This window comes from Tenrec ecaudatus, chromosome 14 (genome assembly GCF_050624435.1).
Source record: "Tenrec ecaudatus isolate mTenEca1 chromosome 14, mTenEca1.hap1, whole genome shotgun sequence".
In the NCBI taxonomy this organism is placed as follows: domain Eukaryota; kingdom Metazoa; phylum Chordata; class Mammalia; order Afrosoricida; family Tenrecidae; genus Tenrec; species Tenrec ecaudatus.
The window spans coordinates 107259181-107331269 of record NC_134543.1 but is presented as its reverse complement, the minus strand read 5'-3'; the positions used below and the strand labels follow the sequence as shown (position 1 = coordinate 107331269).

Here is a 72089-nt window from a genome sequence, read left to right as displayed (position 1 = left end):
CTGCAATCATGTATCTCACACCCAAACAGTTCCTACAGGCCTACGTTTCCACCAAGACCTTTGACACCTCATTTCCTACTGGGATGCACTTTGTCTGCACACAGTGAACCTTCCCCAACTATTTTGGTAGCACTTCCACAAAGCACATATGGAGACGCACTGTGCTGATTTACAGAGAATGCACTACCTCCAAGTTCAAACCGAGGCAGTTCCTCTGGTTCAGTGGGAACTGTGTTGGGACCCTGACCACTCAGCACATGTCACCCGTGATCAGGGAAAGAACCTATTCTCCTATTTCCACTCATTCCATCAATCATAGAGGACTCACATGTTGGTGTGCTCTGTAATACCCACTAGTGAGTGGAAATCATATGGAGCCAAAGTCACACAGAACCACCAAATGACAATAAAAATGAAACAAAGGAAAGAAGGCATTCTAAGGAGAAAGGAAAGACATGAAGTTCCAGATTCATCAGGACAAAATTTTAATATCAACACAAAACAAATTTACATACAGTCAATACAAATCTACATGTACAGATAAGTATATATTAATGTCTTGGTGGAAGCAGACAATAACATGCCATATTTGGGGGGTGGATAAGGGCAGCCCCCACAACTAATCATGGGCTCAGTAAGTACAATTGTACAGTTAGGATATATAGAGAGATTACAGTAAAGTCACAGAGAGCATGGGAGATAATAGGAGAGAGTAAAATAAAGAAGTCAGACTAATTTTGTGGTAACATGCTTACCTCCTGGATGGCCATGATCTTACCAGCCAGGTCCGTGCACAGCATGGGCCTAAGTGAGGTGGGGGCTGAGAGAGTTGGCTAGCTGGAGACCTCGTTTATTGCTAACCAGGGGTTATAGCTACTTAGGGGGGGTGTGATTACAGGTAACCACAAGTCACGGGAAGGGGCAGTACAATAGGCATATAAGCAGTAGAAGGGGGATATACAATGGGCATAGGTTTAACAGGAAGAGGATGAGTTAGGGGTGTACTCATGATAGGAAGGGGAGGAATTAGAGGCATATATGTGACATGATGGGTGGACCCTAGATTCATGATGGTGGCCTAACCTTGGTCACCCCTGGGTGGGCTTGACCTCTCCGGGGTCTCCTACAAGGAAACAGTCAACTACTATCCTTATCAGAAGGGAGTGGGTCCTACTTGTGGGATAAACAGTGGTGACTGCTTGCTTTAGATGGCTGATAACCCTTAGGGAGAATAACCCCTGACCTACTTCTGTTGAGCTCCAAGTATATATAGTCATTTGCCACGTGTAGCAAGCAGCTAAGTTTGGGATATATTTGAGGGAGACAACTTGGGAGAAAATCTTTCTGTTTCCCACACATATGAAAAAATAGGAAAAAGTGGCTCAAACAACTTAATGAAATAACGGGGCAGAAAATCCTCCTGTGGAAGATATGTTAAAGCACTAAATCCTCAAAGAGAACCCAAAATCACACAAACAAAACCCTGGGAGAACTCAGGAAAGCAGTACAGGAACACAATAAACAGACAATTAGGAACTGCACAAACAGCAACTATAATTCTAGTTAATAGATAATAAAACATGAGAAACATTATTTTAACTTTGGGGATGGTATTTCTTTCTGTATTCTTTGGTTTTTAATATATTTATATCTTTGTGTTGAAAGTGATTCTCTTTTAGAAATATACTGATGGGGCATGCTTTTTAAAAACATTTAAAATCCGTTCTGCCACTTCCTGTTTCTTGACCAACACAATGAAACTATTTACATTCAAAGAGACATGGATAAGGATTAACTCACTGCCATCATTGCATTATGGTGTGTGTGTGTGTGTGTGTGTGTGTGTGTGTGTGTGTGGTGTTAAGGATTACTGTATTCTGCTTAACTTCCTGTGTTGAGTTCTTTTGTTACAGATTGTATTTTTGAACTCTCCATTGCTGTGGACTTCATGCTATTTAGTCTTTTTCTTATCTTTATTTTGATGAGTAAACTTAGTAATCTCTTTGTGGTTCCTCTGAAATTTATCTTTATAAGATTAAAAGTCTGTTCTCTGGACATTAATGGTACCATTATAGTCCCCTTTTTTGATTTAAAGTTGTTATTGTTTTTAGATCGATATCTTTGGTGTCTGTTTTCTTTTTCTTTTTACTTTTGGGAATTCCTTTCCCTGGGTCGCTATCTAGGTGATACTGGCATGTGTCTTATTCTCAGGTTTTGTCCGATATCATTGGTTCTCTGTCCAAAGGATTCCCTTTAGTTGATCTTATAAGGTTGACCTGGGTTTTACAAATGTCCTTTATTCCTGTTTAACTGGGAAATCTTCGTTTTCTCGCTGTGTTTAGAAAACAGTTTTGCTGACATATGATTCTTCTCTTTCAGAGTTTTATATTTATTGCTTCTTTTCTGCCCAGGATTAGAGATAAAAAAATTAGAGATGTTCTGGTGACACAGTGGTTGAGCTGCCAACTGCAAAATCAGCAGTTTGAAACCATCAGCAGCTCCGCATGGGAAACATGAGGCTTTCCACTCCCATCGAGGTTCCAGCCATGAGTCAAACTCAACTCCACATCAGTGAGTTGGTTTGAGTTTTCATAAATGACTTAATTTTTTTACCAGTTGCTCTCCAAACATTTTTGTGGGTTTTGCTTATAGAAAAATTGTTTATTATCTGCCTTGCTACTTTGGGGGTGTCTATCTGTTTTGGGTTGGGGGGGCAATCTTATATGTGGTTTGTTGAATTCTTAAATGACAACTGACTTGTCTCAGGAAAGTTTTCTGTTGATAAATCTACACAAAACAATCTCTATTTTTTTCTTTCTTCCTTTAAAAAAATTCCAAATTACAGATATGTTATTCAATTTGGTGGTGTCCTACATAACTCTTAAACTTTCTTTATTCTTTTTTCTGACTGATATCAGGGGCTTGATCTTCATTGTGCTAATCCTTTATTGATTCAATTCTACTTCTTTCTTTTTCCACTGAGTTCATCCTATACAAAGATAACACAAAAATTACTACAAGAATATCATAGAAACCTCTATTAAAATATCACAGAAACCTGTATTAAATATCTATTAAGCTACTCTTTGTTGATACATGCTCCATTTAGTTCTATAATCACCTGAAAGATAGGTTTCCATCTCTCTAACCCTTACCCTAAAGAATCATATGCTCCTCAATGTACACCACATGGAAATGACACTTTGGGCATTCTTATGAGACTCAAATCATGTTTTACCTGTATTTATGTGTCTATTTATCTGTGTTTCCTTAGAAGACATCGTTATTGTTAGCTACAGTGGCATCCATTCCAACCTCTGGCAATGTTCTATATCACAGAATGAATTGCTGTCTGATGTTGAAAAGTCCTCACAGTTGCTAGCGTGTTGAAGTTCATCATTGTAGCTACTGTGCCTGTCTGTCTCAGCAAGAGAGGCCCTTTACTTCACTAATCATGTCTCCCCCTAGTGACTAGTCAGTCCTTCCTCATGATGTGTTTAAATCAGGTAAAAAAGGCAATGTTCTGTTATGATTCATCTGTCTTTCACTGACTAATTTTTGGAAGCAGAAGTGCAGGTCTTTCTTCCTAGTTCCTCTGAGTCTGTAAGCTGCTCTTAAACCTGTTCACCGTGTGTGCCCTTGATGGTATATGGAATACTGGTGCCGTGGCATCTAGCATCAACATGGTCATATGACAAATTGACAGATGAAGTGTGGCTAAAAGAGTTAGGATGGTTTTATGTAAAAGCGTATAGCAGTATTATAATATTTATAACATATGTATATAATATATCATTGAACATAACAATAATAGAAAAATATGAAGGGATGACCTATACTACTCTAATGTTCTAATATTCCATATGAATTAATACCAGAATAAATCTAAATATATTTTGGTAACTAAAAAATAAATTATAATCTTTAGACCACCCTATAAAAAATAATTCAGAGGTATAGTCCCAAAGCCAACATTTGAAATGAAACGGAATACTATATTTTGTATGTAAAAGAAGCAGAAAAGAGCACAAGTAGACAAACAAAAAGTTCTGATCCAAAAAGAAAACAAACACAATCATTGACATAAATCCAATCATACTCCTGTTGTTGATAAGTGCCATCGAGTCAGTTCTGACCCACTTGGCCCGATACATAACTTAGCCAAGCACTGCCGGGTCTGCGCCATTCTCACAAGTGTTCTTACGCTTGAGCCCATTGTTGCAGCCACTGTGTCCGTCCATCTCATCGAAGGCTCTGCCTTTTGATGCCCCTCAACTTTACCAAGCATGAGGCCCTTCTCTAGGGACTGACCCTTCTTGGCGACATATCCAAACTATGTAAGACAAAGTCTCTTCATCATTGCTCTTCAGGAGCCCTCAGACTGAACTTCTTCCAAGAAAGATCAGTTTGTCCTCTTCGCTCCCCATGGCACTTTCAGTGTACTTCTCCAGCACCATAATTCACATCCCTTGATTGTTCTTTGGTCTTCCGTATTCAATAGCCAACTTTCCCATGCATATTGAAAATACCATGGCTTAGGCCAGGTAAAACCTGTGTCCTCAAGATAACCCCCTTGCTTTTCAATACTTTAAAGAGGTCTTGTGCAGCAGATTTACCGAATGCAACACAGCTTTGAATACTTTGACTGCTGCTTCCAGGAGCACTGATTATGGAGCTAAGCAAGATAAATCTAAAATCTTTAACAATGTCCAACTTTTCTCCATTAATCATGATGTTAACGATTGGTCCAGCTGTGAGGATGTTGATATTTTTTTGAGTTGTCATCCACACTGAAGGCTGCAATCCTTGATCTTCACCAGCAAGTGCTTCAAGTCCTCCTCACTTTAAGCAAGCAAACTTATGCCATCTGCATATTACAGGTTGTTAATAAACCTTCCAGTTTTGATGCCACATTCTTCTTCATGTAATCCAGCTTCTCTGATGATTTGTTCATCCAATTATTTGCTCATTCCTGCTTGACTGTCTGTTCTTAGTCCGAAAGCTCTGCTGAAACCTGCTCACTTTGGGGGACACTGCTGGCATCTACAATACCACAGGTGTTGCATCCAGCATCACAGCAACACACAAGTACCACGGTATGACAAACTGACATAAAAGTACTAGATCATATACGTAGTTACATTAAATATAAATGTAAAAAACACTACAACTAAAAGGGTTTGCCAGGCTGGTGCAGGAATAAGAATTGCCCATGTGTTATCTCACAGAAACATGCACAAAAACATATACACTAAAAGTAAAAGGATGGGAAGAGACACTCCATGCAAAAATGGCTCTATTTATGTCAGCTAGACTTCAAAACTAAGAATAATACCAGAAATAAAAATGGGCATCACAAAATACTAAATGTATCAGAAAGATATAGTAATTATATTTTTTCTGGCAACAAAAACTTGAAACATATATTTAAAAAGAGAGAGAACATAAATAAAATACATTAACACAAAATCATTATTGAATATTTAAGAAGCCTTCCCTCAATAAATTATACAGCAATTAGAACAAAAATTGGGAGTCATATACAAATGACATAGAAAATTTGAATTATACTCTCACCTGTATCAATCATTGTAAATCATGCCTCACAGACTCTTTTCATCTCCACATGAGATGCTCTCTAAGACAGACCTTATGCTAGCCATAAGCAATGTTTCATTAAATTTCAGCGTCTGAAAGTATGGAATACTGTGCTCTGACCATTTTGAAATTGAATCATAAATCAATAGTAAGAAGATTGATAAAAACCCTCAAATAGAGAAATTAAACAATACACTTTAAACTACCTCATGAGTCAAAAAGGAAACACAGGGAAAAGAATAATGTATTTTCAACTGAATTACAATAAAACCAAAATGTGTGTGCTGCATCTATGGGAGTACTTTGAAAGAAATTTATATTTTTCAGCTTTAAATCCTTATTTTGAAAAGGAATAAATGATACAGATACTATCGCAGTTTCTATGCTAATGAAATAGAAAACATAAGCAAATCGAACCGAACATAAATTGAATAAAGGATACAAATATGGAAAATTAAAATAAAAAATAATGCTAATACAATTCATAGCCAATTGACAAGCATGACCAAAACAACAAAAAGGAAAGAAACTAAGCTAAATTACCAATAGAAGAAATAAGATGTCAGATATTAGTGAATGTTCTTAGAAATTAAATGTGGTAGATCAGAAAATATTATAAACATTTCTCTGCCAATCATTTTTTTCTATTTTGAAGATAGGCGAATTCCCCCAGAATCCAACCCCTTAGAAAAGACTCAAGAATACCATGACAGAGGACAACAATGGGGTCACACAGCAGGGGGTGCAGCCTGTCTGAACCCTCCACAGTGGGGTGAACCAATAAGGAAACATAACAGCAGCAAGGCCTCAGAGTCCCCTGCGGAGCCCCCAAAATAGACTTCAGGCTAGGAAGGTGAGTTCCCAAAACACCCCCAGCACCCGTGTGGAGATAGTCATAAAGGTAAGCAGACAAACCTGGAATTATGTATGCTTTTTTCATTTTTCTTTGCTGGCTATTTTTTTTTCTTTTCTCTCTCTGTTCAATCTTTTGTTTGGTCTCCGTTATTGTTGTTTTGCCTACCTATATAAGATCAACATGGGAAACAAGTCCAAGGAGAAAGCCACAGGACTGATGGTTCTGAATTGACTTGGGAGTAGGAGGAGGAGGAGAAAGGGAGTGGTGAGCAATCCACCGTGCCATAGAGTGGGGAACAACTAGAGAACTAAAATCAACCATGAGGAGGACCTAGAGATCCTGGGGGGGGGGGGTGGAGCAACATAATCTAGCTGAGAGGAATGACTATGAGGCAAAAGAAGGGTGAGCGCAATGGTGGAGCAGGAGGAAGATAAAGGAAACAGAGGAAAGATCTAGGAAGTAAAGCTATGGGTAGAGGTATAAACATAGGTGTGTACATATGTAAATATATTAATTCATAAAATTAGAGGTATTGGTCTATGTACATATATTTCTATGGCAATACACGGAGGGAGTAGGCAGTCTTTGGGCCTCTGCTCAAGGCTTCCCTCAACGCAAGAACACTTTGTTCTAACAACCTGACCTTCTGTGATGCTCATGCTCCCAGCATGATCGCTGAAGACAAAATGGGTGCATAAGCAAATGTGGTGAATAAACCTGATGATGCTCGGCTATCATAAAATATAGCATCTGGGGTCTTAAAGGTACCATTGAACAAACAAACAAGCCCAACCAGGAAAGAAGCACACCAGCCTGTGCAATCATGAGGTTTCAATGGGATCGGGGCAGAGGCATCAGAAGACCAAAAATAAAATAAAAACAAAAAAACATATTGTTAAGAACAGGGAAGGTCGGAGCAGAGACCCAAAACCTATCTGTGGACAATGGGACATCCCCTCACAGAAGGGTCACAAGGAGGGGATAAGTCAAATAGGGTACAGTATAGCACCAATGAAACACACAATATTCCCCTGGTTTCTTGAGGCTTCCTCACCCCCAACTATCATTACCCCAGTCCTTCCTTCCACTTCGGCCTAGACTGAAGTCTATACACTGATACAGATAAGAGCTCACAACACACAGAATCCAGGTTAGATAAACCCTCAGGAACAGAAATGGGAGCAGTAATACCAGGACAGTAAGGGTAAGGCAGGGAGCGGAGGAGAGGAAGGGGGAACTGATCACAATGATTGACATTTAACCACCACCACTACCATCCACTCCCCAGAGGGGATGACAACTTACACCATGGGGGAGGGGAGACATGAGGTGGCCGGAGGGAAAAAAGAGGAGCTGACACCAAGGACTCAGGCAGAAAGTAAATGTTTAGAAATAATTATGGCAACATTATATATCTCTATCTCTATATACGTTTGAAACAATTGATATGTGGATTGGTATAAGAGCAATAAGAGCCCCAATAAAGTGATCTTTAAAAAAATACTAATAAAAAAATAAAACCAATAAAGTGCCCTGGTAGTATAAAGTCAGCAGTTCGAATCCACCTTAGGAACATGACAAGGAGTGCTGTTCCATAAAGATTTATCCCCTTAGGAACCCACAGGGACTGTTCTACCCTGTCCTACAGGGTTGCTGTGACTGGGCATTGACTCCCTGGCAGTGAGTTTGAATTATGCTGTTAGCTTGGTTCTGTTAATTGACAGAATCACCACCCCCCCTTTCTGTAGCTTTGCTCCTTGCCAGGTGCTATTGCAGCGATCCTCACCAAATAGGCAGGTCCATATTCTCATTCTTAAGTCTAGATTTGTCTTGACTTGGCCAACAGGAGCTTAGAAGATTCTATTAAAGAAGTAGTTGTGAATTTTGCTTGCATTCCCACACTAGGCTGTGTCATGAGGGAAGCATGTCTGGGCTAGGCTTCTGGTCCTAGAAGGAGAGTCAATGATGCGTGAAGAGAACCAAGCTACTCTAGTCATCCTGGGACTACCTGTAGTGAGCCAACCCTCAAACAGGTAAGAGACTTTGGCCACTGTCAGCAGATCTCATCCATCCAGGTACATGAGCACGCGACTGTTTTCTATGTGGAACTGAGACCTTCCCCAACTAAGCCATGTGCCCCACCCCGCCCTGCCCTGCCCCACAAAGGCAAGATAGTCTTTCCATCTTTTAAAACTTATTTCCCTCAGTGCTCAATGAATAACTAGTGATTTTTAAAAGAAGAAAGAAAAGACTAAAGATAAAATTTGAGTTGCTATATCTATTAAGTTGAATTCACTATTTCACATTTTTCACACAAAAATATCTCTAGATGCTGATGAGGTTACTAATGAGTTATTTCAAACATCTAAGAAAAACATAATACTAATCTTAAACAACTTCCTTCAGATAATATAGAAAGAGAAAGTGTTTCTAAACTTATTTAATGAGGCATTGATAATTTTGATAGCGAAGCCTTACGAAAACATGACAATAAAAAAAATTAAGGAGCAATAGCTCTCATAAAAATAGTGCAACAATGCTTAGTAAGATGTTAGCATATCAAATATAATAATGCCCAAAATTGATGATGTATCATGAACAAGGCTTTTATCTAATAATGCAAGATTTTTTCCAACATTTAAAAATGAATCCACTGTATGACCAATAAAAAGAACAACCATGTGATTTATTAGATGTGATTATTCTATGGTAATGCAAAATATATATTCAAATATGAAGTTGTACACTCACGGTAACAAACAAAAACCCTCCACTTCGAAAGCTATGAACACACACACAAATACACACACACACAGCTATGAACAGAATGGAGCGACGTCATTGGGAAAAAATGAATCCGTAAAAAACCAAGAGCGCATTATGCTTGGTGTTCCTTTAACGTCCCTAACACAGAGAATCATAGAGGTGTGACTCTCTCCTCTGCCCTTCTACCCAGTATTGTTTTAGAGGATGTAGGCATTGCAGTCAGAGCTCTGGTGATGGAGTGGTCGCGTGTGGGGCTGTGATCCACAAGATTGAGAGTTCAAAACTGGCAGTAGCTTCTCGAACCCATATAGAGTTACAGGCTCAGAAACCCCCAATGAGGCATTATGAGTCAGCACTGATTCAGTGGCAGTGAGTTTTTCTTGAGTCACTGCAGTAAAAGAGGAAGAAGTAAAAGAGAATACAGATAAGAGCGTGCCTTCGTTTAGGTTCTGTAGATTGGCAAAACTAGTGAAATGATGCATGGAAAATGGAATTAAAAGAATGGCTATATAAGAACCACATGATAATATCAATAGATGCGCGGAAAGCATTAGGCAACATCCAAGACCCATTGCTGTTTAAGACACTCAAGAGGATAGGAATGGAAGGAAAATTCCTCAATATATACAAGCTATGAAAGGAAAACCAACAGCGAATGTGGTAGTCAATGGACAAAGATGAAAACAATCCCTCTGAAAAAGGGGACCAGACAAGGATGCCCCTTGTCCCCACTCCTACTTAACAACACACTGTAGGTCCTAGCTAAGAACATAAGGCAAAGAAAAGACTTTAAAGGTATTCGCTTGGGGAAGGAAGAAGTGAAACTATCATTATTTGCAGATGATATGATTTCATATATGGAAAATCCCAAAGACTCCACAAGGGGCGTACTGGAAGCTATAGAGGAATATGGCAGTGTGGCAGGATACAGGATCAACCAACGGAAGTCTATAGAACTGCTATATTCATCAGAAAAGGCCAGGGAAAGGGGGTCTAAAAGGTAATACCCTTCACACCTTCACAAAAGCCAAGCACAAATCGAAATATCTACGGATATACCTGACCCAAAAAATCCAAAACGTTTGTGTGAGGAAAACCACAGAACACTCTTAGAAGGAATCAAGAGTGTCCTCAACAAATGAAAGAATATGTCATGCTCATGAATCTGAAGACTCAATATAGTAAAGATGTCAGTTCTGCCCAAGGCACTCTATAAGTTTGATGCTATCCTGATACAAATACCATCATCTTTCTTCAAATAATTTGAAAACTGATTATCGACTACTTAGGGAGAAGGAAGAAGCCCAGTATTAGCAGAGAACTCCCCCAAAGATGGACAATGTTGGAGGGCTTGCTTTACCTGACTTTAGCACCTATTATACAGCCACAATGGTCAAAACAATATGGTATTGATATAATGATATTCAGACCAATGGAAAAGAACTGAAAACCCAGAAATAAAATCATCAGCATACAGACAACTGAACGTTGATAAGAGCCCCAAAATATCAAATGGGAAGCAGATGTCCTCTTTAACAAGTGATGGTAGAAAAAATGGATATCTGCCTGCAGAAAAATGGAGTAAAACCCTTACCTCACTTCATGCACAAGAATAAACTCAAGGTGGATCACAGATCTAGAGGTAAACCCCCAAACTATCAGTGTCATCAATGAGAGAATTGGGATAACCTGAGCACTTTGGCACAGGGAATACATAGACTCTCAGAAATAAGGAAGGATACAAATACAGAGGAGTCACAAATAAACAAGTGGGATATACTGAAGAAAAAACACTTGTGTGATTCAAAAGAATTTACCAAGAGAGTAATAGAGTCCACTGACTAGGAAAACATCTTTAGCAACGACACATCAGACAAAGGCCTTATTATTAAAATCTACAATGCTCTACTAACTTACAATAAGAAAAAAACGAATTGCTCACAAAGGCAATTAATGAGGAGGAAGAGGAGGGTGAACAGAAGTTTCACGAGGGCAGAAATCTGAATGGCCAATAAACATGAGAAAATGTTCCCAAACTTTATCCAGAGAAATGCAAATTCAAACAACTATGAGATACCATCTAACACCTTCAAAGATAGCCCAATTAAAAAAATCAGAAAGTAACAAGTGTTTGAGGGACTGTGTGGAAACAGGAACTCTCTTCCACTGCTGGTAGACTTGTAGGTATGTCCAGCCACTATAGAAATCAAATTGGTGATATCTATAACAGATGGACATCAAGCTACTATATGATCCAGGTATCTGCCTCCTGGGCATATACCCAGAAGAGGCAAGAAACAAACCACAGCCAGACATCTGTGCTCCAATGTTCACTGCTGCTCAGTTCACATTCACAAGGAGTGGAGATAACCCAAATTTCCATCAACAGATGAATGGATTAAAAAACTGTGGTACATACATAGAATGGAGTACTACGCATCCCTAAGAAGCAGTGATGAACACATGAAGCACATCGGCACATGGGAAGAACTGGAAGAAATTATGCTAAACAAAGTAAGCCAAGCACAAAAGGACAAGTACAACATGAATCTGTTGAGGTAATCTTAAAAATGCAAAAGGGGTATAGGGGAAAAGCTACTACATACATTCATTCCAAGAACAAGGTCCAAGTACTATAGCAGTGGCCAAACCCAATCCAGGAATACATGTGGCAGCCAACTTAAAAGGAGGATAAAAGAAATAGAAAAAAATAAGACATGGGTAGCTGGGGGAACAGGGCACTAACCCACCCAAGGGGAGGGTGTTGTTTACATCTCAACAGGAAAGGGAAAGATGGACCAGACTTCAACCTGGTGCACCCAGAGGTGAAAGAAACATACTTTCACGTCTGGGCGCACCAGGTTGAAGTCTGGTCTATCTAACCTACTGGCATGAAACGGAACCAATAGAGAGATCTGCGGGGCCAGCCCCAATCCCAACTATGTGGACACTCCCTCCCACCCCCAAGAATGCACTTCAGAGGACAGCACTGCAGCTGTGCTGATCAGGAGCCAATGAAGTGGAAAGAAGAAAGAGCAGAACAATTCCTGACCCACCAAGCACCAAATAAGATATTCCTGCTCAGAGCAGCCAATGCACAGAGAGGACCACAGGGCCGGCCCCACCATGAAACACGATGTCACTATGGGGGACAACACTGGAGACACTGTGTGGGAATTGTGCCTGATCTGACCCTACTACACTGGGGCAAAACATTAAGGGCATGCAACAGAGCAGCAAGGGGACCAAAGAAGTCCCCAGGAAGTACCAAAGATAGACTTTGGGACTAGGGCATGGCACCCCATCATACTCAACTGGAAAACACTCCTAAAGGTCAGCAAACATACCTGAAATTATTTATAGGCTTTTATATTTTTGCTGTTTGTTTTTTTTTTGCTGTTATTGTTTTGGTTTGTTGTTTTCTTTTGTTATGTTTGTCTTGTTTTGTGCTCATTATTGTCGCTGCATGTCTATCTAGATAACATAGGCAGGATAAATGATCCAGAGGATAAAACAATGGAACCAACAGTTCCAGGAAGACACAGGAGAGGGACAGGCAGGGGAAAGGAAGGAGGATGTCAACAAACCTGGGGATGAGGGAACAACAGGTGATCTAAAATTGATGCTGAGGAGGGCATAGGATGCCTGGTGGGGCTTGAGAGGAATTACCAAAGTCTGAATGAAGGCTGAACATGATAGTGGGACAAGAGGAAAGTAAAAAGAAATAGGGGAAAGAACTAGGAGGCAAAGACATTTATAGAGGTCAAAATATAGGGCATGTACATATAAAATACATTTATTTATAGTGATAGGGAAACATATTTATGTACATATATTTGTAAAGTAGTAAGGCAGCAGGTGGACATAAAGGAGTTATTTCATGAACTTTTGAAGGATCTGTGTGTGTGTGCATGTGTGTGTGTGCGCGCGCGCATGTGTGTGTGTGTGTGTGTCTGTGGCATTCACACAAAAAACAAAATTTGTAGATTAGGCAGAAGGCTGGAGACCTTTGCCAGCTCACAGACTTGTGGGGAGTAAAACACAAAGCAAAAAACCTCACTGCCATTCAGTTACTGCTGACTCATATGACCCCCGATGATGGGTTTACACAACTGTAACTGTGGGAGCAGAAAGCCCAGCCTTTCTCCCAAGGGGTTGCTGGTAGTTTCAAACTGCTGACTGTGCAGGTCACTACCCAACTTTTAACCACTACACCACGAGGGCCTACAGGTTAGGTGGCTAGCCAGACACCTGCAGTTTATGTCATAAGAACTAGAGACCAGAAGCAAATCAAGAAGGAAAAATAGAAAGGGCCAGTTGGCCTAGACCTCATATTGGCACGCCAAGCCTGGAGGAGGATGTCCCTGCATGGCACTGCTAAGGCACAGAGTGGACTATAGGGCTGACAACAGCTCGTGACATGTTTGTCTCCATTACTGCAGCATATTGTGACAGAGGACAATACTGCGGGGACACAGAGGCAAGGTAGTATGGTCTGAACCTCCCACAGCAGGACAAACCGAGAGGGAGCATGGCAGATCAACAACTGGAGCAAAGCCAAGCCACAAAGCCCCTAAAGAGCCCCCCAAATAGACTCCAGGCTAGGAGGGGTACCTCCCAGAATTCCCCCAGGACCAGAGAAGAGAGGGGTCATAAAGGTCAGCAGACAGACCTGGAATTATTTGTTCATTCTCTGCCTCTCCTTTTCTTTTTTCAACCTTTTGTTTTCTTACTTGGTTTTTGTCATCGTTGGTTTGCCTACTTACGTAAGACAGGCATGGGAAGCAAGATCAATGAGAAAGCAACGGGAGGGTCTTGTGAGGAGAAGGTGGTGGGGGAAGGATATGGTGAGCAAACAATGGTATAAACGGGAACAACTAGGGAATTAAAATCAACAACAAGAAGGATGTAGAGATCCTGTGGGTATTAGAGCAACAGAAATCTACCTGAAAGGAAGTACTAAGAGGTGGAAGTAGGGGGAAGGTGAAGGTGGGGCAGGAGGAAGGCAAAAGGAAGCAGGGGAAGTACCTAGGAAGCAAAGCTATAGATAGAGATAGAAGCATAGATGTGTACATATGTAAATACATTAAGCATAAAAATAGAGCTATTGGCCTATGTACATATATTTATATGGCAATACACTGAGGTAGTGGATGGACTTTAGGCCTCTGCTCATACACACCCTCAATGCAAGCACACTTTGTTCTAACAAACTAGCATTTTGTGATGCTCACTCACCCTCCCAGCACAATCGCTGAAGACAAATCGGTGTATAAGCAAAAGTGCTGAAGAGAGCGGATGGTGCCCGGCTATTAAAAGATGTAGCATCTGGGGTAGTAAAGCCTTGAAGATAAGCAAGCAGTCATCCAGCAGTGAAGCAACAAGCCCATGTGGAAGAAGCACACCAGCTGGTGCGATCATGAGGTGTCATTGAGACTGGGTAACAGGCATCAGAAGACTCATAACAAACAACCAAAAACATATGGTTGAGAATGAGGGGGTCGGAGCAAAGACTCAAAGCCCATCTGAGACAATGGAACATCCCTCCACAGAGGGGTCACAGAGAAGGGATGAGTCAATCAGTGTGCAGTAAAGCATCATTGGAACACACCATATTCCTCTGGTTCCTTGAGGTTTCCTAATCCCCCACTCTCATGACCCCTGTGCTGCTTCTCACTCTGGAATAGACCAGACCATATGCACAGATATAGATAAAAGATTATGACACATGGAATCCAGGCACAGGGATGGGAAAAGTGATAACAGAAGGAGGGGAAGGGGAAACCAATCACAATGATTGACACAGCCACACACACCCCTTCAGTGGGAGAACAACAGAAGCTATGGGGGAAGGGAGTCAGCGGTCAGTGTGAGATGTAAAAATAATAATTTATAATCTATCCAGGGGTTATGAAGGTGGTGCTAGAGGGAGTGGGGAAAGTGGAGCTGATCCCAAGGGCTCAATAGAAAATAAATGTCCAGAAAAGAATGATGGCAACATATGCACAAATATGCTGGATAGAATTGATGTATAGATTGTAATTAGTGTTGTAAGAGACCCCAATCAGGTGATCTTTTAATTAAAGAATAAAAGGAACTACAGATCAGGTAACAAGAATAGTGCAGGGTGAAAAAGAGAGTAAGCATGCTTGACCAGAATGTCATTGGAGACTGGCCACAGCCCCAAGGAAACTCCCCATTGGACTGATGGTCTGCGTACATCACATAATAATATAGTATTTACAGTGAACAATAGCAAAGGCAAGTGGGCGTATTACATGAGTAATCACAGGTAGCAATAGAAGATGTGAGACTATCAGTGTTCATAGAAACCATGATGGTTGAATAAAAACTGAGGAGTTAACAAAAAAATCTTCTCAAACTAAACCTCCAAGATGTTTATATACCAGAAACAAAGAACTGCAAAAGAACACTTTAATAATTGTATCAATGTATCCATAAAATACATAGAAAAGAGCTGAAAAGTCATACGAGTGCTCTACAAAGTCACAGAACACTTCTGAGAGGAATTAAAATTAACATAAACAAATGGAGTGATGTACTCTAGTCATAGCTAGAAAGGCACAATATCTTCAAAATGTCTATTTCAACAAATTAAATATAGATTGAACATGATATCAATCAGAATCCCAGCAGGCATTTTAATAAAAATTGATAAGTTTATATTATAAATTACAAAAAGGATCTAGGATATTCAAAACTACTTTGCAAAAAAATTGAAAAATGGGAGGGATTGTGCCAGCAGAGTTTAAGACTTATGATAAGTTATATTAACCAAGCATCATATTGGCATAAAGATAGAAAAGTGGATCAATGAATCAGAAGAGAGAGTCTAAACTGCATCTACATTTATACAGACAATTGATTTCCAGTAAAGGTGCCAAGTCAATTCATTGAGGAAAGGACAATTTTCTTAACAAATGTTGCTGGAAAAAATGATTATCCATACAGAGCACAAGGACTTCTATCCTGTCTCACACTATAGTCAGCTGATCACAGACCTAAAGTTTTAGAAGATAACATATGTGGATAATTTAATCAACACTGAAAAACTTTTTAAAAAGCAAGCAAGAATCTAAAAGAAAATTATTAAGAAATAGATACACTTTTCCATTCTTCCTCCATAGGAGTTAGAATCTAAGTAGTAATGGATGGGCAAAAGAGAAACCAAAGCAAAAAGTTTTCCCAGCTAAAATGTAGTTTGAAGACAAAAAGGCAACTTGTACTTGAAATATATTCCAAATTTCAACATCACAATAATAAATTTTGTCCAATAAGAGCATTGACAAAAGACAAATAGATAATACTGAAATTAATTTATACCAATGGCCTACAAACTTAAGAAAATATAAAATATGCAATTTACATAATATCCTGGCAATATGTGATGTTCACCTTCCCAACATCGTTAAAGACAAAATGGGTACATAAGCAAATGTGGTGAAGAAAGCTGATGGTGCCCCGCTATTAAAAAATACAGCATGCGATCTAAAAGGCTTGAAGGTAAGCAAGCGTCCGCCATCAAGATGGGAAGCAACAAAGCCCAGATGGAAGAAGCACCCCAGACTGTGTGATAAAAAACTGTCAACAGGATCAGCTATCAAGCATCAGGAGACCAAAAACAAACAATCATATCCATGTAAAAGAGGTAAGGCAGAGTGGAGACCCAAACTCGTCTGTAGATAATTGGACACCCCCTCACAGAAGGGCCACAGGAAGAGGCGAGCCAGCCAGTGTACAGTATAGCACCAACGAAACATACAACATTCCTCTAGTTCAGTGGTTCTCAACCTACCATAAAATTATTTTGTTGATAGTTCATAACTGTAATTTTGCTACTGTTATGAATCATAATGTAAATTTCTGACATGCAGGATTCATTTTCATTGTTACAAATTGAACATAATTTAAGCATAGTGGTTAATCACAAAACAATATGTAATTATATATTGTGAAATAACTATTTCTAATTACAAATGAAATTTTGTCTTGATGCATGGTGTAGCATGGGTTAATAGTCTTAATATAACAACAGTAAACAACATTGCTACATTTTATCACAGTATGCATGAGAAGCCAACATCAGTGCGAAGGTTGAGAGAGGGGAGCAGTGTCTCAGTTCTTAAGAACATCAGAAATGTGTTTTCTGATTGTCTTTGGTGACCCCTGTGAAAGGATTGTTTGACCCTCAAAGGGGTTGCACCCCACAGGTTGAGAACCGCTGCTCTAGTTCTTTGAGGCTGCCCCACCCAACACACACATCATGACCCCAGTTCTACCTTAGAAATATAGCTAGACCAGAGCATGTACACTGGTACAGATAAAAGATCTCGAAAAACGAAACCCAGGGCAGATTAAACCCCCCAGGAACAGTAATGAGAGAAGCAATACCATGAAGTTAGGGGGAAGGCGAGGCAAGGAATGGGGTACCGATTGCAATGATCCACATATAACCCCACCACCACAATCACCACCAGGGTATTGAACAACGGAAACATGGGTGAATGGAGATAGCAGACCATGTGAGATATGAAAATAATAATTTATTTATCAAAGGTTCATGAGGGTGGGAGGTGGGGAAGGGAGGTTAATAAAAAGGAACTGATACCATGGGCTCAAGTAAAAAGGATGGTGGCAGCATATGTATAAATGTGCTTGATGCAATGGATGTATGGATTGTTATAAAAGCTGCAAGAACCCCCAATAAAATGACTTATTAAAATAAAAAATGAAAATTAAAAAATGAGGAAAATAACTTAGTAATCAAGGGGAAAATAACAAGTGCAATCTAAAAAGATGTATTACTAAAAGGGTGGGAAGGGTTGTTGGTTTCTTTCAAATTGTCTTCAAAGTGCCATAAGTATTTATTTTTCCAAGAAAAACGAAAACACATTCGCACAGAATCTTGATTAAGAGCTTTCAGAAGAGCTTTAAGCACAGTCGTTAAAGTTCAAGAAACAGTTCAGGTATCCAGGTACGAAATAAACAATGATACAGTGATAAAAACGGCTATGGTTAGGTACTGCTGAGTCAATGTCACCTCACAGTGAGAGCAGAACTGTCATAGAGGGTTTTCTAAGACATCGAAGAGCCAGGTCTTTCATCGGTGAGCCTCTGCATGAGTTCAAACCATCAACCTTTCAGTTAGTAGCAAGTGCCTAAACTTTGCACCACTCAGGTTCCTTAAAACTTAAATAACTAAATGAGAACCCTACTCGGCCATCATAAATAAGGATTGATTCACTCAACCACCTGGGCGATTCTCACGCCTGATGGATAATGTGAAAGAAGTCAAGTGCTGATGGGATGTGTTGAATGAGTTCCCTCATGTATTATAAAGTATTATAACAGAACAAACTTATCTAAAGTGAATGGAGAATTGGAACTTCGGGCCTGGACTGGGACAGAGATATGTGGCTAGAAGTGTCCCACTTTGTGAGAGAGATGGGAATGCACAGGTGCTAATAGAGGAGATTACCAAGCTTTATTCACTTTATAGAGATATTAAGTTAAGTTTTGTTTATTTTAATATATGGTTGACCCTTGAAGAACGTTGGTTTTAACTGTGTGAACCCAGCTGTTTGCAGTTTTTAATTTTTGTTTTCCCTGCTGCAGTCGTGGTGCGCTCACGTTTTGAATCTGCTTAAAATTTCATGTGACACAAATCATTTCTGAATGAGCAGTTGTCTCTCCAGGAATTCGTGCAGAGTACAGTCCACTAGACATTTTAAGTGGGTACTCTTAACACTTGAACTCACTGCAATAGCAACCAAAACACCCCACATACCACCAGGGCTTGTGCAGTTCAAATCCATCCTATTCAAGGGTCAACTGTAATGATGCATGGATTTTCTAAAGCACAGAGTCGGCACCTCTCACCTACACCCTCATGGTGTTCAAAAGTCAACTATGTATGAAGTTTTGTCTCAATATAAAGACATTAGCCTATTATATTTCAACTATTAATAATCAAATAGCGGGAAGAGAATGTGTGAAAATATTACAAAAACAAGAATTAAAGAATGTCGATAACTATAGAAGATTAGTCGGGCCCAGAATAATGGACAAACGCAATACTTTGGTATAGGGACAAAGTAATATTTTGTTAGCCTTTTTAATAAGAGGGAGATTTTCTATAATAAAAAGTTAATAATTTGATGTGCTGTGCTAGAAAACCAAGCCTAACTCACTGTCAATTCAGACTCACAGTGACCCTCTAGGACAGAGTAGAATTGTCCCTGTGGGTTTCTGAGATTAAAACCTTCATAGGAGTAGAAAGCCTTGTCTTACACATGTAGAGGAGCTGGTGGTTTCCAACTACTGACCTTTACATTAACCACCCATTGTGTAACCTCTACTGGCCACAAGGGCTCCTGATACAATAATAATAATAAAACTCACTGCCATCCCATTGAGTCAATGCTGATTCGTAGTGACTCCCTGTGGGCTTCCAAGACTGCAACTTTATGGGAGTAGAAAGCCCAGTCTTTCTCCGAGGGAGCTGCTGGTGGTGGTTTCAAACTGTTCACCATACAGATTGCAGTTCAACTCGTACCTACTACACCACCAGGGATCTCTGATGTGATGCAAATAGTAACTTGAAGATCATTGGGAAATGAAGTTATCCAGTAATCTGTTAGTCAATTAAGGCTTACGCCCTTATTAAATTCGGTCTTGAATAAATTGAATTCCTAATAAAAAGCATTAAAAATTACTTAAAATTGATCAATTATTGAACAAACCAATGAGGAGGAGACAAACTACCGAATTAAACTCTGGAAAATTTGAACAGACTCTTCACTAAAATATATAAAAAGCACACAGCAAAAGAATGATCCTCAACATCATTTGTCACTAAACGAACAGAAACTCAATGCCATCAAATTGATTCTGACTCACAGTGACCCAATAGGACAGGGTAGAACTGAGCCTATGAGTTTTCAAGACTGTCGCTCTTTATGGGAGTAGAAAGCCCTGTCTTTCACCAGAGCAGCTAGTGGCTTTGAACTGCTTACCTTGAGGTTGGCAGTACAACACATAACCACTACATCACTGGGGCACCCTGCCATTTATCATTAGGGAAATGCAAATTAAAAGAACACAGAAATGTCTGAGCATGACTAGAACATCCCTTGCAATGGATAAAATTAAGAAGAATGACAATCGTTTACTAAGTTGGGAAACAACTGGTGGTCGGGGGGCGGGGTGGGGGGAGGAGGAATCTAAACATTTAAGTGACCTGGCAATTTCTTCCCTTTGTTTTTACATAAGAGCAGAAGAAAATGAATCTCCACACAAAGGCTTTCACAGGGTGGCTTGTAGCAGTGTCATTCACAATAGTAGCAAACTGGACTCAATCTAAATATTTGTCTCTAGTGGTATGGATAAACACACTCTGGAATAACCATACAACGCAATGCAATTCAGCAATAAATTGACATTCACAACACGAATTTTCAAAAGTAGTAGACTAAGGAAAAGAAACCAGAAACAAAATATACCATCGTCTTATTATTTATTTTATATTGAGTTCTTGAAAAATCAATCATATAGTCACGGAAAACACCCCAGTGGTTGTCAGGGTGAACTGGGCGGAGAAGGAAATTGACTGTAAAGGGGCCATGTGAGAATGTGAGTACTTTGGGGGATGACAGAAATGAATGCTTTATTTCATGATTGTGCTGGAGGTTTCAGAACTGTGTACATTTGATAAAACTCCTTTTGGGGGGCACTTCACGAGGGTGACTTTTACAAATTAAATTTTTAAAATGATTGAAAATGTGCTTGTATGTATGCTCAGACTCTACCTTGTGTGGGAAGTTTAATTTTCTTCCTGGTTCCTGAAGGAAGAGGCAAGTAGGATTGCAGGAAATGTACCAGGACAAAACCCATTAAACATGAAGATGCAGAATGGAAACCATGCTTATTCATCAGCCCAGGCAGTAAAAGATTCTGGAAACATCTCATCTATTCAATCCTATGACTCAGAGTAAAACGGTCTACCCACTAAACTTGCTACTGCATTGAGCGGCTTTAAATACACTCTTCTCAAATCAGTTCTAAGGAAAAGGATACTAGCTAAATGATATACTACTTTCAGACTATATCTTCTGGTCTTAAGGTACTTAAAAAAAAGTTTCTTAGTGTGAACTCCAAGCCTCCTGCCATCTCTCTGAGTCAGGGAGAACAAGAAAACTCATTTTTTTGGAATCTGAAAAAAGGAAAAATTATGAGACACTGAAAAAAACGTGTTACATCTAGAGACAAATGAAGTTAAACAAAGCAATCGTTTGACTTGCGATGATATCAATCTACTCCCAAAACCTGCTGTGTTGACAATTGTTCAAAAGATAAAACATCTATAATGCCTCTTAGTTACATTCTTGGGAATTCAGAATGTGAAAAATCTTCCTGCCCGCGTCTTTAAGTTCCTAGTCGGCTCCCCTGTCCCTCGGTGTCATATATTGAGTGTAAAGGAGACAGTAGGCATTGCTTGGTCTTGAATGGAAGCTCACTTAAAGAAATGTGGCACTTTCAAGGCTGCCAAGCGTTTCCTAACAGTGTTTCCAGCCAATTGGCAAGGGTTGGCAGCAGCATAGGATGCTCTGGCCGAGAGGGTCCAGGGTCTGCTGACCGCTAAATACAATGGCGAAAGACACTGTTCTTGGCCTCTTTAAAGCTGTGTCCTAGCAACCGAAGTCCCGAAACAAGAATTGGGAGTGGGAGACTTGTAGAGGATAAAGGAGCACTGGTGAAACATTATCTTCAAGTTTTCTACATGGTATCTGGCTGAAGGTATCAACTATATTTAGTAATTCTGACTCTTGGCCACATGTCAGTATTTTAGGGGACGCCCTCTCATTCTCTACCCTTGAATTCCAGTTCCATCCCCATTGCACTTCCTCCTTCTGTGTGAGTGAGGGACTCTGTGGAGAATGGATTGCAGAGAATAGATAAACCAAAGCAAGGAGACCTCTGGCGATCGCACCAGTCCAGAATAAAGCAAGCAAGCAATGATTATGGAGAGGTGAAAAAGTTGTAGGTTGGAAAGAAATTCAGGACCTGGAATTGTAAGAGCTTAGAGAACTAATTAGGTGTAGGAATCAAGCTGAGCATTCTGTGTAGGTAGAGGGTAGTCCCATTCCTGAGGCTAAATAAACAAGCAAGTTGCTAACTGGGTAAGGAGAAATTGAGGAGTATGGTTCTATAAGATACATATCATCATTCAATCTGCTCAGAATCCAGTTGCCCACTTTTTATTGTTTTGTTTTATAGTCTATGTGACTCTCCGACTGTACTTCTTTCTGTACACATTAATGCTTATTCTCTCAAGGCTCCCTGCCAAACATGCTCATCTTCTTTCAGTTCCTTGAATGCTCGTTGCCGTCTTTCCCTCCGTGGCTTTGCACTGGATGCCCCTCTCCCTTCCCCTGTGCCTCTTTCCTTGCCTACCTGCTGCTCATCTGTGAGTTTTCCACTTGTCCATTTCTTGTTCTTGGAAGCCTGCCTTGTACCATCCTCCACCAGTGAGGTACCTCTCTTCTATGCTTCCATTTATTATAGTCATTGCCACCAGTATTGGGATTGAACTGTAACTTTCTGTCTTTACCTCAAGAGCGTAAACACCACTAACAAGAAATGTTTGTCATGTCAATAATGAGTGCAAAGACTAGTTGAATGGTTTTATATTTTTCTAATCATTTTATTGGGAGCTCCTACAGCTCTTATCACAATCCATACATACCTCCGTCATGCCAAGCACATCATCATCTTGCCATCATCATATTCAAAACAGAAAAGTGGGTGAAGGGAGGCAGTGGCTGGTGTAAGACATGAAAAAATAATAATTTATAAATTATCAAGGGATAATGAGAGTGGGAGAAGGGGGAAGGAGCTAATACCAATGGCTCAAGTAGAAACAAAAAAAGAATTTAAAAAATGTTTTTGAATAGATTTTAAACCAAAGTTAGACAAAGCAAAAACAAACATACAAAAAACACCAAGTCTCATGCTTTGCATTCAGGATAATTTATAAATATATTTGTAGTAATATATTAATTATCATATATAATATAGTAGTTCTGCCCTGTCCTATATAGTTCTTATGAGTCAGCATCGACCCCATGGCAGTGAGTTGGATTTTTGTGGGGTTTTCTGGTCATAATAATATATGGTAATACTGTTAAAACAATATAATTATATAGCCTGCATTATATGACTTATAGTATCTATCTGGGAAAAGATAGTGACAGACATTATAAGAGGTAATAGGTTAAGAACTAGGAGACATAATTCTAAGTGTAATTTTTGTCCTTGAACAGCTGAGTATGCATTTATATATAATGTGGAAATATTCTGGGCTTAAATTTTATTTAATGTACAAAAAGAAATATCACAAAGAAAGGGTTATGCCACTTTAGGTTTAAAACTATGAGACTCATCAAAACATAGAGGATTGAAATGTATCTAAGGTTTATCAATTGCCAGATTTTAAAAATAAGAATTATCTTATTTATAAATAAGATGATTTATAAATTATAAAACAGGTAAAAACTGCAGTAATGTCTAAATATATAGGAATAGGATTGGCTTTTAAATTTATGTCCACAACTAATTGGAAATGCCATAAATTTTATCTATGTCTTTTTCTTTCTTTTATAGAAAACATTTTTATACCAGGATTCAAAGTTTGACTTGGGATATGATAGATATTTATTTAATCCTCGCAGTGATTTGTTCATCAAAATGCCTAAGCTCTCTCTGACAAAGGTGAATTACGTGCAGCTAGGTCACACTGCTAACCACCTTCTACTGACAGTTAATATTGACAAGGGGCAAGACCGAGGCTGTAGAAACAAACGAAGTACTCCTCTACATGCAGAGGTAAATTACTGACATGGTGGTTACATCATTTCGAATAAACTTAAGATGCTTAATTTACAACAGAGAAAGTGGAGACCTTTGTCTCGGAGGGTGGGGTGGGGAAGCTTTTACAGATTTTCTGATTCCGTCCTACTGGAGTTCTTGACCTTGAACCACCTCAGGTGGGAAGAGCTGTGTCCTTCTTATTTGTGAATGTCTATGGGAGGCAGTCTCACTGCAAGCAACTCATTCTATTGCAGAAGGTGTTGTCTCGTGAATTCTCTAAAGCTTCCACTCATTGGCTTGCCTTCTACCACTGGGATCAAATAAAACATACTAATTCTTCTACCTGACAGCCTTGAATTACTATTTCAACTCTGGAGTGATTTCCCAATTTTGTATTTCCATGCTGCAGAAAAACATAACATGACAATCAAAAACCCTTTTGAACTAGATGTGAATAGAAGTTTGATTTCTTTTTTATTCACCAAATTACGGAAATTACAGTTTAGCCTAGATTTCGATTCATGTTGTTTCTAAACGGGAGCTGCCCTCTTTGAAAAGGATCACACCAGGTTCTTACCTCTTTTCTTTTGTCTGACATCAATCACCAAGGTCTGCCAGTTCCTGCTTCCTGGTACTTGAAAGGTGGGTGGTCAGTTTAGAGGACAATCAGGCATTAAATGCCTGTGGAGCTCGTTCATACACTAACTTGAAGCATTACACGGCAATAGACTGCCGACATGGGCGCGCTGGAGCTAGCCGGCTATGAGGATGGTGAAAGCAGACACCACTTGGTGTTCCCGCAAGTGTTTCAGGCTTCATGGTTAAGGAAACAGCAGCAAGAAAACAATGAATTCCGTGCACTAAGACTGGATCTAATTTTGGAACTTGGCCTAGAAGCTTACTATCTATATAGCCTTCATGAAATGAGTTAATTTCGCCCGGCTTTAGGGTCCTCGTCTAGATAAAGGGTGCAATAATGACCTGCAGTCCTGTTTTGATCATTAAATGAGCCACTTTGGCATACTTCATCTAGTACGTCTGATGATGGCATGTCTCATTCAAAGCTAAGGCAAAATTAGAAACTTTCTCTCTTAGTTCCTGATAGTTACCCAAACCTGCACCCTGAACCCCCCACCCCCACCCCTCCTCTAACCCACTCCTTGAGAGCAAGGCTGCCGAGGACAATCTGACGTCTCAAATTTAGGTCAGGTAGCATTTCTAAAGCTCTTAAATTGCCTAGTTAGATGGATAATTTTTAAACGGGAATTTTTTTAACAGTAATGAAAGCATTATCCACGGACTGAGCTGCCTTGCATCGATTCCTCAAAATAACCCAGATACTAGCCAGCTTCCAGAAGTGGCTTCTACCTCGGTTCCAGCTCTGGAAGGTTGAAAGAATTCACACGGCAGGAAGCTCTTTTATAACCCACGTGACTTATGAGGGAAAGGAACATTTCCGGTATTACAGTCTCAAAAATGTACACGCTATTTCTGAAAAGCAGGCAAAGCTGCACAGGACCGTGTGGGAGTTGGCAACGGAACCCGAAAAACCACGTGGAAAGAATACTCGAACAGGAGGGGGAACCACCCACGTGGAACCAGGGAATCCCCAGAGGCTAAAGGCATGGCCCCCAGTCCCACAGGCACATGGCCACCGAATGCAGGAAGAATTCCCCCCAGCTGCTTGCAGATCACACCTGAAAGAGAAGAGGGGGAAAGGGGCAGCGGCTAGATTTATCCCCACTGACTGGGGAAGCATGCTTGAGGGATAGATTCACCTTATCGGCTGAGTTTAGGCACACCTGTGTGATGTGTTATGTGCCTAGATTGTGACCAGGTTTAGCTTCACCTGCGCCTAGGTGGGCCTAGTCTGAATATGCTCAGTTTGGATTTTCCCATAGGTGCCTAATTAAGGTGCCTGATTTCTTTCCGACCCCTTTGTGGTGGGCTCAGACAGCTACTTTTTGTTTAGCGAAGGCATTAGGGAAGACAACTGTCTTTGTCCCTATTCTGGCTACTTAGCACGAGTAAGAGAGGGACTAGTAAGGATTTAGATATAGCTAGGACCCACTCATCCTGTGGGTTAGGCATTAAGCTGCTAACCACAGGTTGTTGGTTCAATTCCACCAGCCACCCCGAAACAGAAAGATGAGGCTGTCTGTTCCTGTAAAGACTGACAATCTTGAAAACCCTGCATAGGCCCAGATGAGTCAGCCTCACTCAGTGGCAGTGAGATCAACTCATTGACAGTTGTTTGTTTTGTTGGTAGCACAAAACCATTTTGAGGACCAAGGGCTGCGTAACCTAAGTCATGATATTTTCAATCGTCTCATATTCATGCACAACTGGACAACGGATAAAGACTGAAGAATGGATGCCTTTGACATACATTGTTGGTAAATAATATTAACTATACATACAATGGACTATCATTATAAGAATGAATCAACCTTCATTCTTGGAATGAAGTTCATTGGAAGAAGTCTAGCCAATGGCTCCTTGGAAGCAAAGACAGTGAGATTTCATCTTCCATACCAAGGCCGGTCCTGGGAAAAGGATTCATGCATGGTAAAACGAAGGGTCAGCAAAAAGAAGACCCTCAATGAAGGTGGATTAGCACAGTGGTTGCAATAATGAGTTTAAACGTGTGAACAATTGGAAAGACATCATAGCATCATTTTGTTGTACATTGTGCAAATGACTCCACTCCACCGAACACTGATGGGAGAACCTGGGCGGAAGTGGATGACTTCCCTCACTCAGTGCCATCAAGTAGATTCCTGCTCTTAGCCCATGTTTGAGCTCAGTATCTTTTCATTCATCCTCCACTTTACCAAGGGACTAGTTGCTCCTAATTAGATGCACAAAATAAGCTAGACCAGTCACCATTTTCCCTTCTAAGCAGCATTCTCACTGCATTTTCTCCATCTTTTGTGTTCATTTTCCAGCTTTCACATGCATATGAGACTCATGAGAATTCCTTGATTTGAGCCAGGCATATATTACTCCTCAAAGTGACATCTTTGCTCTGTAACATTTTAAAGAGGTGTTGTACAGCAGACTCGTCCAATGCAAACTAGGAAACTAATTTGCCTATGCAAATGTTTTGACAACCGCGCTCATGAGCATTGGTTATAGATTGAAGTAAAATGAAATCCTTGACAAATGCAGTGTTTTCTGTCTATCACGCTGTTGTCTGTTGGTCCATTCCTGGACATGGAGCTGCAGTCCATACGGAAGGCTGTAGTCTTTGGTCATTATCAGCAAGGGTTTCAAGTCAAGTGCTCTTGTTTTCAGCAAGCAAGGCTGTTTCATCTCACATGACAGGTTGTTACTCTTCTTCATATAGTCTAGTTTCTCAGGTTATTCGCTCAGTATTCAGATTGATGTCTGGTAAAAGGATACAACCCTGATGCACACCTTTCCTGATTTAAACCATGCAGCGTCCCTTTGTTCTGTTTGCACGACTGCCTCTTGGTCCATAAATAAGTTCTTCAAGGACACAGTGAAGTGTTTGGGAATTCCAACGTTTCTCAGTGTTATTCATAATTATGTCTCACACAATTGAATGATTTTGCATAATCCATAAAATACAAGTAAATGCCTTTCTGGTGCTCTCTTATTTCAGCCAAGATCCATATGGCATCAGCAATGCTTCATGCCTCTCCTGAATCCAGCTTAACTTTGGGGCAGCGCCCTATTAAATAATTGCTGAGGCTATTTGTGAATTGTCTTCGGTAAAATTTTTACTTGCATGGAATTTTTTTATTTTCTTAGATAACTTCTGCATACTGTTGGTTCTCTTTTATTTGGAATGCATAATATTTCAGTCTGTTGGTCAGGTAGCTGTCTTTCAAATGTTGTGACATAGATGAGAGTGTTCTTCCAACCCTGCATCCTTAAACCTGCTACAGGTAAGTTTGAGGTAAAGCCCACTTTGCTTCGTGGGGTTTCCACACTGAATCCTATTGAATCCATAGGGTTGGCCTGTGGCGGATGTTGAATCCTTTGAAAGGATTGAGCCTAAAGTCGTAGCAGTCGATAGCACACAGTTTGGATCACCAAGGCTGGATAGAAACTAGGTCAAAAGTGACCAATTAGGAACATAGTATTGGGTATATTCCCCTCCTAGGTTCCAGTAAGTATGGTTAAGCTTTACTTCTGATGGAATGTTATTCCACCTGGTTTAGCCATTTTTAGTTATTTTGGCTCCTGTCTTCAGTGCAGTTGGGGCTTATTCCTTCAATACCATTGGTTCTTTTTTTATTTTTAATCATTTTATTGGGAGCTCTTACAGGTATCATAACATTCCATAGTTCATCAAATCAAGCAATATTGTACAATTGCTACCACAATCAATTTGAAAATATTTTCATTATTCTTGACATTGATATCAGCTCCCCTTTATCCCTTCCCTCCCCTACCTGCCCCCAGGAACCCCTTTATTTTTCCTATAATAGTTCCCCCCATATCTTACACAATCCAATATATGCATTCACATATCATTCTGTTGTTTAATCCAATGGAGTGGGGTTATACAGTTATGAATGCTGTCTGTTCCCTATTCTCCCATCCCTACTCCTCCTTCGTGTACTCTCAGGAACCATTACTCCTGTTACTGTTTCTGAAGAGTTATCTATCTTGGGTTTCATGTACCAAATGTTCTTGAATATATAAATAAAGATACACAAATTTAACATGATTAATGATGTAAACAACTAAAAACCATAATAGTAAGGGGAGGAAATATTAAAGAACTACAGGATAGTTATGTGGTTCAGCAGTACTGGACTTATCATTCCTTCCATATGGCCCTTCTGAGAGGGACGGTCCAATTATCTGGAAGGTAGGTTTCGGGTCTCCACTATATCCATACCCTTTCACATCAATTTGGTTGCTTGTTTTGTGAACTTCTGTTACCTCTTCTCGTCAATACCTCATGATCACACAGGCTGGTGTGCTTCTTCCTTGTGGGCTTTGTTATTTCTCTACAAGGTTGCCCCTTGTTTAACCTTAAGTCTTTAAGACTCACACTGTATCTCTTAATAGGTGGGCACCATCAGCTTTGTACACCACATTTGCTTATGCACACATTTTGTCTTCAACGATCATGTCAGGAAGATGAGTATCATACAATGCCACTTTATTAGAAAAAAGCTGTTCTTGTATTGAGGTAAGATTTAACTAGAGACCCAAAGTCCATCTGCTTCCTTGTTGTATTTTCTAATATATACATTTATAAATAATACACATATATGTATATATTTACATGTATATATGTATATTTTTACCTTCTTTCCTCTTTTTTTCCCTCCTGTCCCATTATCTTATTTGCCCACCGTTCACCTCTCATTAATTCCTCCATGATAAAATTTGATTGATCAAGGACGACCAGAAAACTCTACCCTCCTCACCATCAATTTTAAATCACGTATAATTCCCCCGTACCCATCATTATTGGCTCACTCTTCATAATACCATTGGATCTTAATTAAATGTTACTTCCTCAAGAGTTGAATAGTGAGCAGTTCTTTTGGGAATATGGTTTATTCCTTTCTTCTTATTTTGATGCTCCCAGTAATATTCAATATTTTGTCCATGGGGCCCTGGAATATTATAACTCAGGAATTTAATTTTTTCCTCAATTCTTTCATTTAAGGGGTTTTTATTTTTCAGCTTAAGATATTTTGAGTATGTTCTTTTTGTTTTTCTATGTTTAGGTCATTTTTACATTTCTTTATAATGCCTTCTTCAGTTGCCCTTTGAAAATTTCTGTTCATCTTTTTTACTTCATCATTTCCTCCATTTGCTTAAGTACTCTACACTCAAGATCAAGTTTAAGACCCTTTTGACATTTACTTTGATTTTTTCATTCTTTCGTGTCTTTAAAATAAACTTTTACAATCTTCATGTATGATGTTCTCAAGGTCATCCCATAGCTCAGGTGAAATATATTCAATGTTGTATTTTGTCCCTCACAGAGTTGCTCTAATTTGCATTAGCTTTCATCAGAACTTGCACATAAGCAGCTGTTGGTCTGTTCCACTATCAGTCCCTGTGTGTGAGGCTGAATGGACTAGAGAAACAAATTCAGGACACTCATATATGTGCAAGAGAGAGGTTTATATCAAAAGGAAATGATATTCCAAGCAAACATCCCAGCCCAATCTGAAACAAGTCCATAAGTCCAATACTAGTCCACAAATCCTATACTAGTTCATAAATCCTGTATTAGTCCAGAAATCCTGTACTAGTCCATAAATCCTATACTAGTCCATAGATCTTTTACTAGTCCATAAATCCTATACTAGTCCATAAATCCTGTACTAGTCCATAAATCCTGTATTAGTCCATAGATCCTATACTAGCCCACAAATCCTATTCTAGTCCATAAATCCTGTACTATTCCATAAATCCTGTACTAGTTCATAGATCCTGTACTAGTCCATAGATCCTGTACTAGTCCACAAATCCTGTTCCGACTCACACAATCACCTGTAATGATGCAGACTGCAGGGAGATCACAGGCAGGTAGTACAGAGTTGTGTGGATCCAATGGTGGTATCTCTGGTGGCAGCTCTCTGAGTGGATTCAACAGCAGAAAGGTGAAGCAGACAGAGAGAGGGAGGTCCCAGGATTTTTCTTATGAGAAGGTCATGTCCGCAAGGAGGCACCATCAGGCTGGGACCTGATTGACAGGTTAGACTACATCCATTCCTTCTTACGAGTACCATGTGTCACAAAAAATATAACTATCACACCTTGGCCTTGTTTAAATGATTGATATTGGCCTTCTCATCATCTCTTTACCCAGTTTTGTTAATTTGATTCTTCCATCAAGGATACAGTTGATTTGAGACTTCCATCTGGCAAATATCCATGTACATAGTTGCTGTTTACATTATTGAAAAAAGGCATTTGTCAGAATGACCACAAGGAAGAGACGAGCCAGTCAGGGTGCAGAACAGCACCGATGAAACACACAATCTTCCTCTAGTTCTTTAATGCTTCCTTCCAGCCCCCTCCTCACCACGATCCCAATTCTATCTTACAGATCTGGCTAGACGAGAACATGGACACTGGTGCAGATAAGATCTCAAAACACAGGAAATCCTGAACAGATAGACTCCTCAAGACCAATAAGGGAAGCAGTGATACTAGGAGGGGAAGGGATGGCGAGAAGGGGGAACCGATCACAATGATCGATGTATGTTCCCCTCCCAGGGGGATGAACAGCAGAAAAGTGGGTGAAATGAGATAGCAGGTGGTGTAAGACATGGTGGGGGGGGGGTGAGAATAATTTATAAATTATCAAGGGAGCATGGGGGAGGGAGAGGAAAGGAGGGGGGAATGAGGAACTGATGCCAGCGGCTGAAGCAGAAAGAAAATGTTTGACAAAGGTGACGACAACATATGTACAGATGTGTTTGACAAAATGGATATACGTATGGATTGTGAGAAGAGCTGTAAGAGCCCCAAATAAAATTAATTTAAATAAAAAAATATATGTGATCCTATAATATATAAAAGGTATTTGCAATGAGTAAATCATTTATCTTGCATATGCAATCTGCAGCTTTATTTCTATCAGCAATCATCACATTCTAACTTTTATCCTCTAATTACCCATAATTATTAGCACATCTTGATTGTGTGTTTGTTCAATTTCTAACTGTAGAAGTTGATGACATTCCTCAACTATTTCATCTCTGGCTTCAGTGGTTGGTGTATACGTTTAAATAATAGTGATATTAACTGGAAGTGAGCCTTAGCCTATCACGGAGAGCATTGTACTTCATGCTAGATCTTGAGTATTCTTTTTGATGATGAAAGTGAGGCCGTTCCTCTTCACTGTCATGCCTAGCACCATAAACACTATTGCGCATTCCACAATATCATTCACTAACGCGTGCAATTTTCATATTTAGGTGTTTCATTTCATTTTTAATTGCTCCAAACTTTCCTATTCATATTTTCTGCATACTAAATTCCTGTTATTAACAAATATTTTCAGCTGTCTATAAGCATTTTGAGTTGTGCCCTTCAGCAAATGCAGTTCCCAAGAGTTTTCCTCCCTCCATGTCACGAAGGCGGACTCCATGCTGAGAAGACAATTCTTCCTCAATATGACAAACCGATAAACCTGTACAACAACTAAAGAAATCAATAACACTAGGCATAGGTGCTAAACATGGTCACCACATGTATAGGGTACCTGGATTATAATATAGTCTCTGTGCATACAGTGACAATGTGGCACTGCAATAGCTTTTTATACTTTCTAAAATAGTTTCATGTCAGTGATCTCATTTGATACTAATAAAATCATGGCAATTACCATGTAATATCACTTGTTAAGCCGGCCAAAGAGACCAGTGTTTCAACCTCTTGTACAGAGGGTCACTATGAGTTAGGATTGACTTGGCAGCACCCAACAACAACAACATTAAATCAGTGCTATTAGATTCCCAGCACTGTTTGAAGTTCTTTATTTAAAGTACTAGTTAGCTTATTTTTCCAAGGATTATGAGGAACATATTTCATTTATTTATAGGGAAAATTGAGATTTAGACAAGTGAGGTAATTTGCCTTAAGTTTCAAGGCTGCTTCTCAGTGGTAGGGATCTTAATCAAAGTGTGGTTTGTTTGTTTTTTAATATAGACTCTGAAGCCTTAAACGCCTGTGTGAGTCTGGGTATTTTAGAGAAACAAATCCACAGAAACTCATGCATAAGAGAGAGTTTTATATAAAGGTTAAGTGCGCATCAAGAAAACATCCCAACCCAGTGCTGCCCAAGCCCACAAGTCCAACATTAACTCATTAACCCATATGTCCAACACCAACCCTCCAAGTCCTCCTCCATCTCACAAAACACACACTAATGTGCCGACTGCAGGAGGAAAGTCGAGTCAGTGAATGTGTGAACATCTCAGCGCTGGCACGGGTCCCCACACAGCTGCTCCAGCACCCAGGACTGCATCTAGGTAGGTCCATGTGGCTTCTCCATGGTGGGGATGCCTTGCCAGCTGAAGCAGGGACCTGACTAAGGCAGCTGCACCCTGGTCCAACTATCACAAAGCAAGAGACCCGAGAACTAGAAAGGTGAGGCTCACTGAGCCATTTATCTCTCTGGCCTTCAATTAACCCACATGTGATTAACAGTCAGGTTGGCACAATAAACTAACTCACCACTCTAGAAGTGTTTCTTAAGATGCCTATATAATATATAGCCTTATATATATATAGGCATCTTTTAAAAGGCTATATATTATATATAAAGATGATATAAGAGCCTTATATTATCATCTTCACTTTACAGATGAGTAAACTAAGATATTACTGTTAAGTGACATGCTCAAAGTTCTAATTCTATTTTATCCTATTACATTTTTCATTATATCTCCAGTGTTTGCTCTAGTTTTACATGATTGTAGAAAATGAGCCATGTTAATGAGAAAGTATTTGATAAAATATTCTACAAATAAAAAATAAATTGGTTGCTATTATTTTTTTAATTCATAGAACTTTAAAATACATAGGTACAACTTAAGATCCAACGTTTGCCCAGAGAGAATGTAGATTTCATGGCATACAATTCATGGGAGTGTAACTTATGATAAGGACAATGTTGGTATAGCTTACAAGGGCAAACATAGAAAGAGAAAAATTTCTGATAAAAATTCCTCTTCAGAAGGCTATTTGTGAAGGACAATATTGATGAAACTTTAGACTTAAAAGGGACACAGAGATTAAAAAAAACCTTAAGGAATTATTTGCTAAGACCATATTCTCTTTCCTCTAACAGAATGTTATATCCAATGAAGTTCTGTCTAACATAGAAGAGTTGACCTTGGCTGCCATAAACCCAGTAGTCAGGTTGTTGGGGTGAGGTTATATAGGGCACTGGGCACTTGGCAAGTGGTACAGGATCTCACTCCCCCAGATCCTCGGCAGGCAGGGTGGTGGGGTAGGATGGTGATTATCATGTGCCTCCAGCCGCCAGTCTGGCATTGGAGGATTTACTACTTAGCCCCATCCAGGCAGACAGTGCAGAGGTGGGCAGAGCAGGTCCAAGTCTCTGGGCAGCAATCTGTTGGTGTGAGAGCACACAGCCTGAATTCCCACAACTGGAGACGGGCACACTGCTGGCCACTTATAAAGCGGGAAATGGTGGAGGAACATGTCCCACACATCTCCTGAATGTGTAACCAGGGCACTCCCTATGGAGTGGCCAGTGATCAAGAAGATCCTGACCAAATGCACGGTTTGATATGGCTCAAGACAGCCACATTGTCCTGGAATAACTGGCAGGGCATCTAGCTCTGTAAATCTCTTTGCTATTTTTGTTCCATATCTTTTACTTAAAGATTGATTTAATTCTCCATCCTTCCATTTGCTGCTCTTCAGGCCACTTGGATCATTTCTTACATTTGTTTTTGGAACATAGATTTTCTTCTATTTTTGGCCTGGCGAGTTTTGTGTATTCTTCTAGTAGGGCTTTGATCTTGTCTGTTATTTCCTCAATTTGCTTGGCTCATTTTCTTGTGGCTCTGCCCATTCTCTCTGACTTGGGCTCTGGGACTCAAATTATATTCTACTTCTTGTTAATTAACCACAGATTTCTGAGGTTCGGTCAAGTTTCTTCCATTTCTCTTTTCACCCGATCCTTCGGATGAAGCCACTTCGATTGCTTATCTTCAAGGAGCCCTGGTGTAGTAATTTCTCCTTGGGTAGCTAACTGCCAAGTTGCTCCTTGAGAGAAAGATGAGGCTTTCTACTCTCGTAAAGAGCTGCAGTTTCAGAAACTCAACAAGGCAAGTCTACCCTTCCCTATAAGGTTGCTATGAGTCAGCATTGATTCAATGCAGTGAATTTGGTTTTGGTTTATTACTTATTTCAAGTTCACGATTTCTTGCCCAACCCTATTCCTGTCACAAGCCTTGCCTGTGATATTTTCCTCGTAATGATTGTACTTTTCAGATCTATAATTCCCACCTTGTTCTTTTCCAATAGTTTTCTTGTTTCTGTAGTGAGAGTCCCCGTTGAGATCCTAAACTTATTTACAAGAGTTGTTTTAAAACCTTTGCTCATCACATCATCTGATGCACCTGGGGTTTTGGTTCTATTGACAGACAGTCCATGGTGAGGGTCACGTTTTCATTTTCCATGTCATATTGCCTTTGGATAGAGGCTTTCTGGATGAAACACTGGAGATCTCCGGGTTCTCTTAGGTTTTCCTGAAGAGGGGCTTCTTTATTCTGGTCATCAGTTAATTTGGCAGTCAGACTCTACTCTCCGTGTTGGCAAGAGTTATGCCCTTCCCTCAGTTTTTCAATCTCTACTTACTGCTTTTTTCTGGCCTCCTCAGATGGTCTTGTCTCCCTTAGTTTCATTCTTCGGTGGTCAGCCAAGAATGTGGGTAGATTTTATATACTTATTTTTAACTTGTCCTCCTTATAGTCCCTTCCCTTTTAAGACTTCCCCCCAAGCATTTCAATTATTCTGACAACCTAAAGCTATAAATTCTTGCACTTCCAAATGGGTACAGCTTTCTGTGATAATTGCTATGTCTTAGACAAAAGTCCACAAAATGGCAAATTCTACCTCTTGCCGCTCATCTTCAGTCTCCTCTCCAGTTTCCAACTATTCTTGGTCATTCTGAAGTGCCTTCATTTAAAATGTGTGTATGTATATATGTGTGTGTGTGTGTATACATATACACACATATATGTATATATATGTACACACACACACACATATATATATATATGGTAATTGTCAGCTAGGGAGGAATAGTCTATTCAATCTATTCCAAAGGAGCAAGAACATCAACATCTTTACTTTTAATCTAAGTGCTATCAATTAAGGAATTACTTGAATCATGGCAAAACTGGGAAACACAGGGAGAGTTAGGGGGCTTAGTAGTCTCTTTTCCATGAGTTTCTTCAACCATGAGCTGAATTTTTTTTCATTTTCTGTTGAAATGTTCCTTGACAGATTGCTAAAGAATTAGAACAAAGCTGATGAGGACTGATTTGAATTAAAAAAATAAGATGTGGGTAATGTATGGAATCAAGTCAAATATTACTTATTCCCCACCTTCTCTTTCCCAGATGTGGAGGGGTAAAAGAGTCAAGGTTATCTCCATTCAAGTCTGTTACTATATTATACAGGGATGACCTTTTTGCCATTCCAAGGCCCTCAGTATGCAAAAAAAAAAAAAAAAGGCATAAAAAAGATTGGGACCAGCTGTTCTCTCATTTTACTGAGGTATGAAGGGAAAATGGGCAAACTGCTACTTTGGAGATTAATATACATTACATAAGAGAATATTTCTGAAAGTTGGAATTCATGAAACTATTCAATGGGCACTCAGAGGTAGTCTTTGGAGGAATGCGTATATAAGAGTGTCTAAGTCTCCAAGAATTACTCCAACACCAATACTACCAAGTGGGTGGCTCTCAGGGAGAGAAATGCATGTTCTGGCAGTTCTGAAGGTAAACAGCTACATCAGCATCTCATCCAAGCATCACTTCATTCCATGGTGATTTTTACATGATAATTGTCAAACTGTGCATGCCAGTGTCTGTCTCTAATCTGTACTTTATAAAACTCAGGAATGACTAGGCTTAAGATGCACACTACACGATATGGACTCATTAATGGAACAAGGTAAACACCATTTCCAAACAGAATTACAACCAGCGCTATGGGAATTAGAACTCCAACACATCGTTTGTGGAGTACACAGTTCAATCCAAGCTCCAGAGAGGAGCTTCTGTATTTAGAAATGAAAGTAAACCATTTTATCTTTTCTGAGTTTTCAATCAAGGTCCTGCTGTAGAGTGGTGTCACTTTCTAAAGTATATACCGTTCTAAAACAGGCCTTTAATTCCATCAGACATATGAAGTACCAGGTATAACAATATGGCAATACTACTCACATCAGATATTAAAGAATTTAGATCTCTTCAGGAAAAGGGCTAAACTCAACTAAGTGGTAATACTATTTTATTTCTTCTCACACTATCCCAACGCATATAATTGGTAGATATGAAATACCCAGAAGCCAGAATGTTTTTAAATTGCCAAAGCCTATGCACAGGAAAAAGTGAAAAGTCAGGAGAGGTGGGTTCGAGGCCTGAGCTTTGCCACGAGAAGGCAAGGCTTTTTGAAGGCTATTCTCTGGCTGTTACTGGGAATGCATGTGGACAGGACTGAGTGTGCCTGCCCAGGTCCATGGGATCCTCCAGTATGCAGCCATTCCTAGGATTGCAGAACGATGAATGTTACCCAAGCTGGTCTACAAAAATCATCCTTCCTCATAGCTACTTAAAGAAACAGGGTACTGGTATGTGACTTTGACCACTTGTAAGACATTTGTCTTGAGAACTTTTATAGACCTATATTTTAATGTGTGTGGCAGTTACATAATCTGCTGTCAACTTGAGACTATTAAGTGTGAAGGGGTGGAGTTTAGCCATAAATCAGATCACAGCTTGATGACTCATTTAAACTAAGATAAATAGTTCGGGACATTCCTGTTGATAAGCCACATGGCGCTATGCTGATGGCAGCCAGAACATTGGAGTTGGAGGGGCCATATGGAGACCCACGCTAGCGCTGATGCTCCGACCACCACTGGGTCCACAAGACTTTCCACCTACTACCCTGTGATCTTCCTGTACTCAGAGTCATTGCATATGTCGCATGAGTCTGAAAAGGAATTTACAGGCTGGTACTGACTATATGGGCTAATATCAGACTTATGGACTTGATCTGGACTGGGCTGGGATGCTTTCTTAATGCATAATTACTCTCTATATAAATCTCTTTCCTTACACATATATGTGTCTTTGACTTTGTCTCTCTAGTCTACCCAGACTCATATAATTTGCTTTTTAATATTTTTGTTATGAATTATAGAGGTTTACAGAGTGGTTCATCAGTTTTGTATTTAGTAATTCATTCACATTTTGTTTCACCTCACTGATGTAACATCATCTGTTCTACATCCACCCTGTATTTCCTGTTGTATTACCCTTTCTCTCCTAACCCTTCTTAACTTTGTCCTTAGGCAAAGACTGCCCTTAGATCTCAGATGGTTGGTTATTCTGGGACATGCATGCCCCACCAATGTGGCTGTTTCCCTTATAGACCTATCTTGTTGAGCTGAAAGTTGAGCCACAGAGATGAGTTCATTTCCAGAACTGGAGGGGGACCAAAGGCCATGATCTCAAGGGCCTACCAATCTCTATCTAACAAGTAATGCTTTCATTTTTTTAATGATTGAGTTTTGTTCCACTTTCTCTGCCTTATGTCAAACCTTCCAATGGGATCTCTTTCAGAGTAGTTGGTAGGGCCATCTGGGCACCGCATCACCTAGTTCTTCCGGTCCAAGGATCAAGGTGATGGATGTTCATGTGGATTGTTAACCCATTGGAATATTGCTCCCATGTCTTTAATTTTCCTCACTTTTCCCCCCTTTGAGTGGGTAGAAACCAATAGTTACACCTCAAGGGGACTCTCACTAGCTTTTAAGACCCCTGTCGCTACTCGCCAATGTAGGATGCAACACAATGATCCAGACCCGTCTTTCCTCAATGCAAATTGCTCTGAGTTAACTTAAGGGGAGATTACTATCGGCAAGACAACTAAATCCTGTATGTTCATTCTTTGGCATCAAATATTTCACTAGCCATTTTGGCACAATCACAAATGTACTCAAAGATTATTCCAAAATTAGGCAATTATAAAATTGCTACTTTCGAGAAGCAACAGAATGAAATTATACTCATCAACTATTCACCCCTGCTGTAATTTCGGAATCTCTTCTGCCATTTTTTTTTTTTTTTTTTTTGCCAAAAGCCAAATTTGCAATGCTAGTTCTTCTGGGTCACTGGGTAATAATTTTCTCCTCTTTCACATTCTCCAAGCCTGGCCATTCCTGAGTCAGGATTTTGCTGTTGCACTGTGAGTGTCCAAGATTGGAAACTATGGGGATAGAAAGCCCTGTCTTTCTCCTGAGTACCATCTACTTGTGGTTTCAAACCTTGAACCCTGAGAATCATAGCCCATGTGTGAATAGACTAGAGAAACATATTGATAGATACTCCTATGTAGATAAGAAAGAGCTTTATATACAAGAGCAGTTGAATATTGAGAAAACAGACCAGCCCAGCCCAGATCAGGTCCCTAAGTCCGATATTTACCCATATGTTCAATATCAATCTTAAAGTCCTCTTCAGACTCACGAAACACATTCAGTGACACCAAATGCAGGAAGATCACAAGCCAGTGGGTGGGAAGTCTGGTAGATCCAGTAGCATTGTAAGCATATCAGTTCTGGCAGGAGTCTCCATGTGGTTCCTCCAGCTCCAGAGGTCTGGCTCCGTCAGCCTCTCTCCATAGATCTTGTCACCAGGGATGTCCCACAGGGAGTGAGCCAAGAGAGAGAGTGTGTCTCCTGCCTCCAGGGAGGAAATACAGGAGTTCCCAGAATCCTCAGGAGAAGGCCATGTCCACACAGAGGCCTCATTGGCTATATCCTGATTGACAAACCAGACTCCACCCCTTCACTCTTAATCCTCAAACTGACACCAGTTTATATCATTAACACATACCCCAACTTGTAACCACTGTGCCACCAGGGCTCCCAGCTATGTTATAAGGTTGGTGAAAACCAGTTGCTGTGGAGTTGGCGTCATCTCGTGCTAACACCATGTGTGTCAGACAAGGGCTGTGCGTCGTAACGTTTTCAGATGAGTTTGCTGAAGTGCGTTCTCTTGCCTTTCTCCAAAGGCCTTCCCGTGGCCTGGAACTTCCAACCTGCCCACTAGCAATCAAGCTATTAATTATTTGCCCCATCCAGGAGTTCCTATGAGCATGGTACAATTATTAGATTAGATAATATACATGCAGCATTTAGTACAATTGCCTGACACAGGTAAGTGCTCAGTAGATGATAGCTTTTATCATCGTTCATATTGCCATATTAAAGTGGAACTTGAAAACGCTCCTAAGGGCCAGCAAATGATCCCTGAACTAACTACAAGCTTTTCTCTTGTGAAAAAAAAATAATAAATAAAGTGGAACTTAAGGATTTTATTCTTGACCAGGTAGTCTTTCTGTCGTACGTGACCTTCACGGTCATTCCTAATCTAGGTCTTTTGGCGTAGACTTCTCTTCCAAATTCAGCATCTCCATTGAGGCTGCCCTGCTGTCACAGATGAGTCTGACATTTAAAGTCCAGCCTGTGGCTCAGACTTGAGGATTTCCTTTGAGGGACTTTTGCGATTAGAATGGAGAGGAATACTTCTGTTCAGCAGGAGCTATTGACCATCCTATCCTCCAAACCCCACCAGATACAAAATACTTGAATTACACAATTGTTTAGGGAAAGCCTCTGCAGCCTGTACTATCATTAGTCAGGAGGCAGCGGTTCTTAAATTAATCAGGCCCCCTAAGGATGTTGACAAGGATAATAATTCATTCCCAATGTGCTGATATAACTCTCAATAGTTTCCTATTAAAACAAGAGAGGGAAAAGGGCTTTGGGAAAGAATACATATTTTTAATAGAAGCTATAATTCCATGTGAAGGGTTATCTGAATAGTTTGCACAAGAAATGAAATTATAGCACGTACACCAGTGATAACAGCCATTGAGGGAGGGAAGCCAAAATCCTATCTATCATCCTTTGAAATAGATGTTTGTAGGGCCACAGCTAACCCCGTGTACGCTCTATCCATGCAGTTGGGGTGGGGATGGGGAGCTTTTCCTTTACACAGAACCGAGCAAACTAGCATCATTAGAGGATATTGACTGGGACTGCCCCGCCTTGTAACAAGTAAGTTATATTACAGCCACTGAATTGTTTCAGGTATTGTTAACATCTATGTAAAAGGAATGGTAAGTCATAAACATTACATGAGCACGTGACCACATATGCATTGAATGCTGATGAGTCATAATAAAAAAAAAGAAATTAAGTTACCATTGAGTTGGTTCCAAGGCAAGGCAGTTCCGTGTGTGTGTGTGTGTGTGTGTGTGTAGTGTGTGTGTGTGTGTGTGTGTGTGTGTGTGTGTGTGTGTATAGAATGGTACTCTGCAAGGTTCTCTGTCTTTTAAGATTCAGAATACCCAGCCTTTCTTTGTGGCACATCTGGGTATGTTTGAAAGGCAGGAAGATTGGGGATAAAGGAGATTGTGTCCACCGAATGCCCAAGCTCAACAAAAATTAGCTGGCCATGTCACAATAAAGGGGTTTGAAAGAAATCAGACACCCATGGGAACACTCCAAAGCTGGGCATGCGCAGAGCAAGGTGACCTGGGTGCAGGTGGAGGTCAACCTGGGCATGCTCACTAGTCACCATGACATCACACCAGGCACCATGACGTCACAGATGCGCGTTAACGCAGCCACTAAAACCGGTTAATATCCTCAATCACGATCCCCCCTCCTTCAGTCCCCAACACCCCTGCACAAGTGGGGACAGGATGGGATAGATAGCAGAGATTGAGGGCAGGCCGCTCCCTCTTTCAGGTCGGAGGGTGGGATCTGCCCCGTGTGCTCTCCCTCTCGGGGCTGGTACTCTCTCTTTTTGTTTTTTTGGTTCCAGGACTCCTCTTTAGGTTCTGTGGACACCGACCTTCTGAGCATTTTCCATGTGGTTTCCCGTGCTCCTCCGAAGCAGCCATTTCCCTCTGTGAACTTTCCCACGGCCTGTGGCATACGGCCTGCAAGCTTTCCAAGGACAGCTTGTGCTATCTGAGACTGTGTTACATGGAAAATCCCTTTCCCACATAAAAGTGACTTGGATTGCAAAAGTGCTTCTGCCGCGTGCCTTCTTTCAGTGTTGAGAAACAAAACCCGGGGAAAACCATACCAGAAACCTAACAGGTTCAAATCCTCAACCTTTCAGTAGTCGTCCAATGCGTCGCCATTTGCGCTATCTGGAGACTATCACAAATACAAGTACTGTTTGTTAACGCAGTTGACTAAGCATCATCGCAGCTCTATGAGCTCTATATGATTCTGCTTCTTTTCTTTTGTTTTTGCTTTTAATACCAGGAATGCCTTAGTGGCATGTACCTTGGTACCTGAGCCTCCTGAAAAATACTAGACAGGGCTGAGGTTAGTTTTAGTTCCTGTTCGACAGGGAGCCGAGGGTGCTTCTTTGTTAAACTATAACTTCGGTTGAGTACCGAGCCACTGCTCAGTCTTGAAGGGAAAACATAAAATCCCCAATCAATTTAGGAACAGGATTGAGTCCCAGAAGGCAGACAATTAATGTATCTCAACTTCTCAGAGAGCCAGAACACAATCAAGTGGACCCCTTAGGCCCCAAGCAATGATTTCCATTTCCATTTTCAATCCAGAAAGAAGCTGGAAACAGATAAGTCTCCATTCCAAGAGATTTTTGGACCACTGGCTTTTATTACCAGGATAAGAGTAATGTACAGCCTACTTAGAGAATCGTGGCTTATTAGCATTACAGGGACCCACAGAGAGAAGCTATCCAATGCTCTCATTTTACAGATGAGCAGACTGAGGCCTACAGAGGTTTAGTGACTTGTCCAAGGTCACGTGCTCATTAACTACTCAGCTGGGATATTGACTGAATGCACTGTTCCTAAAAGGCTTAATGGTGCTTGGGAAGTAGTTCAATCTCCTAAGCAGCATACACAGTTCCTCTTCAAAGTTACTTCAATTGCGGCTTGTCGAGCGTACAAACCAGCCCAACTCCTTGACATACAGAGAAATGTAAACTCAAGGGTTTTTGTTTAGAATTTGATGCTGCTACAAGCAAAAGTGAGCAAAGAGGGACGAGACCGTCTACCAGTGAGCATCTTGAGCCGGCAGGATGGCAGCGGGGAGAAAGAAGCCTGCCAAGTTCACGGAGAAGAGAGATGGCAAGATCTTCAGGGCTTTCCCTCTGGAGGCAGAAGGGGTTTGTCCCTCACTTGGCAGGGGGTGTCTATTCCAGGGACGAAGCTCAGCCTCTCCAGACTCTCCACTCCTCCGTTCTTGTCCCCCACACAAGAAAGATTTCAGATGTAGGATAAAACTCAGAGGAGAGTCAGAGAAAAGGGTTGAACGGTAAGAATGAGTTTATTGAAGGGGGATACTTGGGAAAAGAAGTCTGCAGGGCCCTTCCAACAAAAACCTCACTGGCTTGGGTCTGGGTCAGTGCTGACTCACAGTGACCCACAGTGGCTTTCTGAGACTGTTTACAGGAGTAGAAAGTCCAGTCTTTCCCTGAGGAACTTCTGGTGGTTTTGAACTGCTGACCATAGGGATCATAACAGTTAATCACCATACCACCAAGGCTCCTCAGTCAGTTTTAAAAGCCCAGAAAACCTTAATGCTGGACCCTGGCTAGCTATGGAGGACTTCTCACTGAGGGATGCCTTTCTGGCGGGTCTCCTGTATTTGGCTGGACCCCCTTCTCTCAGACAGGTGCATCCCAGCACACCAAACTGCCCGCCTTGTCCTTGTCTCTGCTCCCAAACCATTCAGTCACTGTGGGGGTAGTTGGAATATCTGGTCTTCCTCCATCCAGCCTTTTCATTATCCCTGCTAAGGAGATCAGAGATAAGGAGATCATCGATTGATAAGGAAATGTGTCCTATCCTACCTGCCCTTCCCCTTCCTTTGTGCTAGAGAGGTGTGGGAGGAAACCTGTCTCCAGGTCTGTCTTTTGTGCTTAAGATTCCCCCAGTTTCTCTCCAGTTATCACCTCTTCTGCCTTTGCCATTTTCTAACTCTCTAACAGTTAGAGTTTCTTGGCTGCTGGACCCTGGGGATATTTTCTCCCCATTCTTCCCACTAAAGCACCCAGGATCCCTCACTAGTCCATGCTTGTGTTTTTGTTTGAAGAATAGAAAGAAAACTTTTGGATGGGGGGGGGGGAATCCTTAAGTATTGCTGTTAGTTTCTCAGGTGGGTAATGCCTCCATCTTGGCTTTGCAGGAGAAAGAATTCACACCGAAGTCTGGTGTGTGATCCAAGCGGGTTTTTATAAAGGACGGGAGAAGTTACAGGTTTTACCGTCTCAATAGAGTACATGCTATTTGGGGGAAGCATGCCAAACTGCACATAAACTGCGCTGGGGCTCACCACTGAACACGGGTGACCTCGTGAGGCTGCTCACCCATATGTGGTAAACTGAGGCCAGGGGTCAGAGGAGAGAAGGAGCAGCCGTTCCCCTTCTACCCTGCCACCCCCCCACCCCAAGGTATTTTAAAGCCTCTGCTTGAGGAGGCATGGTGGAAGGTATTAGTTGACCCCATTGGCTGCATTAAGCCCACCTGGCTAGTGGCAGGGGGGGTGGGGGTGGGGTGCTGAATTGGAGCATGCCCAGGTAAAGTCTAATGCTTGCCTAATTCTCTTCCCAGCCTCCTGAAGGCGGCCTGTGCAGGCACAAGAGGAATAATCCCTGTCTGACTACCACCATTACAATCTTACATAACCATATCATATGGTCTCACAGGAATGAGACATCCAGGTAAAACTAACTGCACATACCAACAGAGGGTGAAAGCCAGCATCGCTGACCCAGAACAGGCTGATAAATGACTCAAGCCAGTTGGATTACGGGAGACATATTGGTAATGAGACTGACAGGATTTCCGGCAGATTTTGAGAGTGACGATGAAGTGGGATTGTGGAAAAGCAATGCGCTGCAGCATAATAGAGGTCTTGGGTCCTCTGTGTCTGCCTCATTGAATTAGGAATTGCATTTAGGGAAAGGAAGGTGTAGCGTCCCAGTGTCATACCTGGTCTCATATATGCATGAAGCTGCCCCCTGATCACACACAACCATCGAACAGATTACAGCAGCCTGTCTCTGGCGGGAGGTCAGTGGTTTGCAGGTCTGGGTCCATGTGAGCAGGGGGCAGCGGGGAAGTTACTGCAGCTGCTCCATTGCACTGCTTTCTCAGCTGCGAGTGAGTCTCTTCATTAATGAATCATGCACCCGGACTGCCAGGGTCTCAGCATTAATTGGCAGTAATGGGAACATCTTATGGTTGAAGGGAGAGCTCTGGGAGTCATTTTCAGTCTGATTTTATTTGCAAGGAAGCTTAGACGATTTACATATTCCATGAAATTCGAGGGCAATCTCGCACACCACATTTGCACTCCAAATCACAAATAGGTTGCCCGGTGTCTGTGGGACCGTCTAAAGGGTTCCTCATGGGAGAGACTGTCCACAGTCACTTGAATGAGACTGTTTCCCTTCTGTACCTACAGAAAAGATTTGCATCTGTTTGGACTGTGCTGGGAATGCTGGAACCCAATGCCACACATGCAGTGCATGTCGGTCCTCTGAGCCCATGTAGCTGTCTGTGTTAACCCTGAGAAAGTTTTCTTCAATGACCGTTGGTGAAAAACATGCACTTCCACGATGATTTCATGTGGTCCCAACACAAGAGCCTGCTGTAAAAGGGTAAAGTGAGTTGCCTGGACTCTTAGACCCTGTGAGATTGACATGTATCATCTTCTTTTTAGCCCCAAAGTGAAAAGTCCCTTGTGACTAGTTTTGAGATATAACATGATAAGGTTTGGAAAATGGATGTCCACCATGCTGATAAAGTTCAGTCCTTTTCAGAATATTGGTCCACTAAGTGAAGCAGACCTCACTGGATCAGACCAGCCTATAGTACACTTTACAGAGAACTTGGAAAACATGTGACTGCCTTCAGGTAAATGCACCCCTGATTGCAGACCCCCAATGTTCCTTCAATGGGTGCCCTTGTGCAGTGCACAACTTGTATAAGGTTCCTAATGATAGACTTGACCTCATGCTGTGACCACATCTCTCTAACCCATCAATCATATTTTCATGTATAAGGGGTCGGGAACAAGCAAGTCAATCTTACAAAGGAAAAGATAGCACCAGAGAAGGAGATGTAGAAGAGACCTATAGGAGAGACCTGATGACATACTTTTCTAGAGAGGAGAATGTGATAGAAATATGGACATCAAGATCCAAGGAGCCAATTTTTATTATCAGTAAATATTACGGGGGAAATGTACAGTTCATCCAATGATAAAAGTATTTTCTTTAAGCCCATTTCACTTATTATTTCTTTTAGTTCTTTTTCTTTTTGAGATTAGAAACCATGTGTATAGTCCACTGATATAGTTAGTCTATTGTGCCAACCTGGCCAATGAACACATGTGGGGTTAATTGAAGGGCAGAGGGATAAATGACTCAGTGAGCCTCGCCTTTCTAGTTCTCATGTCTCTTGCTTTGTGATGGTTGGACCAGGGTGTAGCTGCCTCAGTCAGTTCCCTGCTTCAGCTTGCAAGGCTGACTTCCTGCAAGACATCCCCAAGGAGAAGCCACATGGACCTACCCCAATACAGCCCTGAGTGCTAGAGCAAACTCTGTGGAGACCCCTGCCAGCGCTGAGATGCTTACACAATAACTGATTTGACTTTCCCCCTGCGGTCTGCAGTCGGCATCATTGTGTGTGTTTTGTGAGATGGAGGAGGACTTTGTGGATTGGTTTCAGACATATGGGTCAATGTTGGACTTGTGGGCTCGGGCAGCACTGGGTTGTGATGTTTTCTTGATGTGCACTTAACCTTTATATAAAACTCTCTCTTATGCATGAGTTTCTGTGGATTTGTTTCTCTAAAGGACCCAGACTGACACATCCACTAAGATTTATCTCACTAAATAGTGACGATGGTGCAGCAGCAGACGGTGTTTTGTTACTTTGCACACAGGTCACTGTGAGGCAGCAAACACTTGCTGGCTCCGAACAACAAGGGCACTTGGCTTACTCATGTCAGTCTCCACCTTAGAATCGCTGTCTATCACAAACAGCTCTATTAGTCTGTGCTTCTACTAAGTCTCTGCATCCATGCCCTTCACCAGTCAATAGCTTGGGATCCTGGCGTCTTGGCTATCATCTGTTCAAAAAGAACAATGATGACAATCTCATAAAGTCATTTAAGATGGCAGATGCTCACTAACGGCAATGGAAACAGCCTTCCCTAGGGTGTGGGAAGCAACGACTGCTAAATTTTATTCCATCTCACAATATCATTTTATTCCTCTTATACTTCTTTTGAAAACCCCTGCTGTAGAGTTGGTTATGTTTTGGGCTGCTAACCACAAGGTCATCGGTTCAAAAACACCAGCCACCACGCAGGAGAAAGATGAGACTTTCTACCTGCTTGAAGAGTTACAGTCTCGAAATCCCACAGGAGCAGTTGTACTCTGCTCAGGGTCACTGAGAATCTGGATTGACTCGATGGCAGGGACTCGTGCTTATTTCACTACCTTCCCTTGTGATATTCTTTAAGAGGAAATACTAAAATCTGACAATTATGGTAAGAAAGCGAGCTTATAACATTTTCATCTACCAACATGCTCCCACATCTCACTCCTTCTGCCTCCCACCTCCTGACACATACATTTCAGGTTACATCTAACCTTGTGTTGTACAATGAAAGTACAGAGGAATTAGTCCGTATGGCTCCCAAAATTAAATCTGCTAGAAATTCAAGCCAACTTCGAAGGATGTCATTGTTGATGTCATATCAATTGTATCTGAAAACAGAAACTACCAGAATGATGTTTATCTGTGTTTCCCCCAATGTTGTTGGTGTTGCTTGGTCTTCTTGGTCTTCTTCATTCTGTACCATCTGTTCTTGATCATATGTTTTCCCTTGAAATGGTTGAGTGTCAACTGATTCTTTTTGGTATCCTGTCTGTGTATTCCCTCTATCTTTTTTTGATGCTTCTTATGTTGTTCAATAGTTTGCCCTTATAATCTTTCAGTATTACAAATTAAGGCTTGAATTTCCCCTTCAGTTCTTCCAGCCCAAACAGGTTTTTTCTTCTGGTTTTGGTTTCCTACCTCCCCATCTTTGCACATTTCCTAAGAGTGCTTGGTAGTATCTTCTCAAGCTGCCTTTTGGAATGTTCTGTTCAGCTCTTTTACCTCACGAGTTTTCAATTTGCTTTAACTACTCTACATTTGAGAATAAGTTTGATAGTCTCTTCTAACATATGTTTTGATCTTTCCTTTTATTCCCACCTTTTGAATGACGGTGGTCGGTAGATGATTTTATGTCAACTTGTGGATGTATGAAGTGTAGGGGTGGAATCCAACCTGTCAATCAGGTCCCAGGTGATAGTGCTTCTTTGGGGTTATGGTCTTCTCATAGGAAGGACCCTGAAACCTCCTTCACTTTCCTCCTTCTTTGCCTTCTCAGCCACTGACCCTGAGAGCTTCCAGAGCCCTGAATGTTTCCATTGACCTTGGATCCACAGGACTCTGCACCCACTGACTTGTGAGCCTCCTGCATTCTGCATCATTGCATGTGACTGCGTGAGTCTGAAGAGGGACTTATGGACTAGGATCGAACTTATGAACTTGAGTGAGAATGCACTGGGATGCTTTCTTGATATACAATTAGTTCTTGATATAATGCTCTCATGTATATGAGTATTACTGGATTTGTTTCCCTAGTTTGCCTGGCCTGACACAATGACCTTTTTCTTTATTTCCTGAATAATATTCTTTCATGTCATACCACATTTTATCATTCATCTACAATGAGCCAAATCTGTTCTTGAGATGGCCTCTAAATTTATATGGGACTTAGTCAAGGCCCTTATTTGGGTCTCAAAAACTTGTTTCAATTTTTTTCAGCTTCAACATGAACCTGCATATAAGCAATTGATAGTCTGTTCCGCAGCCAATCCCTGGTCTTGTTTTGAATGATGATACACAGCTTCTCCATTGTTTGCTTCCACAGATACAGTCAGCCTGGTTCCTATATATTCCATCTGGTAAAGGCCTCATGTATAGTCACCATTAATATTGTTGGAAAAGATATTTTCAATGAAGGAACCACTGGCCTTACACAATTCTGTTATGTAATATAGCTTCATTTCTATAATCAACTCCATATTGTCTAACTGCTAATATTTCCAGCTTTCACATTCCAGTCACCATCATTACATCAATACATATTCACTGCTTGGTTGATTAATTTCAAACTGATGAAGCTGGTAGAATTTTTCAGTCCCTTTCTCACACAGCACAGTGGTGGGGACACAGCATCAGCCTCTGGTTATAATACATGTTCTCTCTGCCAATGTGACTTCAGGAAATGTAATGGTTGTCATTGTCTTTAAATATTCAAGGTGATTTGGATGTCCCGATCTTTATTTGCACATGGACCCACATGAGATGTTTTATTTATTGAACATCTATAATGTGCAGGGAAGTGTGCTAGGTGCTTGGATTGAAAAATAAAGCAGGACGAGTTTCTGATAACTGGACAGAAAGGAGAAAGATAAAAATGATATTAATATTCATGTGGTTTTAAAACAGCATGCAGGATCTCCTGAAACCTTGAACATGTTAATAGATCAAGAAGTATGATTTCTCCTCACAGAAACCAACCAGAATTGCTTCCAGTGCTTGGAAAGGTCAACTGAGCTACTCCACCCGAGAAGTATGTGGAAGAAGGCCAGTGTGTCCGTGAGGCTGACAGTAGAGGAAATGTGTCTGGCCAGCACAATCTGAACGAAATGCCCGTCATCATGGAGAACAAAGATGTTCCTCCAATACCATCTGGCGTCAGAGAGGTCCAAACGCATAGTACAGTAACATCTCATGCATGTTAGCATGCATTCTAATGTTTCCTATGGTGCTCCTATTTTTAGATGAAACTTCAATAAGAAGATCAGGCTGCATTCATCTAACCATTCATTCAAATCATTCAAATCCTCACTCCCTGCAAAGCATACCATATGGGAAAGAAGAGCTTTAAAAATACAAAATGCTTCTATTTTCACCTACTTCCATAAATAATCACTAGAAATTATGCCCAACCACCAAGTGACATTATTGAGCATCTGTTCATGCTATTTAAATGTCTGAAGGGGCCAAGGTTGTTTAGCCTCGAAAGGAAAGATCCAGCAGTAGCATCAGTGGCAGTCTATTATTCAAAGGGTAGTAAACAACTGTTTATCACCCTCTCTTATAGGAGAATGTGTGCGTTTATCCTATAGGAACATCTTGAATATCCATCTATAGGTCTATACCTATAAACCTATATCCATAAATCCACGATGCCCCAGATTTTATGATGAAGAAAATTAAGGACAATCAGAAAATCATGGACCATGTTATTTCATACACATACATTAAGGTTATTTATATTTAAATATTTTAATAGTACTAATTGATCTAACAACACATTATCTAGCTAAGTATGCTAAAGTATTACCAAAAAAAATCTAACATATGATCCCTACCCTAAGGAGTTTATAGTCTGGTTAAGAGATATGATGGGTGGATAAAATAGTTGGTGATATAATTAGTATTATAATTAATATTCATCACTATTTTCTATGGAGCTTGCACGATATAGGCAAAATACTGCAAGTATTGTGAAGCTAACCAGGTTTTAGTAGTCTGGAAATCTTGGATGACAGTGAGGCATTCAAACTAGCATTGACCCTTGAAGGACGAGTCGCATTTTATAGGTAAATCAGGGGTAGGATAAAGCAGAAGCAGGGAACACCGTCGGAAAATAGAGACATAGAATACAGTAAGGCATTTACATGGAGTCGACGAAAACAGACAACATACACCTAACCAGAGGAGAAGACCTGTGATCGAGAGCAATAGGGATGAACGTTCCACAGGTAGACTGAGAACTCCCACTGCACAGTCACTCCTCGTGGGCTAAGACATTGTGCCTGCGTATTGTTTGCCGTATGCCTCACTTTAGCCATCAGTATTCAAGGTGAATACACTATCTTAACCAACATCATTACTTATTTTCACTCTCCCAGAAAAGCAGATGTTTACCGTCATATATCCCATAGAGTTTGGCATTTGAATAAAAATCAATGCAATTTTCAGTTACAATCGGGCATATTTTAGGAAAGGTCAGCCTTTTCTAATAATATATCTCTGTTTATTTCTCTCATTCATTTCTTTTGTTATAATTCATATTCTTCATCATTAATTTAACAAACACGTTAGTCAACTCTGCTCAACATTCTACACTAGAAACTGGGAGATTCAGACATGGGTAAGACACTCATTTTACCCATCAGGAGCTCTAAGGTCTTGCAGGAGATACAGACAAGTATCCATTTTTAAATAAAATAGATGCTCAAATAAAATGTGATGAATTTATGATGCACTTCACCCAGCTACCTCCCAAAGATCATATAGCTTGAGGACTAAAACAGACAAAGATGAACTGGAGAGAGAAGACGGCTCCTTGCAGAAAGAGCAGTGTAGGCAAACAGAAGTGAGAAAACCCAGCACATGGGAAACCCCAAGAAGTGCAGCATGACCTACAGTCTGCTCAAGAAGAACAGATATGAAAGGAGAAGTCTACCGTCTGAACCCCATTATCATTACCACACGCCTCTGATCCTGTCACTCACTCACTGACACCTTGGGCTTACATTTAATGAGCACTTGTCACTAAAACTAGCTCTCGAGCCAGAGACTAGAGCCAGAGTCTCACACAAAACAAGAGCTGCCACAGAGAAACTTCCAGCTTTCCATAGTTAAGATGCCAGTGGGGTGAAATGACCATATCTGATGATTGTGATATACAGGGAATGGACACATGGCTCTTTGAATTTCTAGTCTGGAATATTCTTTCTGCCTCTGATTTTCCTTAAATCTATCCCATACCTTTCTGGGGGAAAGGGCAGTGATGGTGGTGGTGGTTGTTTGATTGGGTTTTTTGGAGTGCAATGCCTATTAAATTCTGCTGTTTTCCTCTTTATCTTATTTTATTTTATTTTTACGATTTCTATTACTAACATGACTGAGATGAGCACATTCCCATTAACATTAAAAAACATGCCTGTGGTAGTTACATAATCTGGTGTCAATTTGATATGACTAGGAGTGAGGGAGTGGAGTCTGGCCTGTCAATCAAGATATAAGCCATGAGGCCTCTGTGTAGGCATGGCATTCTCCTGAGAATTCTTGGAATTCCTGCATTTCCTCCTTTGAGGCTAGAGACACTTTCTCTTATGACTTATTCCCTGAAAGACACTCTACTGACAAGACACATGGCACTACATCCTGGGAGATGGATAAGCCTCATGGACCTACCCTAATGCAACCAGGCCTCTGGAACCAGAGAAGCCACGTAGAAACCCCTGCCAGCACTGAGATGCTTACAATGCCACTGGATCCCCAAGACTTCCAACCCACTGGCTTGTGATCCTCCTGCATTTGGCATCATGGCATGTATTTTGAGAGCTGAAAAGGACTCTGTAGATTGGTATTAGACTTATGGGCTAATATTGGACTTATGGACTTGATCTTGACTGGGCTGAGATATTTCCTCAATATTCAACTGCTCTTTTTTATAAACCTCTGTCTTATATACATATGTGTGTCTATGGTTTTGTTTCTCTAGTTTACCCGGATTGACACAATGTACTTCTAAATAAGTTACATGTTCAATACTGAAGTCAATTTTATTCTTATATTTTCTAAGAAATCTGTAAAGGTTTCTTTCTCTCTTGTTTTTGGTATGACTTTATTAATCTAATTTTAATTTAACCTCTCTCTTATTAAAAAATTTTGAATAACACAGACAAGTGTCTATACTTAATGTGTTAGTCTAGGAGAACTAGAGAAATAAATTTATAGACACTCACATGCAAGCAGCCATCTAGCTCAGAAGCAACAAAGCCCACGTGGAAGAAACATACCAGCCTGTGTGATCACAAGGGCTAAAAATCATATCATTTTGTGCTCACCTCTCTGATACGATAGCTGAAGACAAATGCGTGCAGAAACAAATGTGGCAAAGAAAGCTGATGGTGCCCAGTTATCAAAAGATATAGTATCTGGGGTCTTAAAGGCTTGAAGGTAAATAAGCACCCATCTAGCTCAGAAGCAACAAAGCCCACATGGAAGAAGCACACCAGCCTGTGTGATCATGAGGTGTTGAAGGGATCAGGTATCAGGCATCATCAGAACAAAAAATCATACCATTGTGAATGACGGCGGGGGGGGGGGGTAGTGCAGAATGGAGACCCCAAGCCCATTTGTAGGACACTGGACATCCCCTAACAGAAGTGTCTTGGGAGGAGACGAGCCAGTCAGGGTGCAATGTAGCAGCGATGAAACATGCAACTTTCCTCTAGTTCCTAAATGCTTCCTCCCCTACTACCCCCCACCCACCACTATCATGATCCTAATTCTACCTTGCAAGTCTGGCTAGACCAGGAGATGTACACTGGTACAGATAGGAACTGGAAACACAGGGAATCCAGGGTAGATGATCCCTTCAGGACCAGTAGTGTGAGTGGCGATACTGGGAGGGTGGTTGAAAGGGGGAACCGATACAATGATCTACATAACCTCCTCCCTAGTGGATGGACAATGGAAGAGTGGGTAAGGGGAGATGTCAGACAGTAAAAGATATGACAAAATAATAATTTAAAAATGATCAAGGGTTCATGAGGGAGTAGGGAGCAGGGAGGGAGGGGAAACAATGAGGAGCTGATGCTAGGGGGTTAGGTGTAGAGCAAATGTTTTGGGAATGATGAGGGCAATGAATGTATAAATGTGCTTTCCATAACAGATGTAAACATTATCACATTATGGATTGTGATAAGAGTTGTATGAGCCCCTTAATAAAATAATTTTTAAAAAATAAAGAGACTTAGAAAACAACCCAGGCCAGTCTGATCAAGTCCATAAGTCCAATATTAGCCCATATATCTGATACCAATATAAAGTCCGCTTTGGAGTCATGAAGTACATGTAATGGAGCTGAATGCAGGAAAATCACAGGTCAGTGGGCAGGAAGTCTTGTGGATCCATTGGTAGTGTAAACATCTCAGCATTGGCAGGGGTCTCCATGTGGCTTCTCCAGCTCACAGAACTAATGTAGCTCCACGTGTTTTGTCAGCTACAGTGTCTCCCAGGAATTGAACAGAGAGAGTATCTCCTGCCTCCAAGGAGAAATACAGGATTTCCCAGAATCCTCAGGAGATTCTCACACAGAGAGCTCATTGGCTATGACCTGATTGGCAGGTAGACTCCACTCCTTCACTCTTAATCCTCTCAAATTGACAAACGATTATATAACTACCACAACAGAAAACAAGATATTGAAAATGAATGTGATCAAAGATAACCTAGCCATCATTCTCCTTTCATCCATATCACTTGCCATAAAAGGCAAAACTAAAATTCGGAAATACAAAATTAAATGTGAAAGTCAAAATAAACGTAATGCTAGAAGAAAACCACCCTAACACAATGAATTCATCTCTGCAGTTTCGTGAAGCATTTCTTGCAGGAGACAGGAATTTGTCAACAAGGTGTCATTAATTGTAAGTTGAGAGAGAGAGAGAGAGAGAGAGAAATGAAGAGCTGGCTGAAACAAATAAAACAGTAAAAACACAACTGAGCAAAGGTAAATAGGATGCTGGAGCAAACAGAAGGAAAAGAGAATGAGACAGGAAAGAATAAATAATCGTGAGGCTGAGCATAGGGGTTGAAGGCAGCAAGGAGATTAAATTCAGAGAAAGCCAAGGCACGAGAAAGAGGACAGTGTTCCTCTTCTGTTCCTCCATCCAGAAGAAATAACTGTCAGCCATATGTCATAAAGCTTGATAGACCAGTGACCTCTGACCTCTGACCTCTGACCTTCTGACTGATGTCCTCTGAGCAGAGGTGCAACTTCCTCTCCTGAGAAAGCTGAGCCCACAGGCCTGGGCGGCTTCTCACATACATCAGGCAGTGAGCTTGTTGGGGTCGGGACTGTTTTACATACCAGTACAGAGTGAGCAGACACTTGGACACATAGGTTTAAAGGAAAACAATTCTACACATTCACAAACACATAGAGATGATTCGATGTGCCCCATTCCCCAAAACAAACAAACAAACAAACAAATGCTCACTAAATGCAAAGGATTTCTCTCATTTGCATTGGGCTATTCCAGTTGCTAAGTACCAGGGTCCATTTAGAAATGGGCACGATTCCACAGAGGCAATCCAAAAAGGCCTTTCAACAGAGCAGCGATGATTAAACAGAGTGCATGCACCTTCTTCAATGCCTCTTGAAGCAGCAGGGAGACTGACTGGAGTCTGGGAGGGAATCTGGGGTAAAGTGTTCTTTTGTGAACCAGAGACTGATGGGAGCCAGAGTTGGCTCTGACTTTAGGGGGCAGAGGAGACTGAGTCAGCTCCCTTCATGGAGCTGATTTGTGAAAAGGGGCCCACGAAGTTCCCAGGGATTTCACGCTGCATGGAGGCACCCTGCATTTCAAGTGGATGGGAAGGAGCTAAGGAAAGGGGCTGTGTTGCTAAGCCTCCCAAGGACTTGCCAAAATGTTGCCTCTTCTTTTTGAATCCAGGAACTGCCCTCGCTGGAAACAGGAAGGGGATGAATATACCCAGTCCCTTTCAGCTTACAATTGTGCCCTGGTGAGGGCAAACATGGCGTGTTTGTTCTCGCTGGGGAACAAGTCAGGCATGAAGTCTCTTTTGTTCAGGTTCAGAAGAGCTCCCCCTCTCCCCCTCCCCCCCATCCTCAAGGCCCAGAGGGACTAGAAAATCAGCCTGGGAATGTGCACGTTAATCCTACCTTGGAAGGGAAGGGACGCTATGTTGCCCAGCAGCTGGCAGTCTCTCCCAAACCCTTAGTAACACACAGATACATGCTGGTCCCAGGACAGGCTTCTTGGCTCCGTGTGCAGCTCCTGCAAGCAACCCCCAGGACAGGTGAGCTCCCATATGAACGAGAGAGAACAGAGTGGGTCAGGGTCTTTAGTCCTGATGAATTCAACCAAGGATGATTAGCTGAAGGAACAAGAAATGTCTTTGCTACTATAAGGCTAGACATGTGCAGCATAGTGCATGTTTTCTGCGTGAACATACACCCAAAAGACAACAGAGAAATGGTTATGTCCATGGTTTTTCCTTCCTGGACATAGCAATTATATGAGATTTTATGCATTCGGGGTTGAATATACGTGGACGTTTCAAAAAGGTCTGGGGAAAATCCCATGATGTTTTGATTCCATTTTCCACGAGTTTACAGGAAAACACTGACAGTAGAGCACTCCTGTGAGACCTTTCATGAGCCAACATGGCCAAGAACAGAGAATCAACCACCGTTCATTTGTGTGGGGATTTGTTTCAGCTTTTCCAGACCGCCCAATGACCCACAGCATCACACCGCATCGCACATCAGACCTGAAACAAAACAAAGACCACAGGAGCACGTAGTTCACAGACAGGGTTCAGAGAAGTGGGGCGGCTTGTGGAGGAAAGCTGAGCGCCCCCCAGGAGGAGCCTGGCACCTCGCTTCTCACTGCTCAGAGGGTACGCTTCTGCTTTAACAACTCATTGCCAAGCAAGCATGCAATCTCGTTGCCAAGCAAGCATGCAAGCTCATTTGGCTTTTGGCCTTTTTTTCTGTAGTGAAACAAATCCTCCTGGGATCTCTTCTGATTTGCAGAAAGAGCAGAAAGCAAGCTTTGACCAAGCACAGGGTCCTCGTAGGAAGAAGGAAGATAGGCAGCTCTGCTGGGGAAGGACGTGTAGGTTAGGTTACGCACTGGGTTTTTAACTAAAGAGGGACTAATCTTCAAAGAATTTAAACAAGAACATGATATAGTTGGAAACTGCTTCACAGAAATTAATCTAAGAGAGGAATACATCGAAAAGAGATTCAAGCTGAAACCCACGAGGTCGTCTACTTCGCTGTTTGGTTAAAATGCAACAAGTCTTTTCTACTTGGGGATTGTACAAGTTGGCATAGAAAAGGAAGATCACAAAATGAGGAAATGTTGCCAAAGCGGAATCTAAAGTCTTGGGAGCGGCAAGGGAGGGAGAAGGGTCAGAGATCTTGCCAGGGTGTGGAGCCCGGGCCCTTAAAATGGTAGTGGTGCTGTGGAGAGCCAAGTTCGGATCCAGGAGGAAGTTGTGCTTTGTTTGGTTTAGAGTAATTTGAGGCACTGGCTGGAAGCTGAGTCAGAAATGCTCAATAGGCAGCCCAATTCCAGGAACTGGGCCAGGGATAAGACATGGATTAAGAATACTTTATTTAGCAAATTGTTAAGGAACCATTTATTTAGCAAAGTTGTATATGCCAGGCACTGGGGTTACAGAGATAAACAAGATAGATGTCTCAGCCCTTCCAGCCCAGTGAGGGATACGGAGAAGCAAATCTTCAGAGTCTCCTACGAGGTGCTAACTGCCGTGGAGGAGTCAGGGAAAGGAGGAGCCATGGAATCCAGTCGAATACCAGAACAGTAAACTGGACTCTGGAGTTGGGGAAGTATCCTTGCCCAAAGCGACCTCTAACTGAAAAGAAGTTGGGACAGGAGATTGGAAAGGACATTTTGATATGGTTTTAAAGTACACCTGAGGATGAGAGCGAAGTGTACCACAGCAGAAAATATACGATGGAGAAATTAAGAGTCAACGTTGGAAAGACAGTCAATTCTTCTGAGCCTTGACGGTCCCATGAACAACTTTAGGCTCCATCCAGAGAGGCCTAGGAAGAGGCCAGTGGGCTGTATGTATGTGAACAACGATATGATTGGGATTTTATGTCAATCATTCTAGCAACAACATGGGGATAGAGAAGCGAGGGCCCCAGACAAGGCAGCGAGATTCGTCTTCAGGCAAGGTCAATGTAAATTGAGAAAAAGGAATGGATGCAAAGAGTAAACCAGAAGCGTTCATTGATTGGTTTGATGGGAGTGGGAGATGAGTCACCTTATTCTTGGCCACCAGGAGGGTGTTATCATTCGATAGTAAGAAATCGGGCCTTGTAACTGGGGATAGTGTGAGGGGGGGATAATTTGACTGGATTAGATATAGGAAGTGATCCAGTTTCATGATGTAAAACCTCAGATATATCTAAAGGAAGATGTTCAGTATGCAATTTAGTATGAGAGTAAGGGAAAAAATCACTACAAAATCAGAGAAATGTTTATTTAAACAAAATATCAAAATGCAAAGCCCTTGTTTCTCAAGAAATTCTCTGTAAAGATGTATACATATTCGAAAGCAGTTTTTCCATCTCTTGAACCCTTACATGAAGAATTCTGCATGCTTCAATTTATACCACATCAAAATGGCAGTTTTGGCATCCTCAAAGGCTCAAATCATATTTCTTTCAAATATTCTTCGCAATCATGCAGTGGTCTCCAAGACATGTGTAAAGAGTTTTAGTTTGGAATAATCCCATGCATGTAAGAACTAACCCTTTGTAGCAATATTTTTTAATAAGTTTTATTGGGTCATACTTCACATATAATATACTTTAGCCATTTAATCACCTTAACATTTGTACAATGGTCCCAACAATCAGTTTCAGAACATTTTCTTCTTGTACCCATTGTTCTTATCTCCCTATTCCTCCCCTCTTCACTGCCATGCCCCTAGATAATCCCCAATCCACTTACTGTCTCTATAGATTAACCTATCCTTGATTTCATGTACGGAAAAGCATACAAAACACAACTAAGACGTGAACGAAGAAAACCAATAACCATGACTAGACAAAACAGAAAAACCTCAAAAGAAAAAGAAAAACCTCAATTAAAAATAAAGTAGAAAATATTAAAAAAAACCAAACGCTTCTAGAATGGATAAAAAGGGAAATCAAATGGTAAGGCATTGCATTTTAACCTAGCAATATCTGCCACAAATGACTGTATTACTCTCTCTGTCTGATAGCAAGGTTATTCATATTCCTTGGTTATGGTCTTGTTTGTATAAATACTGTACAGTCATTTGAGGGTTAAATCTATTTAAGCCAACAATTGATGGCCTACATGCTCTGAGACTGGCCTATACTTGCATACTTTCCTTTTCTCCGCAGGATTCTAAGTTCTTTGTTGGTGTTAAGTAACATGGGGTGAGTTCCAACCCAAAGGAACCCTTTGCACCACAGAACAAAACACTGCCCAGTCCTGTGCCATCCTCACAGGGGTTCCTATTGTGAGCCCATTGTTGTAGCCCCTGTGCCAATCAATGTCTTCGAGAGCCTTCTTTTTCCAGGGCCCTTGACTTGACCAAGCATGATGTCCTTCTAAGGGAGGGGTCTCTCCTGACAACTTGTCCAAAGTTGGCAAGACAAGCCTTGTCATCCTTGCCTCTGTGGAGCACTCTGGCTGTATTTCTTCCAAGACATGTGTGTTTGTCCTTTGGTCAGCCCAAGGCGCTTTCAGTATTCTTCCCCAGCACCACAGTTTACATGCATCGACTCTTCTCCTGACTTCCTTATTCAATGTGCTACTTTCATGGACATAGGAGGTGACTGAAAATACCATGGCTCGGGTCAGTGCATCTTACTCCTCAAAGTCATCTCCGGCTCTTCAACACTCTAAAGTGGGCTGTGCAGCAGCTGGACTCCATGCAATGCATCTATTGATCCCGTCGCGACTGTTTCCGTGAGCTTTCATTGTGGATTCAACTTCAACCTTTCCTTCATTTATCTTGACGTCACCTATCTGCCCAGTTGTAAAAATCTTGATCTCTTTAAATTGACTTGTAATCCACACTGAAGGTTGAAATCCTTGATCTTCATCAGCAAGTGTTTCAAGTGCGCCTCACTTTCAACAAGCAAAGTTGTGTTTTCAGCATCTTGCAGGTTAATAAGCCTTCCTCCAATTCTGATGTCAAATTCTTCCTATAATCTAACTTTTCTATTTCTGTACCCTTGGCTAAATTGATGGCACTATTAGAATTACTTTATGCCCGAGATAGATAAGGTTCATTGTGCCAACCTGGCCGATAAACACATGTGGAAGTAATTGCATGGCAGAGGGATAACTGGCTCAGTGAGCCTCGCCCTTCTAGTTCTCGGGTCCATTATACATGGACCCACAGCAGTACAGTGAATTATTTAATGTGCCTGTAGCCATAGTCTCTGCAACTCCCAAAGGACACTTTCCTGATCATCTGGATGAAATTGGGGGAAGACACTTGTGAGTGATTTGGATTGACATCTGAGATCATTAAGGTTTATTTTCCCAACCTGGCCGATGAACACATGTGGGGTTAATTGAAGGGTGGAGAGCTAAATGGCTTGGTGACCCTTGCCTTTTGAGTTCTCGGGTCTCTTGCTTTGTGATGGTCGGACCAGGGAGCAGCTGTCTTAGCCAGTTCCCTGCTTCAGTTGGCAAGGCTGACTTCCTGCAAGACATCCCCGAGGAGAAGCGACATGGACCTACCCCGATCAGCCCTCGGTGCTGGAGAACCCATGTGGAGACCCCTGCCAGTGCTGAGATGCTTACACGTTCACTGATTCGGCTTTCTTCCTGCCGTCAGTGTAATTGCATGTGTTTCGTGAGTTTGAGGAGGACTTTGTGGATTGGTTGTCAGACATATGGGCTAATGTTGGACTTATGGGCTTGGGCAGCACTGTGTTGGGATGCTTCTTAGTGTACACTTACCCTTTATATAAAACTCTCTCTAATACATATCAGTTTATGTGAATTTGTTTCTCTAATGTACCCAGACTAACACAATGCCCCAAGGGGATGATTTATAATGTTTTCTATCATAAAATGATGTTAACTCTTTTTTATTAAAAGATCATTTTATTGGGGGACTCTTATGGCTCTTGTCACAATCTGTACATCTCTTGCATCAGGTGAATTTGTACATATGTCGCCTTAATTTTTTTCTATACATTTACTTTCTGTTGAGTCTTTGGTATCAGCTCCTCTTCCCCTACCCCTCCCACGCTCACACCCTCATAACCCCTTGATAGATTGTACATTGTTATTATTTTTATATCTCACACCAACTGCTGTCTCCCTTCCCCCATGTTTTCTGTTGTTCTTCCGTCTGGAGAGGGGTGTATGGTTATGTGTCAATCGTTGCAATTGGGTCTCCCTTCTTTCCCTCTCCCCCCTCTTCCCTCTACCCTTCTGGTATCACTATTCCCACTCCTGTTCCTGGATTCTGTGTGTCATGAGCTCCCATCTCTTATCTATACATGTGTACATGTTCCAGTCTAACCTGAATTGAGAAGCACACTGGGGTCATGGTAATCGGGCATGAGGAAGCCTCAAGGAACCAGAGAAACATAGTCTGTTTCATCAATGCTCTACTGAACCCTAGTTGACTCATCCCTTCCCTGTGGCCCTTCTTTGGGGGAATTCTTCCATTGTCTACAGATAGGATTTGGATCTCAGATAGGATTTGGATCTCTGATACATGTATTTGTTTCAGTTTAAAGGCAACATCATTTTGAATAATAATGTTGCCTTTAAAATGAAACAGAGATATGTATCAACCATAGATATATGAATGGATTTTGGGTTCACACTTAATTCCAGCCTCAATATAAGAACAATTGCTCCTTATGAAATGGCCTTGCTTGATGCTCTCCCACATGAAGCGATCACTGAAGATATGGGTGCTATAGCAAAGTATGATGAAGAAATCATATGGTATCCTGTTATCAGAAAGAATAACATGTTTCTCTTTAAAGAAACAGGTATCGAAGTGAGGTGTCAACTAAATCCACATGAAAGAAGCATACCACCTTCTGTAATCCGCAGATTGCAAATAATAAAATCCAAATCTGGAGGAGGAAATAGGATCAAAGCTTAAACTGTGAGCATCTGGTTTATAGAAGGCTATTGAAGACAGTGGAAGCCTCAAGTTCAATTTCAGGGTCCCCCCATGAAATAAGCCTCCTTTGAGACCCCTCTCACCGTACTATTTTTTTAATCTACACCCTCATGTTCTTGAGGTGTATGAGAGAGACCAAGTCTAAGGTGGTCCATTTGAATATATGAATATAATCCAGAACACCAAAAGCGAAAGACTATTACATATGCTCCTGGAAATCAAACAGAGAGAAAGCCTATATAGGACTCTGAAGAATATAATATTTGAGGATAGGTAGATGAAGTGAATAAGATAACGCAGTACAACTTGAACACTCTAGAGATGGGGAAAAGCCAGAAGTGTTCAGTTAGTTAGAATACAAGAGAGGGATATAGTTCAGGGCCTAAAGAGGATGCAGCAGTATTAAACACTGCCAAGAGGTCAACACTGAAGGCTACATCAGACGTAATGAAAAAAATGAAGTAATTGGTATTTTAGCAAAGAGCATTTTCAATGGACAGACATAAAAAAGCAGTGGCTTGGTAGCTCAAATATTCTAAAAGATCAGAGAGCTGACTAACCAAGGTACTGGAAATTGACACTTGGCTGTGTTGGAGAAGTAAGAGGAAGAGAAAGGTGTAGGCTGCGCTTTCTCAAAACGTGTTGAAGAAAGCAAAGACAAACAAACAAACAAGCAATGATAAACAAAAAAAAAAAAGCTAGAATATTTTTGCTTATAAGACTAAGACAGGTCGAGAGTCTGCGCCCACTTGTCCTCGGGTCTGCCCTGCCGCCAGCCGCGAGCCGCTGCCCTCCTGCCGCCCACCATGGCCCTGCTGCACTCTGGTCGCGGCCTCTCTGGAGTCGCCGTCGCCTTCCACCCAGGCCTTGCCGCCGCGGCTTCTGCCAGAGCCAGCTCCTGGTGGGCCCATGTGGAGATGGGGCCCCCGGATCCCATTCTGGGAGTCACCGAAGCTTTTAAGAGAGATACCAACAGCAAAAAGATGAACCTGGGAGTTGGGGCCTACCGGGATGACAAAGGAAAGCCCTATGTGCTCCCTAGTGTCCTGAAGGCTGAGGCCCAGATTGCTGCGAAAAACCTGGACAAGGAATACCTGCCCATTGGGGGACTGGCTGAATTTTGTAAGGCATCTGCAGAACTGGCCCTGGGCGAGAACAGCGAGGTGTTGAAAAGTGGCCGGTACGTCACCGTGCAGACCATTTCTGGCACCGGCGCACTCAGGATCGGAGCCAGTTTCCTGCAAAGATTCTTTAAGTTCAGCCGAGACGTTTTTCTGCCCAAGCCCTCCTGGGGAAACCACACGCCCATCTTCAGGGACGCTGGCATGCAGCTTCAGGGGTATCGGTACTACGACCCCAAGACTTGCGGTTTCGACTTCGCAGGTGCTATCGATGACATTTCAAAAATGCCCGAGCAGAGCGTGGTCCTCCTGCATGCCTGTGCTCACAACCCCACCGGAGTGGACCCCCGCCCTGAGCAGTGGAAGGAGATGGCCAGCGTGGTGAAGAAAAGGAATCTTTTTGCATTCTTCGACATGGCCTACCAAGGCTTCGCCAGTGGGGACGGTAACAAGGACGCCTGGGCCGTGCGCCACTTCATCGAACAGGGCATTGACGTGTGCCTCTGCCAGTCCTACGCCAAGAACATGGGCTTGTACGGTGAGCGCGTGGGGGCCTTTACCGTGGTCTGCAGGGATGCTGAAACCGCCAAGAGGGTGGAGTCGCAGTTGAAGATTTTGATCCGTCCCATGTATTCCAACCCCCCTCTCCATGGGGCCCGGATTGCCTCAACCATCCTGACCATGCCGGAGCTGCGGAAACAATGGTTGCAGGAAGTCAAAGGCATGGCAGACCGCATCATCGGCATGCGGACCCAGCTGGTCTCTAACCTGAAGAAGGAGGGCTCCTCCCACAACTGGCAGCACATCACTGACCAAATTGGCATGTTTTGTTTCACGGGGCTCAAGCCTGAACAGGTGGAGCGGCTGACCAAGGAGTTCTCCATCTACATGACAAAGGACGGGCGCATCTCTGTGGCTGGAGTCACCTCCGGCAACGTGGGCTACCTTGCCCATGCCATTCATGAGGTCACCAAGTAGTTTCCCCATGAGAGGGAGCAGAGATGCCCTGCCTCTTCAGCCCCTGCTGTGGTGGGGTTCATGGGGAGCCTGAGAGCAGGTGGGTGGAGGGCAGGTGAGCTTTCTGAACCACAGGGCTTCACGCAGCCATTGACTGTGTTTCTCGGAAAAGAACATGTAGTGAATTAGGGAAGAGGCACCGTGGCTCCCATGCCAACCTGGTCCCCATCCTGTTATCTGGGGTGTCTCCCAATGAGTATGTGTACAAGAAAGAGCCAAAAATCTGTCTGTCACACAACTGCAATATTTCAGAAGCTTTAACCGAAGCACCTTGCGTGCTAAGGGTTCCTGTGTGCATCCAGCCTAAGAACTCGCACATACTAGACCTTGTACAGAGAAGCCTGCTTCTGACACTAACTCCTGTGTCCTTCCCCACAAAAGCCCATGGTGCAGAAATCATGTCTGAGAACCCACTGAGCCCACTGCCGCAAGGAAAGGAAAAGACACCCTTTCCCGGCTTATTTAAGAGAAAGGAAGAAAGAAGGCTCGCCTTTCTCATACTTAGAGGCATTTTAACACTTCCTCTTAGCCCTAATCATTGCTGTTCTTTTCCTCAGACACAGAGACCTCTCACTAGCCTAGCTCCCCGTCCCATCAACAACCTCCCCCAGGCCCCCGTCAGGATATACTTATGTCAAGAATGCACATGCCATGCCTTCCCCTGGAGAATAGAGAGCTCCCTCCCCTGCACTTTCTTCTCATCGTCCGTGAGTCATTGATCACCTCCTCTGCCCACTGGGACTTCCTACCATGGTTGAGTGTGGTTGTGCAGACACTCATCTCACCCGTGAGCCAGGCAGTGCAGGAGAGGGCGCACTCGGGGCTTTGCCTTCAACCTTGGGTGGGTGCTGCCAGGAGGGCTCATGCTCCCCCTCTGGAAAGATAGCCACCATCTGCTCTAATCATGTAGGCTTAGTGCAGCCTGGTTTCTCTGTTAAAATAAAATCACCGAAGACCCAGCCGCTGGCTACTAAAAAAAAAAAGACTAAGACAGGTCAACAACAAGAACAAAAAAGACAAAGACAGGATCAGTAGATAAGTTGAAATCAGAAAGTACAGAGAACCTAAAGAAAGATACACGGGACAGACACACGGTGAGAACTCAGATTTTAGTGAGCATCTTCATCCCTGCCCCCATGTCCCACCGCCTCACAAAGCCACATGGAAAGTGGAGTCAGGTCATTCTGTGGTGTTGCCCAAGGCGATTTCCCAGAATCCCCTAATATATAAATTTCAAGAAGAACAAACTGTCTTGTGGAATAGACGGGCAGTAGAAAAGCGTTGAGTGTGAAATACCCTACCATAAGTTACCGCTTAGAAAGGCAATTTTGAACACATCTTTGAGGATGCAAATAGCTCTCGGCAGCTTTGATCTCTTTGCACTCCTAATTGTTTACCTTTGTATTTAAATGATGTTTACTTTCACAAAAGAAACTCTCCTGGTCCTGGTTGTAAGATTGGGTGCCTTGGGAAACTGAAGTGTGATTTAAGAGAAATTGAGGAAGAGTTGGAAGAAGAAAAGGAATAGGTCAGTCCAGATCAAGTCTGGTCCTCATCCAGGTAACCAACTATTCCTCTCTGCTCAAACTCTGCCTTCTGGGGAATGTATTAGACTCCCCCACCCCCACCAACGCTCCCACCCCCCATTTGCATTGTTGGTCAGTTATTGGCATCCAGGTCATTAGGAACAATAATAGTTCACAAAAATGTTTCAAACAGAAGCAGCTGTGCAGTCAGGATTGTAAATATGGAATGAGTTCTGGGATTCTGTTACAATCCCCGAAAGTAGATGAGGAAAATGGACATGCTTGACACACATCCTGTTGGAACAATGGGAAATATGCCTGGCTCCGAGGCAGTCTTACTAGGTAACTCTGAAGGTTCAGTATGGAGTGTGAGCACAGAAAAGAAGTTACATGTTCCCAATCCCCTGAAAATGAACACACATTTGTCTTCCACCCCAAAGCCAACCCCACTGTCACTGGGTTGACTCCAAGTCATAGCGACACTGTCACATAGAGTAGAGCTGCTTCATAAGCTTCGGATCTTTATGCATGCCGACGGCCACAACCTTCTCCAGTGGAGTACTTGGTATGTTCCAACTGCCTGCTTTGTGGTGTTTAAGCACTGTGTCACCAGGCCCCTTACTTGTCATTTAAGTATAAATAAATGGCCACGGAATTCAGAGGGTCTCATTTTCAGTCGTGATTAGATCCAGGAAGAGGAAGCAAGATGCCTTAATTTTCAAAGCCCTCCACATTTTGCATGTTTGCTGATACTGAGAAACCAATTCAATGTGTGAAAGTCAAAAGCCAGAATAAATCTGCTTCCTTCTCGAATGTTGAATCTTAAGCACACAGCAGGGAAGAAGTATCTCCCCTAATATAGAGATCGAGAGCTGTGTGTGTTTTAAAAGGGGAGAAATCCAATTAAAAGTGGAATTTGTGAGGCCCTTGCTTTGGCATGGACCACATAGCAGAGTCAATACATCAGCTCCAATGCCACGGTCTGAATGCCTGAGATTCAAGATGATCAGCTGGTTTCCAGTCGACTGGTTTTTTTCATTAGAGGAAGTCAGTTAATTTCTGTTTCCAGTAATAAATAGCATCAAATACACGTAAGTAACAAAGCCTAAACTTTTTCTTTTTTTTTTTCAAAGCCTAAACTTTTTCTTTTTTTTTTCAAAGCCTAAACTTTTTCTTTTTTTTTTCAAAGCCTAAACTTTTTCATCCCTTAAATGCTTACCCCCAAATATTTTACACTTGCCAAAATAATCAGGTTTTTAAAAATCCAGTCATACTTGCCACTTCACAGCATACGGAATGAAAATGGTCTAATTATTCGATCTAATAAAACCATTTACATAACATATCTGATGAAGCCTTTCGAAGCAGATTTTGTCAGCTCTTCTCATATCCCTTCTGATCCCTTGGCTATTCTTGTGTGTGCCTGCCTGCCTGCCCCCAGAGCGCTCTCATTCCCAATAACCAGCACTGGCATCACTTGGTTTGAAAGATGCCCCCTGATCGCTGCATCCTGCCTTGTCCGCAGGCATCGAGAGTCATGTGTCCTACTAACCATACTTAATGTTTATTGAGTAATTACTACCTTCTAGACTCTTTATTAAGCCCTTGATCTAAACTGTCTCATTAAATCTCACAGCAATGCTGCATGGCATAAAGGAAGAAATAAAAATTCAGAGGTTAAGTGTCCTCGTTGAGTTCCCTTTAAAAGATCAAGGGAGATGGGGAGGAAGAGGAACAGAAGGAGAAAATGAAGGAGGAATGGGAGAAGGAGGAGAACTAACACCTGAATTTAAAACTAGAAGTTCGAGCCCAGAGGTTTCTGACCCTGCAATCTAGAAAAATACCATGAACTAATTAAGAGTCCAGAAACTAAGCCACCAAACCAGCGCATTGCTGTAGAATCTGTTCCAATTCTGTAGAGCAGACTAATATGGTTCCATAGAATTTCCACAGGCATCAGTCTTCACAGAAACACATCTTTTTCCTTTGACCATTGTGGCTCTAGGGAGTCTTTTCTGACATCCGCTTGCTGCTGAAAGCAAACAAATTAACTGCAACATTTCTTCATATGTTTATACTAACAAGTAATATATGATACAAACATTCTGACCCCGTGCCCAAATGTCGTCTTTCTGATAGTACTCTGCTACAGGTCAGGAATAGACTGATAGTCAGGGAGGGAAGGAGGACCAGGCATCATTTTGTAAACCACCGATGATGTTGCTGTTGCCAGGTGCTGTTGAGTTGACGCCAACTCATCCTGACCCAATGTGAAACGGAATGGAACCCTGCCAGGTCCCAAGCCACCCCCACATCAGTGTGGTTGAGCCCATAGTCACAGTCACTGTGTCCGTCCACCACCTTGATAGCTTTCCTCTTTCCTGCTGACCCTCTACTTTACCAAGCACCGTGTCCCTTTTCAGGGACTGGTCTCTTCAGATGACCTCTGTACATACACAGTGTCCATACACACCTCCTATTTAAGTTTGTATTGGAAGCGCCATTCATATGTATTTATGGATGAACCCAAACAACCAAGATGACTGCCATCAAGTCCTTTCTGACGTACAGTGACACTAGAAGGCAGGCTAGACCTGTCCTTGTGGGTTTCTGAGACTGGACCCATTCACAGGACTAGAAGCCCACATCTTTCTCCTGGGGAGCCGCTGATGGTTTCGAATTGCTGGCCTTCTGGTTCAGAGTGCAACTTGTTATCCACTAGAACACCAGGACAGTGTCTCAGAAGTTCAGCGTTTCCAGATCTGCCAGAGCATTTAGTTTACGTAACAACTTGACCTAATAACATGCCTTCTTTTAAAAATGTCTTATTTATAACAAAAGTTGTCTTTATTTTACTTTGAACAAAGGTTTTCGCTTAAATTCCTACCTCTCCCTAAATTCATTAGGTTTAAGATCACTTTCATCTTTCATGTTTTTCCCTAAGCAATCCAAGGAAATGCTTACAAAGCAGACCCCCCCCCCAGTTGCTGTCCTCAGCAGATGTGCCTAGTTTGAAATCTTTTAAATTCATTTTTTCCTGAGAATGATCATTTCCCTTCGATGAAGTTATTACACTGACATAACTATATATATGCATAATGGAGTAATGACTAAGGGGAAAAACTTAAATTTTCATCTATAGGGGACTAGTCTAAATTAATTTGGACACATTCTTGGAAGTCCTGTCTGGCCAAGTAAAATTAGCTCTATGTGCATTTTAATAGAGCAATCTCTAGGATCTATTTTTATCTGGAAAAGTAACGTGATGAGTATTTGTATATCTTTGTTTGTATGTGGCATGCCCATGTAAATAACATGCACACACACATACTGTCCATACGCAGAAAGCTAATACACACAGGGATTACATGGTTAGACATACACAGATAATAAGTGCATTGTTTCCATAAAAATATAGTATGTGTATATGTCTATGTCAGGTTCTGGTGTGCTTTGACTACTTCTGTAAAGAGAATAAGAAATTGACGAGGGTGGGGGTGGGAACTGTAGAGCAATGTATTAGGCCATATTGACTAGCAAAAAAAAATCCAGAGACACTCATAAACATATAAGATAGAGCTTTATATCGAGAAGTGATTATAAATCAAGAAAGCATCCCAGCACAGTCTTACTCAGGTTCATAAGATCGATACTCATCCAAAGTCCCTCTTTAGACTCGTACAGCCACATGCGATGGTGCAAATGTAGGAGGAACCCAGGCTGGCGTAGACTTAGGCCTGGCGCAAGTATGGCAGGGTTCTGGGTGCTGAGCATGTAGGCAGGTGGGAGCAGAGAGGGGTGAGGTTCCCAGGGAACCTCTTTATGGGAAGGCCACACCCACAAGGGCCCCGGATCACCACTCCATATACATCTTCAAGTTGCCATCAAGTTACGTAACTATCGCAGATAACTTTCTTCTGGTGAGAGGGGTTAGATTTGGACCAGGAGGAAAACTTGGTTTTTACCTTATATTCTTCTTTGACCTCCTGCTTATAATATATTTTAAGTTAGAAAATTAGTGAATATAAAATTAAAGTCAGAATTGGAAGGAGTTGTAGGTAGGTAGGTAGAAAGATGATAGATGATAGATAGATGATAGATAGACAGATAGACAGATAGATAATACATAGATAATAGATAGATACATACATAGGTGTAAGCTTATCAGCATTCTCACAATTTTCTAAAATATCAAATGTGGCAAATACATATATTATTAATATTCTTTACACAATCTCACATTTTTCTTATCTCAGTTGAAGGACAAGAAACTGAGTATCTGAGAATTTTTTTAATTTCTCAAGTGAATAGCATGGTCAGGATTTGAATCAAAGGTAGGTTGTTTTCTAAACCCTGACTCTATATTGTAGCACAGTTATTTTGCCTTTCAAAATAGAAAAATGAAAGATTCTAGGGACTTAAAGAACAAAATCTTAACAGCAAAGTATCTCAACTAGAACTTTGCTATTTCATTATGATTCAGTCTGGGGGGCCGTGATGAGTCAGCATTGACTGGGTGGCAGTGAGATTAGAGTTTGGTTTTTTTCCAAGACAAATGGTAAACTAATTTAAAAGAATAGTTTCATTGAAAACCCCAGCTATGAGGTTTTACTTAGAAATTGTTTATAAAGTCATTATAAATTCAAAGAACTAGACTTTGATTATAGACTTATACCAGCTCTCAAAAGCTAATTAATAAATTTTCAGAAATTTTAAGACATGATTGTTAAAGGGAAATTATCAAATATTCAATTACACAAACGTACACTTAAATTAATTTTATTGAAAATAAAGATAATAAATTCTTAAAAGTAGTTGCTTCTAAATTAAGTTAATACTATTACCTTGTAATTATTTACAAGTAATAAATTTATATGGCAGAAATATTATATAATAATTACAAATCACTGTGAATCTCTTCTCAACTTCACATTTAGTGATGTCATATTGGTAACTTGAAATCAATCTTTGTGAGAGTATTTAGCTAATCACCAAATGTTAAAAATTGGAATGCCCCAATCCAGAAATCTAATTGCTAAATAACTTTAATAGTAACTTAAGTATACAAATTGTATAATTCACAACTCTTTATGGGTTAAAAGTTTGTGAATTCAGCTGTAAGTGATGACTATTAAAACATACAATAATCAGAATTAATTCTACAAACTATTTCCAAATATGCTTATGTAGAGTCTTCAAAAGAGAAGAGAAAACCTGCAGGAACATGTAAAATACTGCCTTCTTTATGTAGAGATGGTAGTTCTAGATTCATAGATATTTTCTCTTGACGTTTTTGGGGGACATAGATAGTATGGAGATTCTGTGGGTGGATTTACTGTATTTTTCTGCAGGTAGTATGCCAAAGTCAAGAATGCACGTGCACACATGCACACATATACATGCACACACACACGTGGGAATGACATCATTCTGTAGAAAAGTTCTGGTGCAGTGCCCCCATGCACGCACATCACATGTTTTGCGACATTTCCAGAAGTGAACTTCAGCTTCATTCATGGATGTGAAATGCTACTTTGAATCATATTTATATGATAAAAGTATAAGCGTGGTCAAGATAGGACAGCATAGAACTATTCATATAGTTTACTAGCCTGTCAATTCTTTATAGGAGTAAAAAGCCCCATCTTTCTCCCAAGAAGCTGGTGGTGGTTTTGAACCACTCATCTTGAGGTTAGCAGCCTACCATGTAACCTCATCATTAGAAATTAAATAGTAGAACTGTGCATTTGGTTTGGAACAATCCATGGGCTGGCCTGAGAGAGGTGGAGTTCCTTGCAGTTGATCTGCACCAAGGTGCAGCTCGCAGTGCCAGCACCGAGTGAAGCAAATGGCTGGATGAGGTGGGTATGGGGGCAGGTGTGCACTCTCTTGGTTTTTCAGAGTCTCCAGGCAGCCAGTCAGACCCATCTCACCGGAGCAAATGTGTACAGCCTCTGCACCTACGGCTCTCAGGCCTACCCAGGGCATCCAAGTGGGCGCTGGATTCAAGTGACCGTAATCTGATGGTAAGAGGGAAATATTCAATGGTGTGGTTCACCAGCCTCTCCAGCCTGGGGTGCCCACACCCATGCGCCGTCGGAGCTGGGACCAGCCAGCTTGTCAGGGCAGCTTCCAGCCCATAAAAGTGCTACCTCCTTACGTTGGAGAAAGTGGTTTGAAGAACCAGGAAGGAATCCTACCAGGAGAAGGCCTTTTAGAAACCCAGGGATTGGCTATAGAGACCCAGGGATTGCTGGGAATTTAAGCTCTGCGTCACAGCTACCAAGACAAAGACTTCACCTTAAGTCCATTTGGGGGTGGGGGTGGGGGATGAGAGTAAAGTAAGCAACATATTAAAAAATATTTGATAGCAGGTTTATGAAAATATAAAACTACAGTAGTCTCTTTGTTATCCCTGTTTGCAGGTGGGGACAAAAAGGTAATTGCTTTCTGATTACAATTAAGATAAAACTCTTTTTTCCTCTTATTTCCTGAAACACAGTGATAGACCAGGACTCCGAAGATTAAAATGATGTGAAACCCAGAATGCTATCTACATAGTGATGAGTCTAAATGGCAGAGTAAATGACAAATGATTCGGCAAAGACAGCTCTCTCTAAGTTTAGAAATAAAATCTGTGACGGATGTAGAGAAAATTCTTAATGGTCT

General features: G+C 41.4%; 1 pseudogene; it reads left to right on the top strand.

The window, feature by feature from the left end:
- The first annotated feature begins 62547 nt into the window (after positions 1-62547).
- LOC142425721 (aspartate aminotransferase, mitochondrial pseudogene) lies at positions 62548-64869 on the top strand (annotated as a pseudogene).
- The last annotated feature ends 7220 nt before the right edge of the window (positions 64870-72089 follow it).